The following is a 66,787-nucleotide window of genomic DNA, read 5'->3' on the forward strand; positions in this document are numbered from 1 at the left end:
CGTGCCAATGTTTTGGTTCAGAGCTGAACACAGTGAACCATAACATTCTGGAGTAGAAGGAGATGAGACTTTATCTATACAACTGACCTTAGTGTCTCCTAACAGGCATATATGACAATATTACAACTAAAGACCCGAAATTCCCTAACGTTATGCACTAAATACAACGTACTTATGGATATTATAATTATTTTCTACAAAGTCTGCTAGGAAATAAAACCCAAAATTCTACACACTGCAGGTTTAACGAACATAGGCTACAATAAAAATGCGTGCTTGAGTATAGGCTAGGCCTATTTTTGATACTGTAATCTAAATGCTTTTGTAATTTAAATAGTACAAGCACACCTTTGAATACTAACTTTTACTTATAACAGTAGGTAAGTATAGGTTACTTTTTTCACCCCTTTACCTTTTTTCTTGCTGCAGTTGCCATGGAACGTTCAGTGGTTTATTGGTGGGCGGGGTTTGGGTAGTCCGGAAGAGTCACGAGGTTCCATCAATCAAAACACCTGCCGAGCTCTTGTGAAGAACTCCTGTGAAGAGGACTACGATAGAAACATGACGATATATCTGACAGCTGCGTTGGTTTTATTTGTGACATTATTACGTCCAGTTAATCTGTCGGTAAGTCGTTACAGTCTAATAATGTAGAGATACATTGAGTAGGCTTTACATTGAGTGACACTATTTTAAACAGTACATCTTGTGCTCACCTTTCTCACTTCCTGAAATAAGCCGAGTAGGCTAACCTACGAAATGTCAATATGTAGGTCGGGTCAGGTGTATGTAATTTAAATGTATCTGTTTATCGTTTATAAGGGCTTGAGTAGGCTATTGTTTAATATCAGAAACCTTAATATATAAATTAATTAGCCTAGAATTTCTAGTCAAAGGGCTCATTAGCTCATTAATTAATGTTGTATTGGATTGTGTCCCAGGGATTATATTCCGCAATAGTAACAAAGTGATTATAGCTGTGGAATAAATGCAGTAGAGCTAAAGGAATTTCAGATATTTTATTTGAATAAAAAGTAGCAACACCAAAATGTAAAGTTTCAAGAGCAATCATTTGGCTATGCATAAAAGATGCATGTCATATATGTCTTTTTATGAAGGATTTAAACTGCGATCATTTGTGAGAGCACCGTTTTAATGCTGTAGCTGATCGAGGTTGAACTACTTTGCTATCATGCTGAAAGTAAAATCATAGTACAATCAAATGGGCTTAAATATGAGATGCATGTAGTAAAGTTAAAAAAGTTTTTCTCTGAAACCATCCTTCTCTTTTAAATAGCTTCGACTTGCAATTATTTTTGTAAAATGTGTCTGTGTCTTTTACAATGAATAATTTAGTCAATCAAATATCAGAAAATAATTAATATAAAAAATTCCTACATCTTGTAACGATGTCTCCAATTTGCTTATTCTGTCTGAACAATGTTGCAAAGACACTCAGATATTTAATGTATAATTATATAAAAGAAAAAGGATAAACAAATCCTCCAAAGCAGTAGTTCATTTTCCTTGACAATAGCTTTACTTCCTGTACCAAACCTTTGGATAATCAAATAGTTGTTGTTGGTTGGTTGGATAATACTGCAGTTAAAGTCAGGCCATATTCTCTACTCATTACACTTTATTGGTGAAAACTATGTGCACATTTGCGTCATTAGGGGTTCGTCAGCGCTCAGCGGCAGGGTGCTTTTGAGATTGTGTGTTTCTTCTGTTGGACTTTGTACCTGAGACATGATTAATATCTTTATAGCCCCTCTTCTGGAAAGTGCCATCACAGGCATCCTGTTTTTATATGTCTGATGATAATACAGTATGGTGGGGCTGCATTTTAAAATTCTCTTGTTCCTTTTTCTCCATGTGATTAGTTTTCTGCCCTTCCTGAAGACCTAGAGGGATCAGGAGATGCGCTGGAGAATTCTGGTTCTGGTTCAGGGGATTGTTCAGAACAAGGTAATCTGTGTACAGAAAATCAACTATAAAACACTGATGACCCACTTTACATTTCAATAGTTGTTCATTTCACTCAATATATTTCATTTAATCTATTTCGACAGGTGAAATAAAAAACATGGAGGACCCAACCAACAGCAAAGATGTCCGAATATTAGGAGCAAACTCAGGAGGTGGAACCAGGAATACTTCCCATGTACGGCACATGAGTTATTTTCATAAATAGTGTCACTATTTCTTGACTTTATCATGTGGATGACGGAGCAGGAAATAAAGTAATGTAACTTCTTTTGTCTTCAGGACGCTGAGAGTTCTCTCTGGCCTACAGGAGATGGCAGATCTGAATTTGTTGTTGTCTCAACAAGCAAGAGCTTCATGGAGAACATAGACCTTTTTGCCGGTACTTTGCATTATGTTGTACTGAATCTGACAGGATGATACACTGTGAATTTGTATTTTCAACTGTGTATTTTATGATTTCAGCTGTCATTGCGGGAGGTGTAACAGGAGTGATACTCGCAGCTGCACTGGCAGCAATATTGATCTACAAATGGAAAAATAAAGATGACGGAGGATACATTCTTGGCCAGCAGAGGTCTTCAGGCAAAGAATAACACAACCCCAACAGGAAAGAATTTTTTGTTTGACTGTCCAAACATCTTTTTTTAAGGTGATGATGCCGGGCAAATTTCTGTACCAAAGGAGCTGCTGTAAATGGGATTAAGGAAAGCAGATGGGGATTCAAATGTGTCTGCTGTTGATAATTTATTTATATTTATATTAAAATAGTGTCAATATTTTACAAAGATTTGAGATCTCTATGTTACACAGGGATGTAGGCTAGTAACTAACACTTGATGTGTTTTTTTGTTTCTCTGTGTTGTCTTACTTAGTTTTTTTCTACTTTGTTTAACATTTAATTTTTGCACAAAACAGGTGAAGTCTGTCAGCCAAATGACCAGTGTTTAAATGTACTTTTATTTTGAAATTAATTTCTGTCTTCCCCATGTGAAATCCTATTCGTTCCTAACCTTATTTGTTATTGTGTGCATGTGGTTGCCAAGAGATGGTCCCAGATGAATTATTGATTTAAGAATGATCAACCGTCTACAATATACTTTGTTATGTAATCATTTTAAAGTGGCAGCTTTATTTGCACTTATGCACAAATTTTTGTAGTATATACATTTTTTTTAAATTAGATCTAGAGTGACTTTTTGCAAAAACGTGGTAGTATGCTACAGTATGCTTGACCAGCCTTTTGTGACGAGGACTGATCACCTCAATAGTTCTACAATCCTGGATATACAGCCCTGGTTGTACCAGAGATATATGAGCTACTTTACGTTTACTAAACAATGTAATATGAATCTTGTTTAAGTGTATATATGTTTAATTATTTCATATTAAATCTAGGGTGGCATTGTTTCAGTAAATAGAGTAGTTGTCCACTTGTCACAGCAGGGTTGGTGGTTCAACCCCGACTCCTGCTGAACCTCAAATTTCTCCTGATGGTTGCTTTGAGTCAGAGGCTGGCTGGAATGAAAGCACTGTAAATTAACAGTGTACTAAAAAGTGTATATATTATATGTAAATAATAAGGAAATGAAGCTGCTACAATGTAACACATTATCTTGTATAGATATCTGCTGTAAAATTATATTTGCTATTTATTCCAATTTGTTAATAAATGAGCCTGATAACAATTTTAATCCTTGTTGTCTGTATGATGTTTTATGAGCATATTGAGAGTATACCGGCAGTTTAAACATAATATCGACAACGAGAGGATATTATGTAGGCCTACACATAGATCTATAGAACAACATCCATGTTGTGGAACAGTGTGTGCTATTTTTTCAAATGCATATTAGACACAAAGATAGAACACACTCAAAACAGAAAACTATCAGATTCTGGAGGGGGGGGGGTATACAAAAACATTTAACAAAGTAGTCTAAAAAGAGAAATTATTTGTGCAGATGTGTTATTGGGTGATTGAAATGTTTTGATATAGGTGTCCCCTGTCCGCCAAAGCAAGGCCTCCGATCGATCCCCGCCTTTTCTGCCCAGTCAGAGCGTTTGTTTTCATCCGCGGTGTCACGCATGTCGTCAGGGGAAGTGGTGGGCGTTCCTCCGTGTTAGTTCACTGACTGTTGATGGTGTGAAGGTGTTTTTTTTTATTCTCCACGACCAGCTCTACTGATGTTTCTTCCTACACTTGTGGAGGACATGCATCATTTTAAGCCCAGTCGAGACAGACTGTACACTACCAGGTGCTGTGGATGTTGCCATGTCCGAACGGGGACCATCATCTTGGGGACATGGTACATGGTGCGTAAAATGGTCGATGCGGGTTAGCAAGCTAATGGCTAGCATTGCGGATCAACTGTGATAACTTTGTTTAAGTAGCAACTTATATAAAGAATGTACATGGTTTCCGAGATTCTATGTATTATGGCTGTTTTTACGTTAGCTAAGCTTTATTGTTGACTAAAGACAGCCGTTACAGCCGAGTCAACGTTATAGGGAACGCTAGCGTTAGCAGTAGCATGCTATAATTTCAGTTTTTACCAGCTCTGTATTTCAGCCGATACGAATAAAACTCGCCCAATCTTGAATACACGGCTACACAATTAACGATAAGTCAACTTTCAGTAGGCGCCTGCAAAAGTAAATAACCTGAGTTCGATTGTATGGCTTTAAACGTGTGACATTTTGACGTGACGCTGTGTAGGACGTTAGCTTGAGTTAGCCGATGTTACGGTGACATGCTAACTTAACTGCTGTCAAATCATAACAAGCTTCACTACAAATGAGTAACATCATTGGACAAAGGCGTATTCAGATTTTAAAATTGAGTGTGTTGTATAAAGTAAGTTAGATTATTTTCGAGCATCTGTATTTCATGGTCACGCTGAAATATCTAATTGTTTGCGCTGTCGTTGCCCTCTGCATATTTCCACTCTCTTCCTGCTCAAAGCTGGATTAATCCCCTCTGGTTAAAACCACAGACTGTAGGTTTCGCCACATCACGTAACAGATGTTGTAGGTTGCGTTTCCAAATCCTGCTCTGGACAATATTTGATACTCTTAAAAAGCACGTGAGGCATGTTCCTCTATTACCAGGAAAGCCCTCTTTCCACAGTGATGTGGCACACCTACTCTGGCCTTAAAAATCAGATACACCCACAGATTTCATACAGATCCTTAAAAGGTCTTGGACGTTCATCCAAAAATAAGGCTTGAATTGGTATTAAAATGTCCTTCAAAAGTCTTAAATTGGTAAGACATGGGAAGTGGAATTTTCAAAAAAAATAAAATCTGATATCGCAATTTAAAATCTGATGTCGTTTTTCTCTATAACGTTTTTGTTATTGTAAAATTGGTATTTAATTCCAATCAGTGCGGCATTAAAAAAAGGCCAAAGATCTAACCTGATTTACGCTATATGAACCTTGTCCTCTATTTCCACAAAATCCCTATTTCCACAGTGATGTGATACTCTCAACTGGCTTTAAAATCTGATACAACCAGACAAAACATTACACCTAGGGTTTTTTACTATTATGTTCTTTTCACATTAAAAAAACTTGGCTTTCCCTACTCTATCCTCCTTAAACACACAAATAGGTATACGCAAGTGGCTAATAAGACCTTCTGCAGTCTTCCGTCGACAGACCTTCTTTGAATATAAGATAATAAGGCGACATTGATGTTGGTGAAATACTTGTTTCGATGAGGACATTCTTGGTCAAGTTTGGGCTAGTTTCACTGAAAGAGCTGACCCACTGAGTATGAATTCCATACATTTTACAACATGAACAAGCATTTTGCAAGTTTTTTCTAATCTCAGTTTCAATTTAACACAACATTTGTGAATTATTTCTTTATCACAGTTTTTTTTATTATTACTTTTTTGTTTTGGAATACATTTTTATCAGACACATTGTATCTTGTGAGTGCAATGTTTTTCACTGGCCGACTATTAATGCAATGCCAGAGCGTCCTTGAGTCTAGAATTGTTCTATTATTATTCGAAAGGGGTGGGGTTACCCAGGGAGCGTTGCATTCTAGAACTTTGTAACATTTTTTAGAACTTTCTTGATGATGTCATATTACACACTGCACCTTTTAAATGGTTCTTCAATTATGACTGCATACCCACGATAAAGTAAATTTGATTTAAAAACATTAGAAAAGGGGATAATACATTGATTGTTGTAGTATCTCATCCTCTTGGCAAGTTGGTTTTCCCACTATATTGACCTTTTTTTTTACAGTCTATGATTGACCTGAACCACTGAACCAATGGCTGCCTGTAAAGGCCTTTGCACACCGGGCGCGTTTTATTCGTGCGATTAATCCGTTAATTAACGAACGTATACAGAGTCAATACAAGCTTCCACACCAGCGCCGTCATTTCGCATCACAAATTTGCGTTTTAATTTTTTCGAACTGAGTTCGATTTTTCTGGGACGTCGCTTCTAAAGTGAGACGTGACAAAATTCACATTTCAACATTCGCTTTTACGTTGCGTTTATTCACGTTGCGCCCGGTGTGCAAAGGCCTTAAGGGACAAATACATTTTAAATGCATTCCAAAAAGTATTGAGGTTTTTTTTTTCAATTTAAAATTTAACTTAAACTGAACTGCTACAGTTTTTAAAATACAAATGTCTCTTCATTTCCCCTCCTTCCTTCCTCCAGGTAGTCAACCTGTTGATGGGGATCCTGCTGACTGTAGCTGTGACCCACCCAGAGAACGTGCCCACCATTGACTTGCAATATGAGGTCATCGACCATTACTTTGCCTCTGACAGGATGTCCGGTAAGCAGAATTACTTTAAGGGCTGCGAACGCCATTATAAAAACATGTGGAATTTGTTTAGAGTTTGTTAAGCATTTACACATCAAGCACATTCTGTTACGATTAACAGTTTGATTCCACTGTGAAACTTCAATCACATTCTCTGTGCTGGATATAAAAGTGGCCTCTTTTTCTGATAACCACTGAGTTGCTGCTGTGCTCTTCTTTTCAAGAGACTATACACTGCTGCTGTGCTGAGGTTCACATGTGATTCATTTCCCACAGGGAGCACAACTCCCCACTGACTGTAAAACCAAATCACTCACAACGACAACAGAACATGTGTTTTACATGTTGTCTGAAAATGTTGTGTTATTGATGCTCCGTTGCCGGTGTTGTTCCTTTAGTATTTCCTGGTCTTGCTCATAGGTATTTGTATTTATATGTGCCAGGTCAGGGCAACCAACAGGTTGTCTTTTTTTTTGTCTAGCGGTTATTTTGTTGATTGGCTCGGTAAAGGCCTCTTCATTTCTCGCAAGCAGTGACTCAGTGGGAGGGGAGTGGAAATAGCAGCAGTGGGTTGACCTTCCCACAGCAGGCATATGCCAGCACACAGGGCAGTGGATGTTGACCACTAGGGATGTGCGGGTGTACACGTGTAATCGGTTGACCGGTTAGTAAAAAACATAAACATTTAGGAAAAATCAAGTAACGAAAACCGTTGTTTTTTGTTTTGTTTTAAATAAAGTTTAAAACAATTATTTCAATGTGTTTGGAAGACACAAATGAATGAATTTATCATCATCATAAATAACAAAATATACAGATGATAAAAATTAGTCTGCAGAATCCTTCTGCCCCACAGATAAATGTGCAGCACTGACTCAGTGCTGCACACACACACACACACACACACACACACACACACACACACACACACACACACACACACACACACACACACACACACACACACACACACACACACACACACACACACACACACAGGGCATCGGTCACGGCAGAGTGATGTAGTGAAAGATCCTCCATGCACGCTCTCATGTGAATATAGTGCAATTGCGGTCCAAATCCACATTTACACTCCTATTATCCACAGCCCGCAGAGACAACGTTGCCATAACACAGCTTTGTCAGGCTGCACTCCTTTTTATTCCCGATTCAGGCCATGTTTAAAAGTTATTTAATGACCTTCATTCAGTTAATTAACTTAGAAAGGACACTTGGGAATAGTCTCTGGCTTTTAGTTTGGGTTAATGAATATTCAATACTTTTTTTGTTGACTGATTCTGACAAAACAGAAACATTTTAAGATTTGGCTAAGGTAAACTGTGTTAGTAAAGGGCCACCCTAATGATGTTGGGACTTTTTGCAGACCAAACACAACCTACTTTACAAAATAATTGGAAGGTTAACTTACAATGGGAAAAAAAGTACAGGAAATTGTATGTATGTAAAGACTCTTTGGCACTTCTCTCACATGTGACCCTGCCTAATCTTAAACCTAAAGCTAAACAGTAAAAACAACACAAAAACACAATCACATTGCTGCACCATATTGCTGTACCAGTTGTTCAGCTTGAGCTACTGGATAACACAGAACTGTCTGTGGTCCGCATCACTGCAGTAGCTCTCTCACATGAATCATCTCTCCAGTGCAACAGGCAGGTCAATTTGAGGAAGCGAGAGAGTGAATGATGGCTAGAGAAGAGGATATGAAAGGCAGGCCTCTTTTAATTATCCAAGACTGAGTTTCACTGTTGTGTATTTACGGACACTACGCAACTGAGAGGGAGAGGCTTAACCCTCCCCAGAGCTGGCCCTTTTTTAATGCAGAGTAAGCTGGAAAGAGAGAAGCCCTGGAGACAGGTCCCTTGCACTGTATGCAAATCACTGCTGCCTCGGAGAGAACAGGCTGATGTGCTTTCATCCACACTCAGTGATGTACACATTAAAGGCGGCGTCAGCGATTCTGGCTGACGCCTTTTGTCAAAATCACTTTGTGTCGAAATCAGTGAATATCTTCTCCTCATGATCCACTGCCTTTCCGTACTGTGTGCGCGTTGAAAACAAATACACATCGTAGACTCTTTAAACTGCCATGTTGCTAGCTACTGCAGGCTCCATTCGATTGCATACCGGTTTGCAGAGCCTAGACTTTGTTTTAACACCGGATTTCTTTTCAGCCTACACAGTACGTACATGTAGCGCATCCTGAGAAGATATTCACTGATTTTGACAAGAAGCGTTCTCCAGAATCGCTGACTCCGCCTTTTTAATGAACAAGATAAGGAACTAAAAAGTGGAATAAATCGTCCCCTGCATTTGGTAAATTCATTAATTTTCCCTTTTTCTCATACAGAGAACGCTTGTGTTGGATTTGCCATCTCTCTGCTGATGCTCACTATCAGTGCCATGATGGTGTATGGAGCCATTACTGTAAGTGTGCACACTGTGGGACTTTGTGTTTTATTTAACTCTTCTTTTTCAAGCATGCACTTCATATAATGCTCTGTCATGTTGTCTTAATGCAAATATGTTATCCCAGAGTATGAATTCATATAAATTCATTGCTTTCAAGTTTTTATGTAAAGGCACCAGAGTTAAGAGGTCAGCAAGACGGAAAAGGAAATACCAGATCAGCCTGTTTTTGTTTCTATGTTTTCACCACGGTATATTTCAACTGGATGTTCCACACCACTCCCGATGCAGTGGGAGTGTAGCGCACAATGCTATGTTCTCACTGCCTGTCATCTTTACCTCACAGGGAGGCCGGATGGCATCAAGACTTGACAGGTTTGATAGTGCTTTGACGTGGCCCTGCATTTAGCTGCTAGTTGGGATGACTGCGCAGTTAAAGTATGACACACAATGAGCAGTGTGTGCAGGAGTTATGCTTTTGTTGTGCAAGTGCAGTCTCCCATGCAACAATAGTCAACACCCTTCCTCCAATACATTGTGGCAGTGCAGAGCTGCGGTTGCTGTAGTTGTGTCCCAATGAAATACCCTACATGTTGATGATCATAATGAAATCTGGTAGGTTGGAGAGTGAAGTAAAGGCCGGAGTAGACTGTGCTTTTGGTAGGAGAAAAAAAAATGCCTCTAGAGATCCTTGTGACGTGACCACATTTGCTGATTTTCAACCGTCCCTGTGGATTTGTTCTAGTGAGACATGTGATTGTACACAGTTCTAATGCCCTGGCGCGCCCTGTCTCTGTTGGGCAGGCTCTTTTTATTCACCCACCAAACCACAAATCAGTCACAGCCTGAGCTGCAGGACGAACATTTTCCATCCAGGGAAAATATAAGACATTTAAACCAAGAAAACCAAGGTTACGAGCTACTTTAAAACAATAAAAAGGGGAAAATAGTGTTTCTGTTTGCTGCTTGGGCTGTGACTGCGTCCTCATCTGTAGAGTTTTGTAGAGCGTTAACTTACCTACTGCATACAGATGTGTTAAGACAAGTGTGTGGAGGTTAGGTTGAAAAGGGAAACAAAATGCAACATGGTCTCCTTGGGAACAAAAAGGATCTGCCCAATCGATGAGTTTGTTCCTAACTTGACTTTGTTGTGGTGTCCTCAGCATCGTGACGGCTGGCTCATCCCGTTCTTCTGCTACCAGCTGTTTGACTTTGCTCTGAGCTGCCTGGTGGCCATCAGCTCCCTCACCTACCTGCCAAGGATCAAGGACTACCTGGACCAGCTGGTCAGTATTATCCTGTTGACATCATCTATCAATCACACCACCGCTCCCCTGTTTATTTTACCACAGATTTGTACCAATCGATCCAACAATTGCATTATTAAATAATGAAAAGATGGCAAAGGCTTGTGACATGTTGATGCTATGACAGCCCCAAGTCTCTATGGAGACTATATTGAAGGTCAAGTTATTTTCTATCGATCGCATTGGTTGGCAATTTGGCAACGATGTAAGTTGAATGAGGATTAAAAGAAAGGGCTCTTGTTCAGGCGGGGCCTTAAAAGATTTAAATTTTAAAGCATTGGATTTAAAATTCTCAAAATAATATCCTTAAAAGTATTGAATTTCGCTGCAAAGTATGACCTTCATTCACGAAGGGCTTCTATTTTTTTGAATGCCTTTTTAAATACTTGAAGAGGGGTCGTTATGTGACAAATAAGCACTTTTTAGATTTTGTTGTTAAGAGGATACACATTTCGCAAAGCTATTGTAACTAATCAATGAGAGTATATTAATGTGATTTTAAAATAAATGTTCTTTGTTAAAACGTTTGCCAGTATGGTCTGACGTTGGCCTTACATTTCATGTTAAGTAGCATTTAAAAAGGTATTAAAAAGCCTTCAATTTAACTTGGAGACCCCTAGGGGGACCGTTATTGATTATCTGACATTTTTCTTTTCTTCCTCAGCCGGATTTCCCATACAAGGATAACCTCCTGTCTCTGGACTCCAGCTGCCTGCTGCTCTTTGTGCTTGTCTTCTTTGCTTTCCTCGTCATCCTCAAGGTAAAATCATTTATTATTCTCAGTTAAACCTGGTTTATTCTGCATGTCCCGGCAAAATCAAACTAATATAAATAATATATGAAATCAAATGCTAAAAGGCTTCAAGAATGAAAGTGTTTGTGAAGTCATTGATTAAGCCATACAAATACAAACTTTACTATTGCCTTCCAGGCTTACTTGATCAACTGTGTGTGGAACTGCTACAAGTACATCAACAACAGGAACATGCCAGAGATTGCGGTCTACCCTGCCTTCGAGACCCCTCCCCAGGTATGCGCTATACATTTAGCATTATTTATTTCACGATCAGTACCTACTGTCACAAATACACACTGGACAGTTGTGTAATGCCTAACATGAGCCAGCAGGTGGTGTGCCGTCCACACCTTAACAGTCTGAAAAAGTCAAAAGTAGAGTGTGTGTTCATACGTGTTTACCATGACATCGAGAGAAAAAAAACACAAAATACATTTAGAAACGGGTTTAAATGTGTCTCATATCGTTCTTGTAGAAATCCCTAAACATTAATGTTTCCGGCTCCGCAAATGTATGTCTTCTGTGACAATAAACTGAATATCTTTACGTTTTGAACTGCTGGACAGACAAAATGTTTAAATTTGTGTTATGTTATGTCAGTGTAGAAGCCAAACGTTATCTACAAGTGTGGTCTGTTATGCACTGTTTGGCCATTAGGTGGCAGTCTAATCTTGCCCTACAAGGGCATGACAGGAACTGATGATTGGCAGGTGTTTGACCTGGAAGGGCAAACGGTTTTGACTGCTGTTGTTCTGCATCGCTGTGAAGCTGAACTATGAATGTAAATATTGCACGGTGGAATAAACTTATTGTAAGAAGTTTGGATGATATTATTTACAACTCAAGAAAGCAATTAGTGAAGTGAAAACAAGCGCGTTAGCCAGGTGATCCGGGTCGAACCATCTCAGTAGCTTGAAGCATCAGCTTAGCTGCTTTAATAGTCAGAATAAAGTAACAAATCCCCATAAAATGTTGTAAGAACTCAAACGATTAAACAATGAATACTTAGTTGCAGCCCTAACTTGTACCCACGCACTTCTGAACTGTGCATCTAGATTTGACTGTTTCATTCAGAGTGTTGTGACTCTTATGCTTCTTTTTTTTTCTCCCCCTTCTCCACCAGTACATCCTGCCCACCTATGAGATGGCAATGAAGATGCCAGAGAAGGAGCCCCCTCCCCCTTACATGCCAGCTTAAGCACCAGCCCTATTGCCAAAACACATGCGCACACACCACCATATGCATTCCTACCTTCCCTCACTAACCCTTTCTGAACACCATCACGCCCTTACCCCCTCGTCTGACCTACTGTGTGTGTGTAAGGCCACTGATGTGTTTTGTTCATCCCTGTCCTTTGTATTTCTATTGAGCGTCCCGGAGGTTTGAGTGGAGAAAAAGGTGGCAAGGACTGAAATCTGTGTGAAATTGAATGAATGTGATGTTTGAAAAGTGACGGAAGCTACCAGCCCCCCTCCTCCCCTCTCCTTCCGCCCTATGGCCTTTTTTAATGTCTTAGTAAAAAGGGATACATGTGAAAATTAAGTTGCTTGATATGCTATCATCAATCCAGCACCATCCTATCTATAGATTGGTATATGAAGTGTTTGAAAAAATATATAATGACAATCCACTTGTTATAACTATTATTGTTGAATTGTGTTACTTTTCCTCCTAATAATTAAGATCTAGACGTTTCCAGTTCAACCTTGAATGGAGTCTGTAGCCCCCTTTTATTTGGTCTGTTATTTTTTTAGCTTTGCTGTGGTTCATTTCACCACCACCCCTGACATTTCCATGCCTCTCTGCTGCCCTGATGTGTTAGCAAAGCGAGTGAATAGTTTCCTATCTGAGACATAGAGAGAGAGAGAGAGAGAGAGAGAGACGGCGATGGCGGATCATTTTCCCTTCTTATTTCTCACCTGACATCTGGAGCAGAAAAGCTAGTCTTGTGGACATTAGTAGTTGCATGCTTATCAACAACCCCACCCATTAATTTAATGGTAATATGATTTTATCCTAGTGAACAATAGCATTTGACTTCAATAAACGTTTCAGAACATGTACGTCATGGTGACTCCTTTGTCCGTGTCAAATGTGCTTAATGAAATTCAAAATACAAATTGGTGTGGAGAAACAAAAAAACTTGACTCAGGTTCAAACAGCCACTTCTATCTATTAAGGAGATTTCCATTATATCCCAAGGTGTTCATTAGCAGATTGAGTTTTCGACAGCTTTTATTTGAAATGCTCAAAATATATATATAATAACTCTGTCAGTTTTAAGGCATATGTTTGCTGAAAGTCAGCTCTTCTGGATTCTGAATGGATCTTGATGTGTACTCGTTTCTAATGCTATTTCTAAAGTCATGGGTACGTTTTGATGCTCCAATCTAATGTTCAATAATGAGTTAACTATAAAGCACTTACATTTGATCAAAATATGGCTGTTTTTATCATGATTGTGAATTACAGTCATACAAAATGTTTAAAGTCACTTTATTCCTTCACCGTAAATTTGGTCTGAATATAAAACATTTCAAAGAACCTAAACGTGTTGTCTTCTTTTCACCAAATCATAGACATGATGTTTTGTTGTTTACACACCTAAGTTTACAGAAATATTTAAAGAGTGACCTCCTGAACTACAACTATATCGCACATAGGCCTGGTCCTCAGTACTTTATGTATTTATAGTAAATTTGGAATTCATGCTACCTTAGGCATTTGTTTCTGAGACTGCTTGATAATTTTTATACTCACAGGTTTTAAATTTGAAGAAATTATCCTTTCTGTCTTAAGCTTTCAGTGAGGAAAGGGTTTTGAAACACCATTAGGCCTTTTCGGTCAAGTGTTCAAGTAATATTGATTGGTTAAGATGTTTAAAATCCAGTTATCGAGAATCCTTTTGTGATATTTATTTTCCCGGTCAAAATGTCTGGTTTATCTTGTTTATTTTTTGATATGTCTTACTTTAAAAACTTTATATGGATATTATTATCTAATACACTGCTTCTATGTGTTTATACAGTAGATATAATAGGCTACAATATATAATTATATTTACAGTGAGGATTTGCTTTGAATGGCCTACAGACAAACATAATAAAATGCTTCCATGATGTTAAATATAGTACTATCTTAAGGCGGTGTCACGATAACGTTAGACATTTAACAGGTCAAGCCAAGATGCAGGATTATAGGACATTTTAAGAGAGAGAGAAAAATGTAACTTCTGTTACGACATCGCCGTCCATACCATGTGTTAAGGTGGTAGGCCTACGAATGTAATGTCCCACCCGTGGATTGGCCAGGCGCTTTGACGGGGTTGGAGCATCATTAGTGGAGGCGTTTCTGAACCCCTGCTGAGTGGAGCAGGACCCTGTGAGACAGAGCAGGCACCGGGCACATCACTGCAGTGGGCTACTGAACGCACTACTCTACACTACTGAGTGTGAACGCAGACATGATGAAGTGTTTCCTGTGGAGCGTGCTGTGCTGCGTCTCGCTGCTGATGTCCGAGGTGCTGGCCACGTACCACCTCAGCGCGGTGGACCCTCAGCTGATCGCCGCGCAAAGTTACGCACAGACCAGAAACAATGGCAGACCACCAATGAGGACCCTGAACCCGTCAAGTAAGTTTGATTGCAACTTCTATTCAAAAACACATGATAGCTTTCTATAATGTATTTGAGTAAAATGTGCAATACGCAGTGGAAAACAAGTAACGACATTTACTCTAGTAGGCTACTAGGCCTAGTATAATTACCTTTGAGGTAGCCTACTTGTACATTGCTTTATAGCTTACTTTTAAGTTTTCACTACATTTCATTTAGAAATATTCTACTCCTTTCTCCACTAACTTAATTTAATAGCTATGGGTGCTTTTTCAAATGACTTACATTATAGGCTACATTAAAAAGCGAATGATTGCTTATCCAATGCATTGCTGAAAATGAAATCCTAAACTGGTATCATTTAAAAAACAATTTGATACCCAGGAGGAAAACCCTTCAATCAAATATTTTTTTAAAAATGGGAAAAATTCTGTCAATGTTGTACCATTATACAATGAATAAGATTATTGGATGTATAAACAGCGACCTTATGTATACTGTTTAATATTATAATGCACAATTCATTAACTCCTCCATTGGGTTTCTGTGTAAAATGTTATTGTGCAAAGTACCTTGTAAATATAAGTAATTTAGTGGAGTAAAAGGTTCATTATTTCCCTCTCAAATGAAGTGAAGTTAAAGTAGCATATGATTAAAGTCCTTCACTCTGTATACCCGAGTGAATTCACTTTACACTCCACAGCTGCTATTTAGGCACATTAGTCTTTTTGAATCTCTTCACATGTTAAGATTTGTTTCCTTCATTGTTGCAGTTTACATTTTAAATCAGTCGTTTTTGTCTTTTGAACAAAATATTTAAAAGCTAAACCTGGCCCAGTAAGATGATATATTTCATCTTTCAAAGGTTTAACCTAACCAGTAGCTGAACAGGATTTTACAATTTTCTCAAACACAGCATGCATGAAATCTGAAATTCCTGACTGGGTGTTTGGCAAACTCTGTGCAGGATAATCCCAGCTTGTTGCAAACGACCCAGCCGGCTGAATTCACGCTTGTGCTTCAACTAAACACTTATGTGTTCCCAAGAAAGCAAAAGTTGTTGTTGTATATTTCCCTACAACTTGCACAACTTTCCGGTACTTTCAAACTACTAATGTTCTCTCTATCACTTTTCCTTTCTGGTGGCCCTGTAGTTCACAGAAGTGACTACACGTATAGAGGAGGGTATCACTACCACTACCAGGCACCAAGGATCCCTCCACCGGTAGTGTATCGACCCCATCCTCTATCTCCTCCAGTGACTTACCACAGACCCTCAGTCCCCATGCCGCCCTATCACCACACATTCAAAGGGCCAGTGGTGCCACACATGCATCACATATACAAAGGTCTGTCTCCACCAGTAGCTCATTATCCTCATCACTATCACCATCACCATCACCAACAAAGGCTCAAAGGCCCGTTTCATTACAAATTGAAAGGTCCATGCCCAACAATGTCAGACCCAGCACCTGTGATAAGCTTCCAAACTCTACCAGAGCCAACTCTGCTGGCAGCTACAGCAGCACCGGCGACAACCACCATGCAAGTGGTGGTGACCACTGTGGCGCCAGCAGGGACCACCGCACCTGTGACGCTACCGGTCAGTACCCAAAGCGGCTTCATCACCACCATCAGTCCTGTGGAGACAGGTAGAATATTACCAGTCGGGTTTGCTTTCCAACCCAACCAATGCTCGCCAATGTTTTCCAGGTCAGAGCTGTTTGTTTAATTTTGAGAAGTAATTACAATTATTCAAATGCAATTTAAAGCAGACACTTATCTTTTTTTAAAGACGTGCATTGTCATTTTGCATTTATTTTCATTCTTGCTGAGATTGAGATAAGGAGATCGATAACACTTTTTTATCTGACTTTTAGATTTAAAGGCACAGCCTGCAGACTTTTAGCTTAGCTTAGCTTAGCATACATACTAAAAGCAGGGGGAAATAGCTAGCCTGTTTAAGCAGAGGTAACAAAATCCAACCTACCAGCACCTCTAAAACTCACTAATGAACATTTAATCTAGATTCAATCTAAATCTGGAAACTGCCTTCAAATTCAAGTTTCTTTATTTAGCATATACAAAACAAGTACAAAAATGTGTCGTTTTATACACTTGCTTTTGAGAAGATATAAAGTGTGAATAAGCAAGCTTTAGCTTCTTTCCTTTTTTTGTTTATTTGTTTTACCTTTAGACGGATTCAAGCTAGCTTTTCCCACGTTTTTAGTTTCTGTGCTAAGCGAAGCTAGCCTTGGCCTGCTGGCTGTAGCTTCGTTCATATTCATTGTAGAGAGTGGTATCAATCGTTTCATTAATCACTCAACAAGAACACATCAAATTATCTCCCAAAATTTCGAACTTTTCCTTTGAAGCTAACGCCATTTCTTTTAAAGGGAATATTATAGTAGGCTAGGTGATGTGGTGGCAGACAAAATAAGGAACATTTCAAAAGGACTGAATTGCCATTTGATTTCACATAATTCATCCTGTTTTCAATGTTGAAAAACACAGAAATGTAGTTCAGTATACATGTATGTGATTTGATGGGTAGGGCTCCTAACACTGTCTCTATCTGTGTGATGTCACTTGTTATATGTATTCATCAAGAATCCTTTTCATTCAGGGAAATGAGATGAAAGGATTGGTCCTACGAAATGTCTCTGATGAACCATTGAAACACTGAAATGATACAGCATGTATTATGGCATACTATATCATTTCAACAGAACCATAACCTTTGATTTTACCATCACAGGGATGCACAATAGTTAACTTCTCGTTAAAATGGGAACGTATATTGTGCATCTCAAAGTGTACCGGGTTCTGTTCTTGATTGTTATGTTTGAGTCGCTGTGGCCGTTAAACAAACAATATTGACTGCTTATGAAGAATTACCTGGGTTTTTTTTGGTAATAAAATGGACTTAAACCTGCCGTGGTTTGGTTGATCACCAGAGACCGAGTCTCAGTGCAGAAGCCGCCCCCTGGACCTGGTCTTCATCATCGACAGCTCTCGCAGTGTGCGTCCTGGTGAGTTTGAGAAGGTGAAGATATTCCTGGCCGACATGGTTGACACTATGGACGTTGGCTCGGAGACCACCAGAGTGGCCGTGGTCAACTACGCCAGCACCGTCAAGATCGAGTTCTTGCTCAAAGACCACATGAACAAGCCCGACATGAAGAAAGCCATCTCCCGCATCGAGCCCTTGGCGGCGGGCACCATGACAGGCCTGGCCATTAGGACCACGGTCAATGAAGCCTTCACCGAGGCATCTGGAGCCCGGCCTCCCTCCAGGAACATCGCCAAGGTGGCCATCATCGTGACGGACGGGAGACCTCAAGATCAGGTGCAGGAGGTGTCTGCCACAGCTCGGGCCTCAGGCATCGAGATCTACGCAGTGGGGGTGGACCGCGCAGACATGCGCTCCCTTCAACAGATGGCCAGCATCCCTCTAGACGACCACGTCTTCTATGTGGAGACCTACGGTGTCATCGAGAAACTCACCTCCAAGTTCAGGGAGACACTGTGCGGTAGGACAAAAACAGACATGCAAGTCTTTTTCCCACCATTAACCCAGGTCCTAGTTCCTCAGTAAGGGGCACCTTCAGTCTAGAAGGGGGTTTTGTTGCAGATTGTGGGTCATTTACTGTGTTATTTGCAAATTGTAAACTCTGAAATCATGAGGGTAAATATCAGATGCTCTCAACCCCCACATGGACTGCAGATGTCGGCCCTAGAACCTGCTTATACCCGTCCAGTAAACCAGTGTAATGTCTTAGGGCTGTGCAGCCCGAAAACTTTTAACTTATTTTCTTAAAAGCAAAACTTACAGTCATAATTAGTCCTCTGTTTTGCCTCAAGGCATGGTTATGGTGATTGCTTTGAATATTTAATTATTTAAATTTACGGTAGAACCTTACTTCTTCAAATCAATCTGGAAACAAAGGCCTCCAAGCAATAACGACTGAAGTACACACCTGCTACCCTTGACTACCAGTTTTTGTGCTAAACTAACCTGGATTAGCAACCTTTACCCATTTCTACATCTAAATTTCACACACTGTAACATGAAGCACTTTCCTCATCAGAATTTTTAGATTTTGCTGTACAAGAACTTTGGACAAATGAGATTCTACCGTAAACTTGTAAATCTTTACCATGTGACTGTCCGATGTTTGCCTTGTCCCCCATGGTGCTTATGACATCTGTTGTCCCCATCATACAGTATAACTGATGTCATTACTGTTGCACTTCAGGTTTATGTCTGTGATTTTACCTGTGTTGCCCAACGCACAGTGAAGCTGAGCAGTTCTCAAATGATCTTGGCTGAGATGTGAGGAATGAGGGTGAAGGTTTGCCACCACAAGTGAAATGTGGTCAATTACAAGCACATAAGAACAGATTGAAAATATACAGATTTTTTAATTAGTTCAAGCAAAACATTTTATTTTACTTATTGTAACTTTATCAACATACAGTATATCCTTGAGTACAACTTTTTTAGTGCACTTCTGCTATCTGCACAGCTCTACCTTACCATCACCATACTATCAAAAACTACCTACTATACTGTATGTTAGCACATGAACTGCCATCTTGACAGCGCCATCCCTTCATCCCGGCTTGTTCTAGGTCTGGAACCATGTGCCATTGGAAATGACTGCGAACACATTTGTGTAAACAGCAATGCCTCCTTTTACTGTCAGTGCCGGAATGGCTTTTACTTGAATGCGGACGAGAAAACATGTTCCCTGCAAGGTAAGAACATAACATACTGATGCTCGCGGCAAATATAAATACTGATGTTGTGATACTGATGCTTAATGTATATACTGTATATGTTAAAGCTTCAAAACCAGTTGGTGCATATTTCCAGTCTGTATAATGCACTGTTGACTGAAGGGTTTTATGGACAGTAATCGGTTATTATAGCTATAGAATGGATTCTCTATATCTGTGTTATTCATATAGCAAACTGGCAATGCAACATTTATTTTATGGAATATTTTGGAAAGTATTTATCTTTCGAATTCGTTTCCATTTGTACAAGCTTTGTTTGTTCTTGAATACGCATGCCCGGTCGGAAAAAGTCGAGGGGGAGGCATTCTGTGGGCTTTTTTCACTCTCTACATGATCTGCCTCACTGATGTGAAATGTGCTTTCTCCCGGTGAAGAGGTGAAGGCGGTGGTGGTGGAGGATCCCTGTAAATGTGAAGCCAGACTGGTTTTCCAGAAGCAGACACAGGCCGCCCTCCAGAAGCTGGCAGCCAAGCATATCCTCCCCTGTTGTTTCAGATGGAAAACCTTTTTATTATAAACATTTTCCGCAGGACATTTTGCTGACACGAATGCTCCTTATTTCTACCTGTTGGCATGTTATTTAAAAGTGTGACTTGTATGTTTGAAAAGCCCAGTTCAGACCAAAGATTCGCCTCGCAACGACTTGGGAAGAGACGGTTTTAGAGACCTCCATTCTAATTCATCACAATCAGCTACCTGTTCATACTGTGTGTGCGCTCAAAAGAAAAATCTGGTGTTACTGCACGGCTTAGCCTCTGTAAACGGGTATGTAAATAAAGAGTATGTTAACAAAGGGGAACCTTTTACTGATTTTGACACTAAAGGGTTTTTGACAACAAGCATTCTCCAGAATTGCTAAATCCACCTTTGATATCTGTGAATGAGTTTCCTTGACTGATCCCACTAGCCGACGTGTCTGGCAGAATAGAGCGCCTGGAGAACATGGTGGGCCGTTCTTAAAGCTGAACACACTGTGACGGTAGGTGTTGTCAGTTTTTTTTTCCCCCAAGGTGATTTGTAGTACAAGCCTCCAACCACACACACAGTTTGACCTCTTGTTTATTTACTTTCTACATAGACCACCAGCCAGATCGCTTCCTGACATGATGACATCCTGACATTCACCCTCCCTTAACTGCTGTATGGATTTCAACCACAGATCGACTGAACCTCTGATTCATACGCCGATGTCCCTCAAGTTACGGACTGTACGAACATTAAATGCAATTCTATTGAAACTGCTGTAAAAGCAACTTAGACTTATTTCTCTAAACAACTACATGAACATAGTGTGATGTGTAATAACAAAAACAGTATAGTTGTTATTGTTAATCCTGTACTGTTCTATATGTTTTATGTTCTGATTGTACAAAGTTGGATAATGTGTATATAGTTTTTATAAAAAGGATAAAGGACTATTTGGATTAAGGTAGTAACAGATTATAATTGAAAAATTACTCAAATTTAAATGTAAAATGTGTCTGGCCTTTATATATTTTTGCATGTTTTCTTTACAATAGTTTAACTATCAAAAGTGGTTTTGTTACAAGTTGTATTGTGTGTTATTGATGATGAATGTTAATCATCTGATCTTTGAATGTTATATGATGGCATAAAACAAGAAATTGGACAATAAAATAATCACCAAGGAGGTTGTTGTGCTCACTGTTGTCTTTTTGAGTGCTTGACTAAAGGTTAATACTGACAATATTATGTGTCAAATGACATTTTCTATAATACAGTGAAGCTGTTATTGGTTAAGGCTGGATTTCATGAACATTTTGCCAATGTGAAGCTATTTTAATCAGGTGTGGAAATAGCGGAGTCTACCACGGAAAGTCTAAACTACTTTATAGACGTGACAGGATGTGAATATCATGGAGGGCAATAATTGCTTAGGGAAAGTGCTGTTAAAAAAAGTCAAGACATTTGATTTATTTACTTAAAAGTCTAAAGGAGTGTGACTTGTTTGATCGTATAAATACATGAACTATATAATAAGGATTGTAAACATGCATTTACAATGACCGTGGCTCAGGTGGTAGAGCGGGACGGCCAATGATCCAAGGGTTGTTGATCCCCGCTCTGCCACCTGTGTCATGGTTGTTGTGTCCTTGGGCAAGACACTTCACCCACCTTGCCTCGTGTGAATGTGTATGACTGCTGTATGTTTGAGGTGGTGGTCGGAGGGCCGTAGGCGCTGAATGGCAGCCACGCTTCCGTCAGTCTGCCCCAGGGCAGCTGTGGCTACTATGGTAGTTTACCACCACCAGTATGACTGTGTGTGAATGAATGGAACCTGGAACCCTATAAAGCGTCTTTGAGTGCCTTGAAAAGCGCTATATAAATCCAATCCATTATTATTATTATTTATTTTCTTGTGAGTAAGAGAACATTATTTATTCATTTTGATCTTTATTAATTTGATCATTCAAGTAAAATTCACTTAAAATATTCATTTATTATCCAATATTGTATTTGAAACATTGGGACACAAATAGCATAAGTGTTTCCAGAGGAGAAAAAAAAAAGTTTCAGATTTGTTGGGAAAATCAACATATGGTTATGAAATATGTTTCTGTAGATACAAAAGAGGCTTTATATCAGTCTCTAATGTATGACTGTTAGTTTCAATGCCATATGTGTATTTCTGTGTCAATATCGAAAGGTACACATGATGAACCAGCTCTGACATTTCTATTAACAATGTGTTATAGTTAACTCTGGATTCACAAAAACTGTCTAACTGCTCGAATATCTGGGGTCAGTGGGGGATCACTTCCTGACGCTTTTCACTCAGAAACACATGTCCATTCACAAAATCAATATAAATATGGATTAAGCAGCATAATGTGCCCATGACACTACACCACCATCTGTTTTCTTTGGTACCCTGCTATCACCAATATGTCTTTTTTACACCTTCACCATTTCCATAAAAATAACAGAGAGGGGTCATCACGTAACCTTGGGAATGAGTTGGCCTATTTGCCTCAAACAGAACGGACAACAGAGCACCTCTTGTCTGCTCTGTCAGTGTGAGGTAGAGAGTCAACATGCCAACGTTTACCTCCAGTCTGGTTCGGATCCTCTCCCTGCTTCCTTTAAGCAGACAGCTGTTTTATTATTTGTTTGCTATTTCAGTGGCTTTCATGGTTACCACACACACGGGCGGTCACAGAGGTGAGCCCACCAGTGTTTTGGTGGAGCAAGATGAATGGGACTCACACACTTCCGAGAAGTGAAAAAGACACATAAAGTCTGGCGCAAAGCTGCCCTGTCCAGAATGATCTAGTGAAACAAGAACGTGATAAAAGTCAAACATGTCTCAAAACAGGTTAACAGGGATCAATTTCATTGATAATTGTGTTTTTATAAAGTTCACAAAGAGCAATATCAAACTTTTTTTTTCCTGTAACTTAATAATGAACAGCCAAAGGAATGACTGGAAATAAATGTTTAAAGTTAACACATGTGGTTGTAAAAGAGCTGTGAAATGTGTAGGTTTATATTGAAGGAACAGTTGGGATTTTTTCTAAATACAAGAATTTCCCTTTCTTACTATTGTCAGTGCTCACAGAACTGCATTAACATGAACCTGTGCAGTCTGGCTGAAGTAAACTGGAATAGATTTTATTTGAACTAAAAAATGACTTGAAGTGAAGTGAAGGGTGCTGGTGCTGTGGGTGTGTCCGTGAAGAGGACCACCTGGAGGAAGGTGAGTGATGGATGTTTGCCCTGGTTCCAGACCAAAGTGGACTTTGACACTTTGTGTTAAGTCTCTCAGCAAACAGCAACTTTTAGGGAGCAAGAAGAAGCTTCACCTCCTGATGCTACTGAACATAACATTCTCAGAATGTACAGGTTGCGCTTGCCAAAATAAACTTTTCGGGGCTTTCTCTGGCTTCATTTAGGTTTATCTTCAAACCTGATCTCTAATCATTAAAACTGTTTCGTGACATTTGAACCCAAGAAAAAATACTTGGGTATTTTTATTTACTGAAATCAAGGATTGCACTTGCCCTTCTTTTATATCAGAATAAAAAAAACTGTATTAATCCCTGCAGGATATTTTATATATGCTCCCATTTTAGAATTAAACTCTGAATAAGTATATGCAAAAAAATAAAGAATATGTGACCTAAATACGGTATAAATATATAGCTTCACACAATGAAAAAATAATAATAGCTCTACAGGATGAATAATAATCTGCACAGCATGTGACAACATTTATGCAAAATAAACATAACATAGGCCTACAGAACGTGTAGAATGTCAAACTATTGCATCAATGACAACAATATCAATAAGACAGAAAACAGCAATGTAATACTTAAATGATAATTAAGCTACTTATAGAACTGTTCAATTATTAAACTGAGTATTGAATAGTAAAGTATTGTATTTGGTGACCTCCTGGATGTTTTGGGTTGCAGAAAGTCCTTCATTCATGTGATGTAACGGTCTACAGCTTTTCACAGCTTGTCTGTTATTGCCATTTTCTCAGCAGTGTCAGCCGTGAGTGGCTTGCATCCTCCTCCTCGGTCTCCATATGACCTGTTTCAACTCGACCACACAGGCTGGAGATAAATGGGCCGCAAAAGGAAAAGTGCGCCTCAACTTCCTTTAACGTGTCATTCTTCACCAGGAGAGTTGACTTCTTCATCCGGGAGACGGATGGAGAATGTCTCACCAGTTTGCTTACGGGTCACCTTGCATGTCCTGAGACTGGTGTGACAGATGTTTGGGTCTTTGAAGGTCACATCCATTTTCTAAAAAACAAAATACAAAAAAAAAATATCCCCATTGCTGCATTATTAGGATAATATTATTCCACGATATAAAACATTAACTTTGTTTTAATTGCACTTTCAGTACTTGCATTGAGGGTCAGCCCTGCCTTATGAGATCTTAATCAAGTCTGCCACCTGCTTACAAAACTTCAGAACAGAGTGATATACTATGGTCTGGATTTCATTCATTCACCCACGTTACTTTGGGTTATCTAATATTATGGGACATTAGGACAATATCGTATATATTATTTATATAATTACTTGCAGGATAGGTAAAGTTTTTCATCTGATATCAACACTCACTATCTTAAGTTATAATTAAAACCACATCAACATAAGAGAATAAAATAAATATTTATTTTGTTTGACTGTGCTGAAGATGCTCACCATACATATTGAAATAATGAAGACATAAAATATTATATGCATACATAAACAGTCAAATAAAATATTGTAAAACACATTTAAAAAGAGAAGAAAAAAATACACTTAGAATTAGCCTATTTATGAAAGCACGGAGTTCTTATTATTGATTTTTTTTTATTTAAAAAAATAAAAAATAATTTGTTGACATAGTGGCATTTGTAATATTAAATTACAAATGCAAAAGGTTGGTATAAATAATATGAACGTATTGTAGTGACTGGATTCAATAATGGTTTAATGGTAACACATAAGCCAATTCAAAATGTATGAGAAAATCATGAATATAAATAAACAGTATTTTTGTTTTGTTTTATATTTGTTGTTATAAATTACATTTTAGTCCGGTGCTGCTAAGCCACTCCCACTTGAGACGCACTCAAATGTGATTGGACGTCCTCTTACATGACGTGACATCCGCTGTTGATGTAAACAGAACCGTCTCACACTTAAACCCATGGAGGACGATAACTCTGTAATACTTGAACATGCTCACTCTGAGTTTAAAAAGCAGAATTTCAAACAGGCAGAAGAACTGTACACGAAGTTTATCTCTTCCTGCCTACAGTCCAGGTAGTATTTGTCCTTTTTTAAGAAGGAAAAACGAGCTGAAAGCTACTAGTAGTCAAAATAGTGTTACACAATATTCTGTTACCTGTCAAATTCTGGGTCCCGGTTTTCTCTTACCATTTGCTAACCTGTTTTTCTCTCTTCACTATCTCTAAATTGTTCTGGAAGTAAGCATTAACTGTGTCATACTTCCACAGGGGATGTGCGGCTAGTAGTTTAGCCGCTGCTTACAACAACCGCGGACAAATAAAGTACTTCCGGGTGGATTTTCATGAAGCAGTGGACGACTACACCTCTGCCATAGAGATTGGCAGCCGGTTTGAAACACCTTTCTACAACAGGGGGCTCATCCATTATAGATTAGGTGAGGATACTTAGGGATCAGTTTCTGTATAAAGTTACATTATTATAGTGTCTATAATAGACAACTGATCTTCTTCAAGACTGACAGGATAATAAGTGACCTCTCAGGATCCACAATGATGTCAACTGTTTTGTAGGCAATTCGATATTAATTAATTACAGGGTTTCCATTTCCTTAAAATGTATTAATTAAATTAAATTAATCTAAAAATAAGACCTTAGTTTCTATTTGTTTGTCTTGGATCAATATTTCAAAAGTATAAAAAGGGAAATATGGGAAGTCAAATGATATCAACAGTTTTTTCTTCTCTGAGGTTGCAATTTATAAACTCGAAACAATTTTGTAATAGAAATTTCTCTATTAAATTCCTATTTTTCCTTGTTTTTTTCCCATGCCATTTTTCTCTTCAGTTTGAATTATTGCGAAATTGTTCTTTAATTTCATTCCGAGTCTTAAATCTAACTTGCTTAAGGGAACAGGAACCCTGAAATAAAGTCCAAAGTGGAGTTAAAATGTATTCAATGAGGAATTAGTTCTAGGTAAAAAATTAAAAGAATGAATCTCAATAGATAAGTCTAAATAAAACACTATGAAGTCTCTTCCATACAGCTACGAAATTATTTCACCTGTTATGCTACCTTCTCGGTCACCAGATCTCAACCCAGTTGAACACCTAAGGGTGACAAAAGTGTTATACAGTGCTGTCAAAAACTATCATCAGGGTGCGCTCATGGTGTAGTGGTTAGAAGTAAAAAATGACTGTATAAATGTAAAAACACTCAAATATATGATAGCAAACAGATGTTCCACAACCGTGTCTATTGTAATAGATTTGCAGTGGAAGTAAACAAAACAAACTACACCGGAGAAAATCCTATAATAATCTCTGTGACACATTGGGATTAGTAAAGCAATCTGTGAGAAATAAGTGTTTGTTATATAAAATAAAAGCATTCAAGTGTTATCAGCATTAAACAAATAATTAAAGCTTCCTTGAAGCTATAGGCCTTCTCTATACACTTCCTGTTGAAGCTGCAGGTCTTCTTATAAATATCTGAGAAAGGATTCAGTAACCATATTCTTCACCCAGGGGTTGAGCATGAATTTAGCTGGGAGATGTGTGTGTGCGTGTGCGTGTGCGTGTGTGCGTGTGTGCGTGTGTGTGTGTGTGTGTGAGTGAGTCAGTCAGTGGAGTCAGTTTGGTGGTCTTTAGACACTAGATGGAGCTGTGTATTAGCTCTGTGCTCGTGCTGCACAGAAAGCAGAACTGATGACTCTTAACAAGACAATTTGGCATGGCATTACAGAACATAAAATTCTTAAATTATACATTTACATTTTTTTTTTTTGATCCTATAGGTTTTTACGACGATGCCAAGAGTGACTTCCAGCAGGCGTTAAAGCTCAATCCAGATTTTGAAGATGCCAAAGTTAGCCTGCAACAGACACTTCTGGACCAGCAGCACAAGATAGACCGGGGATACTGACAACCTCATAAGCTATAGAGTACATATATATATATATATATATATATATATATATATATATATATATATATATATATATATATATATATATATATATATATATATATATATATATATAAACAAAACAAACTACACCGGAGAAAATCCTATAATAATCTCTGTGACACATTGGGATTAGTAAAGAAATCTGTGAGAAATAAGTGTTTGTTATATAAAATAAAAGCATTCAAGTGTTATCAGCATTAAACAAATAATTAAAGCTTCCTTGAAGCTATAGGCCTTCTTCACGCTGATATAAAGATATCAGCGTGAAGATGCAACTACAAGTGAAGCAAGGACAATATAAACAGTCTACACAAGCAAAGTTATAGATCAGTAAGATGATTGTATGATCTCATGAAGGGCACTAGACATCCCACTGCATGAGACGGGACATTGGGCCGGTTTCACAGACAAGGCTTAAGCCTAGTCCGAGGCTAAAATGCCTGTTTGAGCTGGATTAATTCAAAGCCACTTGCACAGACTCAGTTTAAAATAGTCCTAGATTAAAGCTATTCTGGATTAAACAAAGCCAATTGCAAGACTGTCGACTAGAGCTACTCTAGGTCTAAATTTGAGTTTAAACTAATCCTCCAAGGAGGCAGGTTTAACTTCAGTTTAGTGGTGTTTGTGAGAGATCATGGACTATTTGGAATATCTAAATGAAGACCAACTCCCACTGCAGAGGCCAGCCAGAAGAGTACTTGTGGATAGGTCTTATCCAAAACATTTATTTGATGAATTTACATTTCGAGACCGCTTTCAATATGGAAAATGCACTGAAAATAACAACGTTGCTTGAGCTTATTAGATGGATGCATTTAAATTGAAGATGTCTTCAGCATAATAAAATTAGTGTCTAAAACAATTCTGTTTTCAAATGTGGTTGTTGTGATTTAAAATACTGACACACATGAATAACAAAATGACAAAACACAACATGAACACCTTTTATTTTCTACTTATATATCTTCACTGTGATTAGTAATCACAATTGTCTCAGTAGTACTGTATCTTGTTTGAATCATAGCTCTCTCTTCCAACTTCATGTCATACAGTTTACGCTCTCTGGACTTTCTTTCCACCTCTGTCCCCAGTATCCGTACTGAGTTTGGGAAGAGGGCTTTCATGTACTCTGCTCCCACCGCCTGGAACACTATTCAAAAAACACTCAAATTGCAGGAACTCATCACTAAGAATGATTTTTAAAACTTTTCTCATTGCCTCACAATTGTTCTTCTTCTTCGCCTTCTGGAATGTATTTGTCTCTGTTTTCTCATGTCTGTGCTTTCTTCTTATGTTTGTCTTATATTTCATTCATTCTAACTGCTGCCATTTTCTGCCAGGCCTTGCTCGGAAAAGAGGTAATTTGTCCTCAAGCAATTTTGCCTGTTAAAATAAAGGTTAAATAATGTCCAATTCCACCTGTAGAATTTTATTTTCATTTTCATGTCATACTTCCTTCAGATATTGCATTTTCTGTTCATGGAATTCTCGGGCTAACTTTCATGCAATGTCATCTTTTTTGTCCTTTGTTGAAAGGTTGTGGCAAGCTCTTCTTTAAGGCGAGATTCGGGTTTTTCCACAGACAAACTAAGCCAAACTTAAGCCATATCCATGACAGTGACTTAAACGTCCCAGTTTAACTAGTCCACATTAAGGCCTACTCCTGGCTTAATCTAGGCCCTGTCTGTGAAACCGGCCCATTATGTATTGTTGTTAAGAAGAGCCTTGATATTCCCTCCATTGCACTGACTCAAAACTTTCCAGTTAAAAAAAATTGTAATGGCCTCATGAATTAAAGTACATCATTGTATAAGTCAGCGATTGGAAAGCGCAGGCAAAAACGATGAGCTTGGGTTTTACTCTCACTAATAAAGACAGAAGGGGGAGTTTTTTGACCATAAACAAAACCTTAATAAAGTGTTGGCATAGAGTATTGGAAAAATGTGTCTTAGCTGCAGCACAGAAACAATTTTTTTTTATATTACTTGATTAAGTCTATATAAAGTGATGCATGGCTAATGAAAGGTAGCCGTCCAACTTTCTTCCTGTATTCTTTTGACCATATTGATATCTTGAATAATGAAGACAATTACATATATCACACACCAATCACAAATGTAAATATGTTTGTAATCAGATGAATAAAAAAAATGTTTATCACACTGCTGATAAACGTGTATTTATTTTCCACATATACAGAATAATTTAAATGTTTTCGATAAGTAATCAAGAGCACCCATTGCATCAGAGGTGGGTAAGGAATCACTAATGGGCCTCACCTGTGCATCATTAGCAATCGGTATATATTGACTGCTGGTGGTGACACAGTAAAGCAGTCAGCTTAGTCGCTTCAGAGTTTGTGGACCTTGTTGGGGGTACAGTGCCACATTCTGATAGTGATTGGATTCCTGTAGTTTTTTTCCCTCTTGGATTTGCTGCTTTTCTCGTGAAGCATGTGGACCCCTGTGGACATGTAAGCTTATTTTCTCTTGATTTAATCACTGCTAGCTGCCTATTTTGACATTTCTAAATGATGTGCTTTTTGTGTTCAAGTTTCTTATGGAACGTGATGGCTTCAGTAATCGCCTTGGGTCAAGCAAGGCCAAATATGAAACAGAATGTGCAGTCAAGTAAGCCTTCATTCGCATTTACTTCATCACATTTTTAAGTTATTTTTTTTGACATTCCTCCTCACAAGCTTTTTCTTTAAACAGGCACTGGCCTAAAGGCAGACTGTGCAGGTAATCTCATGAGGCTGTCTTTGGACGAAGCTCTGGCAGTGGGTAACCAGCTCGAGGTGGATGCCCTCGGTGAGTATAAAATCTACCGATGGGCACATTTTGGTTAATTACTGGGAGACTCTATCCATGTTAAGCTAACCCTTCCTTTCCCCACAGATGGCACCCAGCAGATTGTGTTGACACCCAGCCTGGCTGCTCAGTGTGGCTACAGCATGGAGTCCGACCCATGGGGTAACACCAGAATCTACACGTCGCTCATGGCTTGTTACGTGGCCAACAAGGTATGTTCAGCTTAAGTTAATTGACATTTTCTGGAATTTTATTGTGTTTTTCCAGAGACAAAAGCTCTTGCCATGGTCCATATATCCACCGTCCACTGGTTTTAAATGGAAAATGATTGCATGATTATGCTGATAGCGGTTAATGTTGTGCTTCCCTGAACCACAAACAATTGTATATATGTATCTCACAGGATACAACCTTAATTTCCCCCCCCCTAGACCATTATAAAATGTTCCTGGCTGCAAGTGACTATAATCATATCCTTAACTTTTTTTTTTTATTCATTTGGTCCTGAAAATGTCAAATACTGAGATGTCCAGTTAGAACATGTAAAAAAGCTACGTATATTACTTGCAAGAATTTAGACCAATGTTTCAGCTACAGATGTCAACATTTTCACTCTGGAAAAATTTCCCCTTGCACTTTTGTAGCGAGATGCAACATTTGATATCGGCTTGAGACTCCGAATGTACAGCACTCAATCAGAGATGGTTAGTCGTGACGTGGCGCAGACCTGCAGCTACACTCGGTGGGCCTCTAGAGAGATTCTCTGCGACAGGAACTACATGGAGGTAGGTCACTTTTTACATTGCTGGCCTTTTTAAAAGTGTATTTTAAAATCACAAAATGACACCATTGTTCCCTGTTAGGTGTCACACCGCATGCCCACACCTGATGCACAAGCTGAAGTCAAAGGGCAGGCTCCAGAAGACCAATCCAAACTCGATGCCATTCCTGAGGTGAGGTTTTTACTGTTGCTTCATTTCCCCCTGCAGAATTTGCCATCCCCCTTAACAGAAAAAGATTAGGCACAATATTTTTTTCCATTCCTTCCTTATAGTCCTCTGAGGACACGCATGGTATCTGGAAAGTGACATTTTACACCCCTGAGCCAGTGTCAATGTTGCTGAGGGAGGCTGAACAATCTGGCTATGGTGCCATGACAACCTCAAGCCGTCTTGTTATGAGAAGCCCGTACAATACAGCAGAGACGTATTCGGAGGATGTAAGCAAAACTCTCCGTCCAGTTAATTTTTCCTCCTCTTCCCCATAAGTTACATTACATTTTTTATTATTTTTTTTTAAGGTGGCTGGAATCCCCATGGAATCTTTCAGGGTGAGCGCCTACTACAAGGCACCACATGGTCTGAGTGTGTTTAACTTGGCAGCTTCTTGTCCCACTGGTGAGTCTCAAGCCATCATGTGGATATCAAAGTTGACGCAAGTATTAAGGTGTTCCAGCTGAGTCAACATTTTCTTTGTTAACAGGTGGCGTCCTGTTCACTGAGGAAGTCATCTCTTGGCACGTGCCTCGCCGTGTGACACCCCTGGTTGATGGCCCCTTTACATTCCTAGAGCAGCACATGGGCATCAACGGAAAGAGGCTGGATATATCTCAGATGGCCGCACGGGGCTACACACTATCCAACACAGACTTCCACGTCCTCATCGAGATCCCAGTGGGCTCGCCCGATGGTTACTACAAGGTATGGGGCAGACTCCTAGATCAGGAATGCAAGACTCTCGGGTCCATTTGCATGTTTTACTAAAACGCCATGAATAATTGCAGAGCCATGCCCCAGATTACCAGTACCACATCACATACTCTGTGGAGCCAATGCTTGAGATGCTTTGGAGGGCAGATGGCAACCAAGATGATACCAGATACAAGGTGTTGTTCCCCATTACCACCCCTCTGATGCGTCGCCTGCCCCACGTTCAAGACCGTAAGTCCAAATTCTCCTGGAGATAACCGGAGTTCAAACTTAATGCAAAAAAGGTAAACCTTCCCCCTGTCTATTTAGATACTGTTCCAGAGAACCGGGTATTCACAGTTCACTTGGGGACATTTCTTCATGATGTGGAGCTGAGGAACATCACCATCTCCACCAGAGTTTTCACCATTGAGGAATTCAATGCCAACGGTTTGACTGTCCAGGAGCATATTTTACCCAATGGAACCAAGAGCTTCTCTGTACAAGTGCCCTTTGATGTGGAATTTGTCCTGAAAAGTGTATGTATACTATGCAAAATGTCTATTCTGTTTGCTCTGCCTTTTTTTTTTTTTTTAGTGTTCAGTAACATGAGTTTTTGTTCTACAGAATCCTCAACCCTTGGTTACGACTTACGTCCTCCCTCTGACCTTTGGGTTCATCATTCTGCCTGAAGAGACTCCATTTGCTCACCTAGTGGAGTTGCAGGCATCTGTGCAGGATGTTGGTGAGAATTCTGCTTTTGAATATGTTGACCTAAACTAACTATTTCAGAATATAAAGGAAACGCATTGCAGAAAGATGTTAATATAATCTCCACTTTTAGTTCTACCCACCATCACTGGCACCTGTGACCACGATCAGTTTTACATCAGTGTGAAATACGGCAATCAAGGCAGCAATTTTCAGACCATGGTTGGACCTCAAGAGATGACACCTGCGATAGCCGAGGGCTTCAAAATCCAAGAGAACGCCACACATTTCAGCCTCATTGTACCATACAACACCAAGGAAACAGCATTTGAGGTATGTCGAGAAGCAAGCAAGGACACGCTCCACATAATCTGTACTGGATAACTGTACTTTCTGTCTCGCAGTTTATTACTTCAGATTCAGTCAGAGCCAGAGTCGACCTGCTTCTCTTCTGTCCAATCAACAACTGGGTGCTGGCTGATCTCTACCTGGCCTGCAACTTCCCCCTGAAGATGATGAGTAAGATTTAAAAAAAAAAAAAAATTGGCATTTCTGCTGCATGGATGTAAGAGATTTATCTTAAAAACATTGTCTCTTCCTTCAGATTGCTACCCCAATGGAACAATGACTGCTTGGGCTGTGAAGGTGGAATCGGTGCCCAATCTTATCCCAAGTGCACTGACTCTAAAGGACCAGTCCTGCAAACCGAACTTTAGCAATGACCGCTTTGCACAATTCACTTTTAGTGTTGATTCCTGTGGTACCACTAGAAGAGTAGGTTCAATGTCTCCCCAATTCCTGAAAATTAAGTGACATTTTTTTTGTAATGTTTTAATACGACTTGTGTTTTATTTTTTTTTAAGTTCTTTGACAACTACATGCTGTATGAAAATGAGATTGGCCTGCATTACAGTAGTAGCAACAACAAAGGATCAGGCTACACATCACCGGTTGATCCTGACTACAAGTACGGGAGCAGTCAAGGTTTTTATGCTAATGCACAATCTGGTCAGTGAGAACCACATGTACAATTAACGCTGTCTCCTTTCAGGCAAATTATTTCCTGCTACTATGTGGTCAATGACACACAGTCGGTCGCATTCAGCTACAAACCAAGACTCGATGAGCCCACAGCAGTGATTGGCTCGGGACGACTGATGGTACAAATGAGGCTATCCCAAGGTAGAGTTACATTTTACTAAATGGCCCTCGTTTGTCTTGTTTGCACATTCAAAACACCCTAATAACTTTTTTTTTCCTTCCAGACTCATCATACGAGCTTTTCTACCAAGCGGAAGATTATCCAGTAGTGAAATATCTGAGGCAGTCTCTGTATTTTGAGGTGGAGCTGATGCAGTCCACTGACCCACAGTTGGAGCTCATCTTGAAAAACTGTTGGGCCACCCTTCATGAAGACAGGACATCGCTGCCCAGCTGGGACATCATTGTGGATAGGTAATGTAGCACCCAATCAAGCACAAACCAACTTTTCAACATTGAAGGTGATCTCTAACTTCAGGTTTGTTTTCACTTGTTTAAATTGTCTGTTTTTCACCCCATTTGTTTGATGTGACGTGTTGCTCAAAGTGCGTCATTCAGTATTGCTTTATCTGTGCAAATGACTTTGCCGTTGCGCACAAATGTCCTGGTTTTGTAAACGGTGGCAACTTATTCATTCTTTCCTTCACTAGTTGTGAGAACCAAGATGATCGCTATGTGACCATCTTCCATCCTGTTGAGAGCGATGCCAGGGTTGCAGTCCCATCCCACAACAAACGCTTTTCTATAAAGATGTTCACATTCACTAAAGATGAGGAAGTTCTGAAAGATGAGGTAAAGGCCTTGTACATCTAATATGATGCACTTGTTGGCCACAGCACATGAGATGGCTGCGTGTAACCCTCCTGTCTGTCCACAGATCTATGTCCACTGTGACGCAGTGATTTGTGACACAAACAGTCAAGCAGACGGTGCCTGCAGAGGCCAGTGTGCGCAGCCCACAGGAACAAGTAACTCAAGACGTCAAGGAAGAAAAAGGGGTAAGTAACTTATCTAAGATTCAAGTCTATACTTGGTCAAACTCTGTGCAGTTAATCATCTACATTCTTGTTTCAGGGCAGAGAAGTACAGACCTCGCCAACCAAAGGCAAATTTCATCTTGTGCGATTCTTCTGTCAAACGTGCAAACCTCCTAAATAAACACGTTTCTTAAAACTTTTTGTCCTTGGTGTTTGTGCATAAAAGACCATCTTGTGTTTAAAAGTTTCAAATGTGTCCTCTGCAAGCCATACTGTAGTCACTACATTGACAGTAGTTGGGAATCTATGGTAGTCCTGTTTCAGATTAACCAGATATTTCTGCACACAGACGGGTGTACTTATAGCTGTAAGATACACTGTTAAATGTTTTATGGGATAGCCATGATTCTTTAGAGTATTGGCCAATGGGCATTTCTGGGTCATTCAACCTAGAACCGTAAGATGATGGTAGTAATGTTCTCTTATCCCAGTGGTATCCAACTGGCTATCAAGTTTTTCATCTGCCTATAACAATTTGGATTGCTGGAATTGCATTAGTGATGCTCGGAACTACATTTGGAGAAACGGGCTTTTATGGATAAACCAGACCTCAACAGTTTATACTCAATGGTTGATGCAAATTGACTGTATGGAATGTTCATATTAAAGACAAAGACGGGTTTCTACATTTTGACTAATACATTGCTATAGAGATTCATTAAGAACTTGGACTATAGTTTCCAAATCTCTCAAACACTGTGCACTCTGTAAAATTATTTTCACATTGCAAGAAATATATTACTATTGGACTGTCCAATAACAGGTTTTTCTAAAACTTCTGCAACTTATTACAGCTGTTATTATAGCTGTCATTACATAAATGTAGATGTTTTGGTCAAATCAGATTAATTCTGTGTCCAGATATTCCACCAGCAACTTGAAAAAAATAGTGCATTGGTAGCACCATATTCCAAGTAATAGTTACTGTTAAAAGTTCCAAAAGCTTTTTAATGGCTCTCAAAGCATTTGGATAGGGTTCACCAATTACATGTAAAAATAATGTAAAATACTTTTGCATATAATACAATTAGTTGCCAAGATTATTGGGTTGGTGTTTAATGCATCATTTCAGTTCAATCACGAGAGACTTAAACAAAATATATTGGACCGTCTTTGGGGACTAGACCCGATCGTGTCGTCATGTGAGGGGGAAGAGAAATTCTGGGTTGAAGCAGGATAATCCTCTGCTGGAGTTCAGACACTGGTGGTGGTAAGGAGGAGAGGTCTGTATAGATGGATACAGGATGGAAGAAGGAATGCTGATGTGAAGAATACTTGGAGGTGAATGGGGTTTGAGGAGGTTTGCACGGTAACACTTTACAATAAGGTACACAAAATTGTAGTAGCTACTACATACCTACTACATAGATATGTTACCTACTACATAGGATTTATTTTTGTGCTACCTAACACATAGGTAGCACAACAAAAAAAAAACCTATGTGTTAGGTAGCACAAAAAAACACCCTATGAGTTAGGTAGCACAAAAAAAAAACCTAACACTTGGGTTGCGTTCCGAATCGCATACTCTTTCTTTTTTCTATTCTACATACTACATCCGACGATAAAAAGAATCTAGTTAGGATGCAGTAGGCATACTATTGGGACATACTTTACTCTCTTATTTCATCATAACATTGCGCCTTGATCTTGCCTCTTGCTTTTATATCCGTCGCATCCCCGTTTGTTTTCATATGGAGGCTTCGTCGATGTTACGTCACTTCACGTGCGCACTGGATTGTGGGTCAGAATCGCCCAAATAGGATGCACTTTTCAACACTAACAATCTTGGCCGCATGAAGTAGGACATCCGGGTACTTCTAACCATCCTAAATCTGGCCATAAGAATCGGGACATCCTAAATCTTTTTTCTACATACTATATAGTAGAAAGTATGCGATTCGGAACGCAACCATAGGGTTTTTTTTTTGCGTTACCTACTACATAGGGTTTTTTTTATAGAATAATTATGCACAGGCCTCACCTGTGCATCATTAGCAATCAGTATATATTGACAGCTGGTGGTGACACAGTAAAGCAGTCAGCTTAGTTGCTTCAGAGTTGGTGTGTGGACCTTGCTGGGGGTACACTGCCACATTCTGATAGTGATTTGATTCCTGTAGTTTTTTTCCTCTCTTGGATTTGCTGCTTTTCTCGTGCAGCATGTGGACCCCTGTGGACATGTAAGCTTATTTTCTCTTGATTTAATCACTGCTAGCTGCCTATTTTGACATTTCTAAATGATGTGCTTTTTGTGTTCAAGTTTCTTATGGAACTTGATGGCTTCAGTAATCGTCTTGGGTCAAGCAAGGCCAAATATGAAACAAAATGTGCAGTCAAGTAAGCCTTCATTCGCATTTACTTCATCACATTTTTAAGTTTTTATTTTGACATTCCTCCTCACAAGCTTTTTCTTTAAACAGGCACTGGCCTAAAGGCAGACTGTGCAGGTAATCTCATGAGGCTGTCTTTGGACGAAGCTCTGGCAGTGGGTAACCAGCTCGAGGTGGATGCCCTCGGTGAGTATAAAATCTACCGATGGGCACATTTTGGTCAATTACTGGGAGACTCTATCCATGTTAAGCTAACCCTTCCTTTCCCCACAGATGGCACCCAGCAGATTGTGTTGACACCCAGCCTGGCTGCTCAGTGTGGCTACAGCATGGAGTCCGACCCATGGGGTAACACCAGAATCTACACGTCGCTCATGGCTTGTTACGTGGCCAACAAAGTATGTCCAGCTTAAGTTAATTGACATTTTTCTGGAATTTTATTGTGTTTTTCCAGAGACAAAAGCTCTTGCCATGGTCCATATATCCACCGTCCACTGGTTTTAAATGGAAAATGATTGCATGATTATGCTGATAGCGGTTAATTTTGTGCTTCCCTGAACCACAAACAATTGTATACATGTATCTCACAGGATACAACCTTAATTTCCCCCCTAGACCATTATAAAATGTTCCTGGCTGCAATTGACTATAATCATATCCTTAACTTTTTTTTTTAATCATTTGGTCCTGAAAATGTCAAATACTGAGATGTCCAGTTATAACCTGTAAAAAAGCTACGTATATTACTTGCAAGAATTTAGACCAATGTTTCAGCTACAGGTGTCAACATTTTCACTCTGGAAAAATTTCCCCTTGCACTTTTGTAGCAAGATACAACATTTGATATCGGCTTGAGACTCCGAATGTACAGCACTCAATCAGAGATGGTTAGTCGTGACGTGGCGCAGACCTGCAGCTACACTCGGTGGGCCTCTAGAGAGATTCTCTGTGACAGGAACTACATGGAGGTAGGTCACTTTTACATTGCTGGCCTTTTTAAAAGTGTATTTTAAAATGACACGATTGTTCCCTGTTAGGTGTCACACCGCATGCCCACACCTGATGCACAAGCTGAAGTCAAAGGGCAGGCTCCAGAAGACCAATCCAAACTCGATGCCATTCCTGAGGTGAGGTTCTTACTGTTGCTTCATTTCCCCCTGCAGAATTTGCCATCCCCCTTAACAGAAAAAGATTAGGCACAATATTTTTTTCCATTCCTTCCTTATAGGCCTCTGAGGACACGCATGGTATCTGGAAAGTGACATTTTACACCCCTGAGCCAGTGTCAATGTTGCTGAGGGAGGCTGAACAATCTGGCTATGGTGCCATGACGACCTCAAGCCGTCTGGTTATGCGAACCCCGTACAATACAGCAGAGACATATTCGGAGGATGTAAGCAAAACGCTCCGTCCAGTTAATTTTTCATCCTCTTCCCCATATATTACATTTTCTTTTTTTTTTTTTTTAAGGTGGCTGGAATCCCCATGGATTCTTTCAGGGTGAGCGCCTACTACAAGGCACCACATGGTCTGAGTGTGTTTAACTTGGCAGCTTCTTGTCCCACTGGTGAGTCTCAAGCCATCATGTGGATATCAAAGTTGACGCAAGTATTAAGGTGTTCCAGCTGAGTCAACATTTTCTTTGTTAACAGGTGGCGTCCTGTTCACTGAGGAAGTCATCTCTTGGCACGTGCCTCGCCGTGTGACACCCCTGGTTGATGGCCCCTTTACATTCCTAGAGCAGCACATGGGCATCAACGGAAAGAGGCTGGATGTATCTCAGATGGCCGCACGGGGCTACACACTATCCAACACAGACTTCCACGTCCTCATCGAGATCCCAGTGGGCTCGCCCGACGGTTACTACAAGGTATGGGGCAGACTCCTAGATCAGGAATGCAAGACTCTGGTCACGAGTCCATTTGCATGTTTTATTAAAATGCCATGAATAATTGCAGAGCCATGCCCCAGATTACCAGTACCACATCACATACTCTGTGGAGCCCATGCTTGAGATGCTTTGGAGGGCAGATGGCAACCAAGATGATACCAGATACAAGGTTTTGTTCCCCATTACCACCCCTCTGATGCGTCGCCTGCCCCACGTTCAAGACCGTAAGTCCAAATTCTCCTGGAGATAACCGGAGTTCAAACTTAATGCAAAAAAGGTAAACCTTCCCCCTGTCTTTTTAGATACTGTTCCAGAGAACCGGGTATTCACAGTTCACTTGGGGACATTTCTTCATGATGTGGAGCTGAGGAACATCACCATCTCCACCAGAGTTTTCACCATTGAGGAATTCAATGCCAACAGTTTGACTGTCCAGGAGCATATTTTACCCAATGGAACCAAGAGCTTCTCTGTACAAGTGCCCTTTGATGTGGAATTTGTCCTAAAAAGTGTATGTATACTATGCAAAATGTCTATTCTGTTTGCAATGCCTTTTTTTTTTTTTTTTTTTAGTGTTCAGTAACATGAGTTTTTGTTCTACAGAATCCTCAACCCTTGGTTACGATTTATGTCCTCCCTCTGACCTTTGGGTTCATCATTCTGCCTGAAGAGACTCCATTTGCTCACCTAGTGGAGTTGCAGGCATCTCTGCAGGATGTTGGTGAGAATTCTGCTTTTGAATATGTTGACCTAAAGTAACTATTTCAGAATATAAAGGAAACGCATTGCAGAAAGATGTTAATATAATCTCCACTTTTAGTTCTACCCACCATCACTGGCACCTGTGACCACGACCAGTTTTACATCAGTGTGAAATACGGCAATCAAGGCAGCAATTTTCAGACCATGGTTGGACCTCAAGAGATGACGCCTGCGATAGCCGAGGGCTTCAAAATCCAAGAGAACGCCACACATTTCAGCCTCATTGTACCATACAACACCAAGGAAACAGCATTTGAGGTATGTCGAGAAGCAAGCAAGGACACGCTCCACATAATCTGTACTGGATAACTGTACTTTCTGTCTCGCAGTTTATTACTTCAGATTCAGTCAGAGCCAGAGTCGACCTGCTTCTCTTCTGTCCAATCAACAACTGGGTGCTGGCTGATCTCTACCTGGCCTGTAACTTCCCCCTGAAGATGATGAGTAAGATTTAAAAAAAAAAAAATTGGCATTTCTGCTGCATGGATGTAGGAGATTTCTTAAAAACATTGTCTCTTCCTTCAGAGTGCTACCCCAATGGAACAATGACTGCTTGGGCTGTGAAGGTGGAATCGGTGCCCAATCTTATCCCAAGTTCACTGACTCTAAAGGACCAGTCCTGCAAACCGAGCTTTAGCAATGACCGCTTTGCACAATTCACTTTCAGTGTTGATTCCTGTGGTACCACTAGAAGAGTAGGTTCAATGTCTCCCCAATTCCTGAAAATTAAGTGACATTTTTTTTGTAATGTTTTAATACGACTTGTGTTTTATTTTTTTTAAGTTCTTTGACAACTACATGCTGTATGAAAATGAGATTGGCCTGCATTACAGTAGTAGCAACAACAAAGGAACAGGCAACACATCACCGGTTGATCCTGACTACAAGTACGGGAGCAGTCAAGGTTTTTATGCTAATGCACAATCTGGTCAGTGAGAACCACATGTACAATTAACGCTGTCTCCTTTCAGGCAAATTATTTCCTGCTACTATGTGGTCAATGACACACAGTCGGTCGCATTCAGCTACAAACCAAGACTCAATGAGCCCACAGCAGTGATTGGCTCGGGACGACTGATGGTACAAATGAGGCTATCCCAAGGTAGAGTTACATTTTACTAAATGGTCCTCCTTTGTCTTGTTTGCACATTCAAAACACCCTAATAACTTTTTTTCCTTCTAGACTCATCATACGAGCTTTTCTACCAAGCGGAAGATTATCCAGTAGTGAAATATCTGAGGCAGTCTCTGTATTTTGAGGTGGAGCTGATTCAGTCCACTGACCCACAGTTGGAGCTCATCTTGGAAAACTGTTGGGCCACCCTTCATGAAGACAGGACATCGCTGCCCAGCTGGGACATCATTGTGGATAGGTAATGTAGCACCCAATCAAGCACAAACCAACTTTTCAACATTGAAGGTGATCTGTAACTTCAGGTTTGTTTTCACTTGTTTAAATTGTCTGTTTTTCACCCCATTTGTTTGACGTGACATGTTGCTCAAAGTGCGTCATTCAGTATTGCTTTCTGTGCAAATGACTTTGCCGTAGCGCACAAATGTCCTGGTTTTGTAAGCGGTGGCAACTTATTCATTCTTTCCTTCACTAGTTGCGAGAACCAAGATGATCGCTATGTGACCATCTTCCATCCTGTTGAGAGCGATGCCAGGGTTGCAGTCCCATCCCACAACAAACGCTTTTCTATAAAGATGTTCACATTCACTAAAGATGAGGAAGTTCTGAAAGATGAGGTAAAGGCCTTGTACATCTAATATGATGCACATGAGATGGCTGCGTGTAACCCTCCTGTCTGTCCACAGATCTATGTCCACTGTGATGCAGTGATTTGTGACACAAACAGTCAAGCAGACGGTGCCTGCAGAGGCCAGTGTGCGCAGCCCACAGGAACAAGTAACTCAAGACGTCAAGGAAGAAAAAGGGGTAAGTAACTTATCTAAGATTCAAGTCTATACTTGGTCAAACTCTGTGCAGTTAATCATCTACATTCTTGTTTCAGGGCAGAGAAGTACATACCTCGCCAACCAAAGGCAAATTTCATCTGGTGCGATTCTTCTGTCAAACGTGCAAACCTCCTAAATAAACACGTTTCTTAAAACTTTTTGTCCTTGGTGTTTGTGCATAAAAGACCATCTTGTGTTTAAAAGTTTCAAATGTGTCCTCTGCAAGCCATACTGTAGTCACTACATTGACAGTAGTTGGGAATCTATGGTAGTCCTGTTTCAGATTAACCAGATATTTCTGCACACAGACGGGTGTACTTATAGCTGTAAGATACACTGTTAAATGTTTTATGGGATGGCCATGATTCTTTAGAGTATTGGCCAATGGGCATTTCTGGGTCATTCAACCTAGAACCGTAAGATGATGGTAGTAATGTTCTCTTATCCCAGTGGTATCCAACTGGCTATCAAGTTTTTCATCTGCCTATAACAATTTGGATTGCTGGAATTGCATTAGTGATGCTCGGAACTACATTTGGAGAAACAGGCCTTTATGGATAAACCAGACCTCAACAGTTTATCGTAATGGTTGCTGCAAATTGACTGTATGGAATGTTCATATTGAAGACAAAGACGGGTTTCTACATTTTGACTAATGCATTGCAGATATGCACACACAATGCTATAGCCTGGCTCCGCCCGCCTACCTACTTCCGCCCAAATTTCATTTTCCCTTCAGTAGTCAGTCTGGTGGTGGGGCGTATTAGTGAGATTTTTCCGAACAGATTTCTGAGCATCCAATCAGCGAACAGAGGAAGTGGCTGAGAACGATGAGGGTCGAAGTCATGCTCCAGTTTCAGTTGAATGCTGCGTTCCCTTACGCTCGGAACTCGGAAACTTCCGACTTGTTAGTTCCGACCTGTCTGTGTTCCAGTGCATCTGCTCGGGAAAGTATGGACGCCTACAACCTCTCATCCAAATAACTAAACGTTGGGCTCTAGCAAGTTACCGTTGCCAGGTACCGGTAGATCCATAGACTACAATATGTAGTGAAGTCAGAAATTTCCGAGTTCCCTGAACGCACCGTCAACAGCCGGCTCACGACCAAACGTTATGCGATTGGTTGGATAATCCAGAGTGGCACTGCGCAGATCCAATAGTTTTAAACTTCAACAGACACCCGCCTCAAAGTGAGTGAACGTTTGCCAATTACAGCACTTCCAGACCTTCTGTACAAATGAAATGAAGTACGATGGTCTGGTAGCGCCAGGCTAACAATGCTATAGCGATTCATTAAGAACTTTGACTATAGTTTCCAAATCTCTCAAACACTGTGCACTGTAAAATTATTTTCACATTGCAAGAAATATATTACTATTCGACTGTCCAATAACAGGTTTTTCTAAAACTTCTGCAACTTATTACAGCTGTTATAGCTGTCATTACATAAATGTAGATGTCTTGGTCAAATCAGATTTTTAAAATTTTTTTATTTATTTCGATCAAAACATATTCACAACATCACTTACACAAGTTAAAAAAATTAAATAATAAAAAACACAAGATAACACAAAGTTGTCATCGTAATTTATATATTAATTTCTTATAAATAGTATTGATCGAAAAGGTGTAGGCTGAAGCCTTAGCTTATTGCGCCTACCCTTTTTTACATTATGTTTATTTATTCATTTTTCGTTGGTCCCTCAGGATCTTATTTAATTATTATATATATATATATATATATATATATATAGTTGTTTTTAATAATTTGTTTGATAGTTATTGTAAATATTATTGCTATAATTAATTCCTGTATATGTTAAACATATTACATGTATAGTTATGACACAAGACAAAATACATCCACAATACATATTCACAGTGCCATTCATGCCTCACTTTTATATTTGTTAAGCATCTTCTTTTTCAATATTTTTTTAAATCTTTGTACCGTGTCACTCGTTTTAATTTCTTCATCCAAGACATTCCACATGTTTACTCCTTGTACCGATATACATCTTTGTTTTACATTTGTTCTTATATTTATCTTGGTAAACATGCACATTCCCCTTAGTTCATACTTGCTCTGTCTAATCTGAAACAACTTCTGGATACAGTCTGGAACTATCCTGTTTTTGACTTTGTACATTATTTGCATTGTTTTGAACTCCACTAAGTCTCTAAATTTTAGTGCGTTTGAGTTTATAAATAATATATTGGTTGGTTCAAGATATTCTGCTCTATTAATGATTCTGATTGCCCTCTTTTGTAAAATAAAAATAGGGTTGGTAACAGTTTTGTACGTGTTTCCCCATATTTCCACACAGTATGTAATGTATGGTAATATTAAGGAACAGTATAACATGTGTAATGATTTTGAATTGAGTACATCTTTTGTTTTATATAGTATTGCGGTGGACATGGATACTTTTCTTTTTACTTGTTTTATATGTGGTTTCCAGCATAATTTGTGGTCTATGATCACTCCTAAGAATTTGTTTTCATAGACTCTTTCTATTTCAACATGGTCTATCATGATTTTTATTTCATGTTTGATTTTTTTGTATCCAAATATAATGATCTTAGTTTTCTTTAAGTTTAGAGACAACTTATTAATATCAAACCATCGTTTTAGGATTTTCAGTTCTTTCTCCACTGTATCCAAAAGCTGTCTCAGATCCCCTCCAGAACAAAATAAATTTGTATCATCAGCAAACAACACATATTTCAACAATTTAGACACATTACAGATTTCATTAATGTACAGTAAAAATAGTTTGGGTCCGAGTACTGAACCCTGTGGAACCCCACATGTTACTTTCATTAAATCTGATTTGTCATTCTGTATGTGTACATACTGCTCTCTATTGTAGAGATAATTACCAAGCCATGTGTGTGCTATTCCTCTAATGCCATATCTTTCAAGTTTTCTCATTAGTATTGTATGATCTATTGTGTCAAATGCCTTTTTAAGGTCTATGAATACTCCTACTGTGAATTTCTTATTTTCGATTGCTGTTGATATTTCCTCTACTAATTCCATGACTGCCATTGAGGTGGATCGGTTTGATCTGAAGCCATATTGGTGGTCACTCAGTAAGTTGTGCTTTTCTATGAAGTGGTCAAGTCTTAGAGCAAAAAGTTTTTCTAATATTTTTGAAAACTGAGGAAGTAGAGAGATTGGTCTGTAGTTAGAAAAGGAGTGCATGTCTCCATTTTTATAGATAGGTATGATCTTTGCTATTTTCATTTTGTTTGGAAATATTCCTGTTTGGAATGATTGGTTACATATATATGTTAACGGTTTAGCTATAGTTTCTATAATAGTTTTTACTAGTGTCATATCCATATCATTACAATCAGAAGATTTTTTATTTTTAAAGTTATTAACTACCTCAATCAACTCCTTTTCCTCAATTCTCTTCAGAAAGATGGTTTTGGCATGAATGTTGATGATGTCATCACCTACATCCTCATTTTCTTTTGGTTCCACAATATCCTTTGCTAAGTTATAGCCGACATTCACAAAATAATCATTGAATTCATTGACAATCACTTTAGGGTTGGTTATGGTTTTTTCATTATGTGTTTTGAAGTGGTTTGGGTATTCTGATTTAGCGGCACCCTCTTTAATGATGCTGTTAAGTATTTTCCATGTACCTTGTATATTGCTTTTTTGCTGATTTAATAATGTATTATAATATTCTTTCTTGTTGCATCTCATTATAGTTGTTAACTTATTTCTATATTTTTTATATTTATTTTCAGCTTCCTTTGTTCTATGTTTTATGTAATTTTTATATAATATATTTTTCTTCTTACAGGCGTTTTCTAGTCCTCTGGTGATCCATGACTTTTCTTTATATTTATGCTTCCTTTGAGTTTGAATCGGGCAGTGATAATCATACAGGGTAATGAGAGTGTACAGGAATTCATCATAAGCTTTATTTGGATCATTATTTGAATATACGTTATACCAGCTTTGTACGTTTAGCGCCTCTGTGAGAGCATTAATAGCCTTCGGTGTTCTCAAGCGGGTCACTTTGTGGGTATCAATGTTTTTATGGGACTTGTTCTTGAAAAAAGATTAATTCTGTGTCCAGATATTCCACCAGCAACTGCAAAAAATAATGCATTAAAGTTGTGCATCGGTAGCACCATATTCCAAGTAATAGTTACTGTTAAAAGTTCCAAAAGCTTTTTAATGGCTCTCAAGGCATTTGGATAGGGTTCACCAATTACATGTAAAAATAATGTAATACTTTTGCATATAATACAATTAGTTGCCAAGATTATTAAGTTAGTGTTTAATGCATCATTTCAGTTCAATCACGAGAGACTTAAACAAAATATATTGGACCGTCTTTGGGGACTAGACCCGATCGTGTCGTCATGTGAGGGGGTAGAGAAATTCTGGGTTGAAGCAGGATAATCCTCTGCTGGAGTTCAGACACTGGTGGTGGTAAGGAGGAGAGGTCTGTATAGATGGACACAGGATGGAAGAAGGAATGCTGATGTGAAGAATACTTGGAGGTGAATGGGGTTTGAGGAGGTTTGCACGGTAACACTTTACAATAAGGTACACAAAATTGTAGTAGCTACTACATACCTACTACATAGGGTTTTTTTGTGCTACCTAACACATAGGTAGCACAAAAAAAACCTATGTGTTAGGTAGTGTTAGAAATAAAAATAAACGTGTTCTTAGCCTTATTTATGAAGGTGTAAAATAACCATGGAGAAAGGTGTAAAATTCGGGATCTCGTCCTCAGTATTTATTTAAGTAAATTGACAAGGCAGTTTGACAGGACAAAAAGCAAGAAGAAGTACAGAAAATGAAGTAGTAGTAGTAGTGTGAAGTCCAGATCCTCTCAACATCAGGATCTTATATATAAAATGTATCTTGGCTTATGATTGGCTAAATGTTGTCATGTGTTTCCTCTTCTGGCTGACGTCATCTTCTTCATTTCTGGGAAAAAAGTATGACTGTCTAGACTATGTCCTCGAATGTATCAAAATTACAAAAGGCTGGTGTTTAAAACGATATTCATGTCTGGTTCTTATCGCTATCTTTATGGGAAATGTATGACTGGGCTTTTTTTTGCAAAATCATCTCTACCTCCCCGACTTTCTCACGAGTCTGGAGTGAGAGAAACATAAGAGAGTTTAAATCAAGTTCAGACTATATTGATTTTTCTATTGATTATCTATGAGAAATGCAAATTAATTATAACATCATTTAATTAGATATAGGGGGGGCATAATATCATTAATTTAGAAATATAAAATCCTTACAGTAGCACAAAAAAAAACCCTATGTGTTAGGTAGCACAAAAAAAACCTAACAGGGTTTTTTTTGTGTGTTACCTACTACATAGGGTTTTTTGTATAGAGAAATTATGCACAGGCCTCACCTGTGCATCATTAGCAATCGGTATATATTGACAGCTGGTGGTGAAACAGTAAAGCAGTCAGCTTAGTCGCTTCAGAGTTGGTGTGTGGACCTTGCTGGGGGTACACTGCCACTTTCTGATAGTGATTGGATTCCTGTAGTTTTTTTCCCCTCTTGGATTTGCTGCTTTTCTCGTGAAGCATGTGGACCCCTGTGGACATGTAAGCTTATTTTCTCTTGATTTAATCACTGCTAGCTGCCTATTTTGTCATTTCTAAATGATGTGCTTTTTGTGTTCAAGTTTCTTATGGACCTTGATGGCTTCAGTAATCGCCTTGGGTCAAGCAAGGCCAAATATGAAACAAAATGTGCAGTCAAGTAAGCCTTCATTCGCATTTACTTCATCACATTTTTAAGTTTTTATTTTGACATTCCTCCTCACAAGCTTTTTCTTTAAACAGGCACTGGCCTAAAGGCAGACTGTGCAGGTAATCTCATGAGGCTGTCTTTGGACGAAGCTCTGGCAGTGGGTAACCAGCTCGAGGTGGATGCCCTCGGTGAGTATAAAATCTACCGATGGGCACATTTTGGTCAATTACTGGGAGACTCTATCCATGTTAAGCTAACCCTTCCTTTCCCCACAGATGGCACCCAGCAGATTGTGTTGACACCCAGCCTGGCTGCTCAGTGTGGCTACAGCATGGAGTCCGACCCATGGGGTAACACCAGAATCTACACGTCGCTCATGGCTTGTTACGTGGCCAACAAAGTATGTCCAGCTTAAGTTAATTGACATTTTTCTGGAATTTTATTGTGTTTTACCAGAGACAAAAGCTCTTGCCATGGTCCATATATCCACCATCCACTGGTTTTAAATGGAAAATGATTGCATGATTATGCTGATAGCGGTTAAGTTTGTGCTTCCCTGAACCACAAACAATTGTATACATGTATCTCACAGGATACAACCTTAATTTCCCCCCTAGACCATTATAAAATGTTCCTGGCTGCAAGTGACTATAATCATATACTGAGATGTCCAGTTAAAAAGCTATGTATATTACTTGCAAGAATTCAGACCAATGTTTCAGCTACAGGTGTCAACATTTTCACTCTGGAAAAATTTCCCCTTGCACTTTTGTAGCGAGATGCAACATTTGATATCGGCTTGAGACTCCGAATGTACAGCACTCAATCAGAGCTGGTTAGTCGTGACGTGGCGCAGACCTGCAGCTACACTCGGTGGGCCTCTAGAGAGATTCTCTGTGACAGGAACTACATGGAGGTAGGTCACTTTTTACATTGCTGGCCTTTTTAAAAGTATTTTAAAATCACAAAATGACACCATTGTTCCCTGTTAGGTGTCACACCGCATGCCCACACCTGATGCACAAGCTGAAGTCAAAGGGCAGGCTCCAGAAGACCAATCCAAACTCGACGCCATTCCTGAGGTGAGGTTTTTACTGTTGCTTCATTTCCCCCTGCAGAATTTGCCATCCCCCTTAACAGAAAAAGATCAGGCAATATTTTTTTCCATTCCTTCCTTACAGGCCTCTGAGGACACGCATGGTATCTGGAAAGTGACATTTTACACCCCTGAGCCAGTGTCAATGTTGCTGAGGGAGGCTGAACAATCTGGCTATGGTGCCATGACAACCTCAAGCCGTCTGGTTATGAGAAGCCCGTACAATACAGCAGAGACATATTCGGAGGATGTAAGCAAAACGCTCTGTCCAGTTAATTTTTCATGCTCTTCCCCATAAATTACATTACATTTTTTATAATTTTTTTTTAAGGTGGCTGGAATCCCCATGGATTCTTTCAGGGTGAGCGCCTACTACAAGGCACCACATGGTCTGAGTGTGTTTAGCTTGGCAGCTTCTTGTCCCACTGGTGAGTCTCAAGCCATCATGTGGATATCAAAGTTGGCGCAAGTATTAAGGTGTTCCAGCTGAGTCAACATTTACTTTGTTAAAAGGTGGCGTCCTGTTCACTGAGGAAGTCATCTCTTGGCACGTGCCTCGCCGTGTGACACCCCTGGTTGATGGCCCCTTTACATTCCTAGAGCAGCACATGGGCATCAACGGAAAGAGGCTGGATGTATCTCAGATGGCCGCACGGGGCTACACACTATCCAACACAGACTTCCACGTCCTCATCGAGATCCCAGTGGGCTCGCCCGATGGTTACTACAAGGTATGGGGCAGACTCCTAGATCAGGAATGCAAGACTCTGGTCACGGGTCCATTTGCACGTTTTATTAAAATGCCATGAATAATTGCAGAGCCATGCCCCAGATTACCAGTACCACATCACATACTCTGTGGAGCCCATGCTTGAGATGCTTTGGAGGGCAGATGGCAACCAAGATGATACCAGATACAAGGTTTTGTTCCCCATTACCACCCCTCTGATGCGTCGCCTGCCCCACGTTCAAGACCGTAAGTCCAAATTCTCCTGGAGATAACCGGAGTTCAAACTTAATGCAAAAAAGGTAAACCTTCCCCCTGTCTTTTTAGATACTGTTCCAGAGAACCGGGTATTCACAGTTCACTTGGGGACATTTCTTCATGATGTGGAGCTGAGGAACATCACCATCTCCACCAGAGTTTTCACCATTGAGGAATTCAATGCCAACAGTTTGACTGTCCAGGAGCATATTTTACCCAATGGAACCAAGAGCTTCTCTTTACAAGTGCCCTTTGATGTGGAATTTGTCCTAAAAAGTGTATGTATACTATGCAAAATGTCTATTCTGTTTGCAATGCCTTTTTTTTTTTTTTTTTTTAAGTGTTCAGTAACATGAGTTTGTTCTACAGAATCCTCAACCCTTGGTTACGATTTACGTCCTCCCTCTGACCTTTGGGTTCATCATTCTGCCTGAAGAGACTCTATTTGCTCACCTAGTGGAGTTGCAGGCATCTCTGCAGGATGTTGGTGAGAATTCTGCTTTTGAATATGTTGACCTAAAGTAACTATTTCAGAATATAAAGGAAACACATTGCAGAAAGATGTTAATATAATCTCCACTTTTAGTTCTACCCACCATCACTGGCACCTGTGACCACAACCAGTTTTACATCAGTGTGAAATACGGCAATCAAGGCAGCAATTTTCAGACCATGGTTGGACCTCAAGAGATGACACCTGCGATAGCCGAGGGCTTCAAAATCCAAGAGAACGCCACACATTTCAGCCTCATTGTACCATACAACACCAAGGAAACAGCATTTGAGGTATGTCGAGAAGCAAGCAAGGACATGCTCCACATAATCTGTACTGGATAACTGTACTTTCTGTCTCGCAGTTTATTACTTCAGATTCAGTCAGAGCCAGAGTCGACCTGCTTCTCTTCTGTCCAATCAACAACTGGGTGCTGGCTGATCTCTACCTGGCCTGCAACTTCCCCCTGAAGATGATGAGTAAGATTAAAAAAAAAATGGCACTTCTGCTGCATGGATGTAGGAGATTTATCTTAAAAACATTGTCTCTTCCTTCAGAGTGCTACCCCAATGGAACAATGACTGCTTGGGCTGTGAAGGTGGAATCGGTGCCCAATCTTATCCCAAGTTCACTGACTCTAAAAGACCAGTCCTGCAAACCGAGCTTTAGCAATGACCGCTTTGCACAATTCACTTTCAGTGTTGATTCCTGTGGTACCACTAGAAGAGTAGGTTCAATGTCTCCCCAATTCCTGAAAATTAAGTGACATTTTTTTTTGTAATGTTTTAATACGACTTGTGTTTTATTTTTTTTAAGTTCTTTGACAACTACATGCTGTATGAAAATGAGATTGGCCTGCATTACAGTAGTAGCAACAACAAAGGATCAGGCTACACATCACCGGTTGATCCTGACTACAAGTACGGGAGCAGTCAAGGTTTTTATGCTAATGCACAATCTGGTCAGTGAGAACCACATGTACAATTAACGCTGTCTCCTTTCAGGCAAATTATTTCCTGCTACTATGTGGTCAATGACACACAGTCGGTTGCATTCAGCTACAAACCAAGACTCGATGAGCCCACAGCAGTGATTGGCTCGGGACGACTGATGGTACAAATGAGGCTATCCCAAGGTAGAGTTACATTTTACTAAATGGCCCTCGTTTGTCTTGTTTGCACATTCAAAACACCCTAATAACTTTTTTTTTTCCTTCCAGACTCATCATACGAGCTTTTCTACCAAGCGGAAGATTATCCAGTAGTGAAATATCTGAGGCAGTCTCTGTATTTTGAGGTGGAGCTGATGCAGTCCACTGACCCACAGTTGGAGCTCATCTTGAAAAACTGTTGGGCCACCCTTCATGAAGACAGGACATCGCTGCCCAGCTGGGACATCATTGTGGATAGGTAATGTAGCACCCAATCAAGCACAAACCAACTTTTCAACATTGAAGGTGATCTCTAACTTCAGGTTTGTTTTCACTTGTTTAAATTGTCTGTTTTTCACCCCATTTGTTTGACGTGACGTGTTGCTCAAAGTGCGTCATTCAGTATTGCTTTATCTGTGCAAATGACTTTGCCGTTGCGCACAAATGTCCTGGTTTTGTAAACGGTGGCAACTTATTCATTCTTTCCTTCACTAGTTGTGAGAACCAAGATGATCGCTATGTGACCATCTTCCATCCTGTTGAGAGCGATGCCAGGGTTGCAGTCCCGTCCCACAACAAACGCTTTTCTATAAAGATGTTCACATTCACTAAAGATGAGGAAGTTCTGAAAGATGAGGTAAAGGCCTTGTACATCTAATATGATGCACTTGTTGGCCACAGCACATGAGATGGCTGTGTGTAACCCTCCTGTCTGTCCACAGATCTATGTCCACTGTGACGCAGTGATTTGTGACACAAACAGTCAAGCAGACGGTGCCTGCAGAGGCCAGTGTGCGCAGCCCACAGGAACAAGTAACTCAAGACGTCAAGGAATAAAAAGGGGTAAGTAACTTATCTAAGATTCAAGTCTATACTTGGTCAAACTCTGTGCAGTTAATCATCTACATTCTTGTTTCAGGGCAGAGAAGTACAGACCTCGCCAACCAAAGGCAAATTTCATCTGGTGCGATTCTTCTGTCAAACATGCAAACCTCCTAAATAAACACGTTTCTTAAAACTTTTTGTCCTTGGTGTTTGTGCATAAAAGACCATCTTGTGTTTAAAAGTTTCAAATGTGTCCTCTGCAAGCCATACTGTAGTCACTACATTGACAGTAGTTGGGAATCTATGGTAGTCCTGTTTCAGATTAACCAGATATTTCTGCACACAGACGGGTGTACTTATAGCTGTAAAATACACTGTTAAATGTTTTATGGGATAGCCATGATTCTTTAGAGTATTGGCCAATGGGCATTTCTGGGTCATTCAACCTAGAACCGTAAGATGATGGTAGTAATGTTCTCTTATCCCAGTGGTATCCAACTGGCTATCAAGTTTTTCATCTGCCTATAACAATTTGGATTGCTGGAATTGCATTAGTGATGCTCGGAACTACATTTGGAGAAACGGGCCTTTATGGATAAACCAGACCTCAACAGTTTATACTCAATGGTTGCTGCAAATTGACTGTATGGAATGTTCATATTAAAGACAAAGATGGGTTTCTACATTTTGACTAATGCATTGCAGATATGCACATTGCTATAGAGATTCATTAAGAACTTGGACTATAGTTTCCAAATCTCTCAAACACTGTGCACTCTGTAAAATTATTTTCACATTGCAAGAAATATATTACTATTGGACTGTCCAATAACAGGTTTTTCTAAAACTTCTGCAACATGTTATAGCTGTCATATAGATGTTTTGGTCAAATCAGATTAATTCTGTGTCCAGATATAGCAGCCACTATCTTACCTTCCCCCAGCCCAAGGTCGTCATATACTGTATCGATGAGTTGCTCATTTCTCTCCATCGAAGTCTGGGGATCGGGCAGGAGGGCCGGTTCTTCATCGTCGGATCGCTATGGTTCCCCCTCGGATTGAAGAGGGTCGTCTCCGTCCTCCTCCTGACTTTCGTTGTTGCTGTCGTTGATGCCAACCAGGCTCACTCTGTCTCCGGCCTCTTCATGCCGGAGCCGCTTGCCATACTTTTCCATCTCCAGAGCCAGGGGTCGAGTGTCTGCATACACTCTTGCTGCTATGGTATTCGAGGATTGGAGATTAGAAAAGACTCCCAATGCGTTGGCGGTCATTTTTGTGACGGGGTCATACTTCTTTGATGTATTCATGATGGTATATATTGGCCCCCACTTCCAGGTTTTCAGGACCTCACACCACCACGTCATCCAGGCTTTGATGCCCGCTTTCTTCTTCACCTCGGTCGGGTTCCGCAGAATCATGATGGCCCGACCGGAGTCTTGGGTGTCGGTGTAGTAATAGCCTTCATTCTGCATCATTTCCTCGACCTCAGCTTTCACGATTTCCATCCGCCGGTGGCTGGAGTGGTCCTCCAGGAACTGCAAGGCCCCCGGACTCCAGGCATCCAATCCATCTCCATACAGGATAAGCAGGTGGGGAGCCTGATGGGCGATTGTCGGTAGCAGGGGGCTCACGCCTGAAGCTCTGATCCGACCGTCCTCAGCTGCCGCCGCCGCTTCCGCTGCTTCAGCCATCTCGTCTCGATTCGTCGTCTCTTGTAGTCTCTTGTAGTCTCTATCTGCACTTACAGCCTCCCTTAGCGCTTCGGGACCGGGGTGTAGTATCAGATGTGTTGGGCTATCCAGCACCGCTCCCTGGCACAGCTTGTCTGTCCAACGGTGGTTGCTCCTCTCTCCTGCTCGTCGCTTTGAGTCCGCAGGTTGGTGACTCCGCTCTCTGGCTCGTCACCCTGCAGTGTTGCTCCCTCGTCGGGCTCACTGCTTCTCTGGCACACAGGCAGTTATCCTTAACTGCCCTACTCCTCTGCTCACGGTTCCTTTGTCGAGACTTCACACTGGAAGTCCCTGTTCGGGCGCCAAGTGTTTAGATCCCGGAGTTTTAGATTGTATTTACCCCTGTACAGGAGGTTCCGGTGCCAGCTCTCCGTTTAAATGGTCCGATTCCTATCAACCTGAGGGTATTACCCGTTCAAGAGGCGCAGCCTAGCTTAGCCTATCCTAGCTTAGCCTAGCTTTCCCATTGTACAACTTCCCCCGGGTAGAAATAGACTCATACACTGCAAAATGAAGCGTGGGGGTTTGTATTGAGCAGCGGACCTTATGTCCAGCTAGATTATACGCCGTTCCTTTTATTTGGTGATTTTTACGGGACATCAGGCCGCCGTGGTTAATCTTAAACACACGTCCTTCAACTGCTAACATGGTCGCATGTTTAGAACGTAGGCTATGGAACGTCAAACGCCCCCCTGTTCCGCAACAACAAGCTGGCCGCATTTAAACAGAGAGGCGGAACTGATTGTGTCGGGAATCTTACTACCCCCCGAGGTAGTAAAATTCCCGCAACAATCTCTCGCACCTTTCTTCCCTCGTTCCGCAACGGTCGCATTTATACAGCAGGGCGGAGGGCCGAAATGCCGGCATATTCCCGGCTTTCACTGGCTGTGTAAAAGGGGCTATAGCCAGACCGGTTTTGACAGCGACAACCTGATTGGTTCATGGAGATCAGAGCGATATGATAGGTTAGGATAAATGATTGAACCGCCCACAATCAGCTGATGGAGTATAGCACTGGAGACTAGGGTGATTGATAAAGTGAGCAGAGAGAGATAAGAGTAGAGTGACTCTCCCTGGTTGAGCTTCAGCTAAAGGTTTCATTTGTTATAAATAAATATCACTAACACAAAGTTTCTTAAAGTGGGTCCTTGGAATTTTCAGATTGTGTTTATTCTAGCGGCCCCTTTGGACAAACAACGCCAGCTGTTTAAAGGTATTTTCCTGGTTGAGTGTATCCGGACAAAGGCATTAAGAAAATAAATTGTTTTCATGGCACTGATGGTCTCGTTAGACAGTTTCAGAAATATTCTGAAGTTCCTTGTGCGACTTTAATGTACATGTGTTTGTGAACAATGAAAAAAACTCATTTTAAATGAAACCATGTACATTTTCTACAGAAAGTCATACATATTTTGCACACTACTGTATATTTTCATCTAGTTTAACAATTTGTGCCTAAACAGCCAGTCTTATACAGTCTGTCACAAGTATAAACCTATTATTCGGCCACCCCTAAACAATGATCACAAGCTGAAACAGTTGCAGTGGGCGCAGGAATACATGAAGACTCATCTTCAAACAGTCTTGTTTACTGATGAGTGCCGTGCAACCCTGGATGGTCAGATGGATGGAGTAGTGGATGGTTGGTGAATGGCCACAATGTCCCAACAAGGCTGCGACGGCAGACTGGAGGTGGCGGAGTCAGGGCCGTCGTATACGGGGTAAAGGTTATGACGATTATAAGGGCCCACAGCCAGCTAGGGCCCACACACAGCCCCCATAGAATCTATGACAAAATGATTATGCATACAGTGAACTAATATATAATCATACGAAGGAGTCCGAATTAAAACAAAGCCACAAGTCATACAATATTCTAATTTTAATCATTTGAATAACCCCCTTGGCCCCTTCTTAAAAAATGGTTTGTTCCACCCTGCTGTTCGTTCTTCCTCATTGGAATTAAGTTCCAATGAGGAAGAACGAACGAATTAAGAGCGAACTCCAGCAGGCGAGGATGCCCCCAAAAAAGCTCGCACCAGAAAAGATTTGAGAAGGAGGCCTGGAGTATGAGCAGCAGAGCAGGGGCCCAGGACATCAAAGACTTTTTTTCTAAGAATGGTGAGAGTAAAACTACAGAGGGAGGCTAAAACAATTAGCCTACTAGGCCTACTTGTTCATTCATAACATTACCTTTGACGGGGCGCAGGCTGAATCCTACGTTAGCTGTCATCTGGCCGCGCTACACTGATCAAGTCGCCAGTTAATAAAAATAAAAAAAACAAACAAAAAAAAAGTCGCCAGTTAATTGTAGAGCAACGGTTCCTACAGTAACTATAACTGAACGTTACTACTACAGTTACTATGTGTTTTACCAGTGGCGTCGCTAGGCTGTTTTATTCAGGGCTAAAGCCCCGGATCTAATTTGATTAGCCCCGAATCAAATTAAAAAAAAAAAAAAAATCGAATTTCCGATGGTCCTTGAACGCCCCTCATTTACCGCACCAGAACAGACTAGAGCAACAAGTGCGTAAGTACACTTCAGCAGCCAGCCAGTCTCTCAGTGTTTACAACAGGTGAGTAGTGAGCACAAGCCCTAGATTTCACAATGTCTTTATTATATGTCAGTAATTCAAATGTCTGTAAACGTTTTGAAAACCTTACTTATGGTAAATCTACTTGTACTTTGTCTGCGGCTAGAATGCTCTAGCTAGCTAACGTTAGTGACTGTATTAGTGTGATGGTACCAGAGGCATTAAGCCTGCTACTATATCTATTTTTTTCGTCTGTACATGAAAGTTTATGACAATAATATGAAGATATGATATGAAATTAAAAGAATAACAGTTAATATTTATGTTAATACATGATTCTCATGTCAACAGGGAATGAGACCGACTGCAGAAGTGTACTGACTCATTTATGTTTGATAACAGAGAATTATAACGTTATCTGCTGTAGAGTCCCAACCCCCTGGGACCTGCAACAATTGTTTATTTGGGTTAAAAAAGCATAAAAAAAACTGCAGCGCGTGCTTCAACGTGACCGTCCTGGGCTAAGCCCCGGATCTTTCAAAAACCTAGAAACGCCCCTGTGTTTTACACATATTACTGTCTGACAGTGCTCCAGTAGCCTATGCGCCCATTCAGAGGCTGCATTGAATTGTATTATGACGCATTCAACTTCTACTCGGTAAATATGAGCATCTGACGATGGTCAGTTACGTCCAGGGCCATCGGACTGCGGATAGGCTTGGGGGGCCCAAGGCCGAGGGGGACTGCACCCAAAAAAAATAAAAACTTTATTTATTTTTATTTTTTTTTACTGGCTCAAAATAGGCCCCTGATCTTTGAAAGCCCCGAAAAATGTTATTTAAAAAAAAACCGGATATCAGGGGCCTTTCATTTGTCAGCACATTTTTGTTATTTTTTAAATAACATTGTTCGGGGCTACGAAGATCAGGGGCCTATATTGGGCCATTAAAGAATACAAACGAAGGGAAAAAATTCCCGAAGCTGACTGGATTTTTTAAACATGTACATTTCTTCTTTCTGCTTTTTGGTCATTCTGTGTCTATAAATTATTCCAGAAAATAGTACTTAATAGCTTACATAGGAAACAGTTGATTTAGCCTTAGTTTTCTTCTCAAAGTGCACCAGATTGATGAATTTTACTTTTACATTTTTTAAAAAATCTTCCGGGGGAGCATTCCCCCGGACTCCCCAAGAAGGTCCAGGGTCCACGACACAGTCTCCCAAATTCCTGTGAGAAACACTGTGCGTGTCCATGGTTATTAAGAGTCATTAGACCAGGGGTTGTGTTCAAGTACGCGTAATGATTTGGTCATTCATCAATAGAAACATTGTGTTGTTATCTGGCTCAGAGAGGGACCAGTCACTCATACGTTTTAGACTATAGACAAACATAGCTTTTACATGTTTGTATTGTAAGACCGCCTCTCAGAGGGCCCATCAGGACTTCCTGTATAGGGGCCCAGAATTAGGTGCAACGCCCCTGGGCGGAGTCATGTTTTGGGCCAGAATCATGGGGAGAGAGCTGGTTGGCACCTTCAGGGTCCCTGATGGTGTGAAAATGACCTCGGCAAAGTATGTAGAGTTTCTGACTCACCACTTTCTTCCGTGGTACAAAAAGAAGGACAGTGCCTTCCGTAGTAAAATCATCTTCATGCATGACAATGCACCATCTCATGCTGCAAAGAATACCTCTGTGTCACTGGCTGCTTTGGGCATAAAAGGAGAGAAACTCATGAGTGGCCCTCCATCTTCCCCTGACCTTAACCCTATTGAGAACCTTTGGAGCATCCTCAGGCAAAACATTTATGAGGTTGGGAGGTAGTTCACATCAAAACAGCAGCTATGGGAGGCTGGTCTGGCATCCTGCAAATACAGGTCCTTCTCAAAAAATTTGCATATTGTGATAAAGTTGATTATTTTCCATAATGTAATGATAATAATTGAACTTTCATATATTTTAGATTCATTGCACACCAACTGAAATATTTCAGGTCTTTTGTTGTTTTAATACTGATGATTTTGGCATACAGCTCATGAAAACCCCAAATTCCTATCTCAAAAAATTAGCATATCATGAAAAGGTACTCTGAACGAGCTCTTAACCTAATCATCTGAATCAACTAATTAACTCTAAACACCTGCAAAAGATTCCTGAGGCTTTTAAAAACTCCCAGCCTGGTTCATTACTCAAAATCGCAATCATGGGTAAGACTGCCGACCTGACTGCTGTCCAGAAGGCCATCATTGACACCCTCAAGCAAGAGGGTAAAGCCTGTTACATACTCCGCGAGAAAAAAGAACAAAGTTCTTGGTGACAGAGCTGCGAGAAGAAAATGACGTCATTTTCTTCTCTCAGCTCTTGTTTAGCTGTTCTTGCAGCTTGTTCTCGACACATCACCCGGGCCGAACTTTCTTCTCGCAGCTTGTCCGAGAACTATTGTGTGATTGGTCAGTCTGAAGTCAATGAGGAAAGTGAAGTGCCCGTTAAGTAAAATCAGCTGGCACTACTGAGTCAATTACCATGGTAACAATGCGCCGCGGTGAGGAGTTAGGCAGTTGAGTTCTCGTGAAGTATGTAATGTCAGACCAGAAAGAACTTCTCGCAGCTCTATCACCGATAACTTTGTTCTTTCTTCTCGCGGAGTATGTAACAGGCTTTTGACACAGAAAGAAATTTCTGAGCGAATAGGCTGTTCCCAGAGTGCTGTATCAAGGCACCTCAGTGGGAAGTCTGTGGGAAGGAAAAAGTGTGGCAGAAAACGCTGCACAACCAGAAGAGGTGACCGGACCCTGAGGAGGCTTGTGTAGAAGGGCCGATTCCAGACCTTGGGGGACCTGCGGAAGCAGTGGACTGAGTCTGGAGTAGAAACATCCAGAGCCACCGTGCACAGGCGTGTGCAGGAAATGGGCTACAGGTGCCGCATTCCCCAGGTCAAGCCACTTTTGAACCAGAAACAGCGGCAGAAGCGCCTGACCTGGGCTACAGAGAAGCAGCACTGGACAGTTGCTCAGTGGTCCAACGTACTTTTTTCGGATGAAAGCAAATTTTGCATGTCATTCGGAAATCAAGGTGCCAGAGTCTGGAGGAAGACTGGGGAGAAGGAAATGCCAAAATGCCTGAAGTCCAGTGTCAAGTACCCACCGTCAGTGATGGTCTGGGGTGCCCTGTCAGCTGCTGGTGTTGGTCCACTGTGTTTTATCAAAGGCAGGGTCAATGCAGCTAGCTATCAGGAGATTTTGGAGCACTTCATGCTTCCATCTGCTGAAAAGCTTTATGGAGATGAAGATTTCATTTTTCAACAAGACCTGGCACCTGCTCACAGTGCCAAAACCACTGGTAAATGGTTTACTGACCATGGTATTACTGTGCTCAATTGGCCTGCCAACTCTCCTGACCTGAACCCCATAGAGAATCTGTGGGATATTGTGAAGAGGAAGTTGAGAGACACCAGACCCAACACTGTGGATGAGCTTAAGGCCGCTATCGAAGCATCCTGGGCCTCCATAACACCTCAGCAGTGCCACAGGCTGATTGCTTCCATGCCACACCGCATTGAAGCAGTCATTTCTGCGAAAGGATTCCCGACCAAGTATTGAGTGCATAACTGAACATAATTATTTGAAGGTTGACTTTTTTGTATTAAAAACACTTTTCTTTTATTGGTCGGATGAAATATGCTAATTTTTTGAGGGATTTTTGGTTATTCTTTACTTTTTTGCCAAAATCATCAATATTAAAACAATAAAAGGCTTGAACTACTTCAGTTGTGTGTAATGAATCTAAAATATATGAAAGTCTAATGTTTATCAGTACATTACAGAAAATATTGAACTTTATCACAATATGCTAATTTTTTGAGAAGGACCTGTATATTCAAGCAGAATATCTCCAAGAACTCACAAGTTCAATGGATGCAAGAATTGTGAAGGTGATATCATAGAAGGGGTCCCATGTTAACATGTAACTTGGCCTGTTAAGATGTTTGATTGAAATAGCTTTTGATTTCACTAAGTATACCTCCTAATGCTGCAAATTCAACAAATGACCATTTTTAGTTGTTTACAACCTATAAAAGGTTTTGAAACTCTGTCATGGTGATGCTACGGCTGAATTATTCCTGGGTGAAACAGTTAAAGGGGCACCAATCAAACTTATAACTGGGAGTGTCACTTATAGCTGTAAAATATACACATTACAATGTCCTTTTTCAGCTCAACTTCTGAAATTCCTGGTATGTTTACAATGGAGTCAAATTGAAGGCTCAAGCTAAATATGCAAATGTTTGCTCCCAAAGTTCCTTTTAAATAGCACACATTAAGTAAAGGAGACTAAAAGAAAAAAACTTTTATAGCCATAAGATTTTACCCCGTCTGCTGCCCTGTGCACATCTTCATTCAGTTGAGTTCAGAGTACTATAGGTCTAAACCCAGTTTGTTGCAAAACAAATGTTTTGGGGGAGAGAAGCACATTTTCATTGAAGTTACTGAAACAGTTCAAGAGGTTATATTTGCTATTGTATCAAGTTTGCACAGATGAAAAGAGTGTTCAACAAACACTTTGGCAATACAGCAAGTTTTAAATATCAGTCAACTGAATTTCAGTAAGGGGAACACATCATCTTTGAGAGAGTCAACAATGTCTACAAATAAAATATTTCCAAAAACACAATACAAGGATGATCGTTTAAAACGTTTTTATTTAGAGCATGAATATTGTTCCAGATGAAACTGGTTTGAAACTGTAGATGTCTGAAACGGCACGTTTTTGACCTGTGGAAGGAAAAGAAATCTTAGCTATACGTTTCCCTATAGTCAGAAAACATATTCAATACTTGGACCAATCTCGCTAGAGTGCGTTAATGCACGAGATACCCTTTATGCCGTTTTCCTGGTTTGAACACTGGCCAAGACAGGCGCCACCGATTGGATTTCTGGCGTCGCAGATCACCACGTCACAGTGGACAGAGAGCTGCAGGATATGAACAGGGATGTATTATATTGATATGTACAGCTTCATAGAAGAAACACATTTAAGATCATATATAATCTTGCAGATTAAATGTACCTGGCGACTCAGGTTATCTTGGTCTTCGGCAAAAGCAAACATCTTGATCTCAAAGCGCTTCAAGTGGGAAGGATTCTGAACTCTGGCATCAGCCCAGACAGGATGGAGGAACAACTGGTAAGGGTCAGCTGGGTTCTCACAACTGAGGGGGAAGAAGATCCATTTCTTCAATCAAAACAACATCTCCACTCTACGATAAAAGACCAATTCCTTTCCCCCCCCAGTGCAAATTGGACCATTAAGTCTTAGAGATGAAGTTACCCATTAATGATGAGGTTCCAGCGTGGGCGGGACGTTCTGTCTTCGTCCAGTGTTGCCCAGCAGTTCTCCAGCTCCAGGGACACTTGGGGGTTTGTAGAGCTCATCAGCTCCACCTCAAAATACAGCGGCTGTTGTAGGTACTTTGCTACGGGGTAATCCTCAGCTCGGTGAAACACACTGTACGAGTCGTCTGAAGTAAAGAGAGACAGTGCATGTTGACTTGTTTTAGCGATGATTCAGACGGAGGAGCACGAATGGTCTGTGTCTAGACAATATAAATAAGTGCTAGAATGTCATCTGAAAGTACATTGCCCTCGTCACCCCACTTGCCAACTTGGTCATTAAGATGATTGCGTTTAAAGACTCATCGATAAACGTAACGTCACAATTCCAATTACTTGACCAACACCATTAGTTTTAGATCAATTTATGAGATTGCCTCCTGGCAGCGTATTCATTTCAGACCATTGATGCTTTTTGAAGCTCATGCAAATCGCCAAGACAAGGAAGCCTCCATTATGCACACAGCTTTCCATGTTTCCCAGAGAAGCAATCCCATTTTTGGAAGACTATTGTGTACTTTATGGCTTCAATAAGCCATACGTTTACAGAGACAGAAATAAAAAATCCCATCTTGAGAAACATCTGCACCACTATGACGCATGTAGAACCTCCCCTTACCCACAGCAAGTCTCATTTCAACTTGCATCTCGCCTCTTGCATTTTCAGCATATGGTTCACTCCTGCGAGATCTGGCGTGGAAGGCAACAGTGTGGGTTCTGTTGATGTCATAGTAACAAAAAACCTTCAACCTGGAGAAAAGGGGATAAGGACTTAAATTAGTGTGGGCATAAAACACATAAACGTAAAATAAGCCTTTTGAAAGTCACCACTTACATGTTACTGTCCCGTTTTTTTAACACTTTAGTGCAATTAGCTTGAAATTGTGTGGTGGACTTGCTTTGAGTGCATCAAGTAATTATCTTGACTAAATACCTTTGGTTTAAAATGTCAAATGGTGTAAAGTCAAATTCCAAATGTGACATTACATGTTTTTAGCCGGCCAAAAAGTTTCCCTTTCAAATAAATTTTGCAAACAGCCACATGTTTGGGATGAGGAACTGGGCAATTTTGCTTGAAAAGATGATTAAGAGATCAAATGGTTACGGATTAATTTTCTGACGATTGTCTAATCGCCTCTGCTCTGTGCGTTTGAGACTCACTCATACTCCGGCTCGTCATTCTTCGATTCCCTTTTCATTTCAAGGTCATCTGGCAGAGAGATTTCATTCTCGTACATCATCATATTGTGAAGAAACTGGAGAACAAAAAAATAAATAAAAATACAATTATTGCCAGGTTAAGCTCAGTGTTGACACTTGGCAACAGGAAAGTATTCAGACCTTTCTGGTTGTCCCACAGGTGTTCCCAGTGAATACAAAGTAGGCAAAGCGGTCATCGCTGTGGTAGGGACCACATTTGGGGTCTCTGAGGGCCAGATGACCAGGGTTCAGACTGGGAACAGACTCCAGTTTCACAGCCAGAGCAGTCATGGTTCCATTAGGAAAACATTCTGAAAGAAGAGGGGCAGAAAGGGTTGGCGGGTTGGCGTTTTGTCCAACCAAAAAATTAAAAATACTATTACTTTTCAACAAACCGATTAGTGTAGAGCGGAAATCGCAGGCCAGTGAGAGGTCTTTGATTCTTCTATGAGTTTGCAGATTTATAAGAACCACGTCGAGTCTGCTCCTGATGGTTGACGCCTGAACAGCCTGAGAAGCAGAAGAACTACAAAGTTAAGACGCATGGAATCCTAGCACATTTCCCGCTATGTTTAAAAGAATAAGACCGATGTACCTCAAACGCAACATCAGTGGCTGAAAACGGCACCACAATACTGAAATGGGTTCCGTTCTCTACAAGGCCGTATTGCTGAGCCAGCGCATGGGTCAATATCCTTTTCCCCACTATGGTTTGAAAGTGTAAGCCTTCGGTCCCGTATTTCACGAGGACAAGGAAGTTTTTATGATCACAGCCACCAGAGATGGAGGGAGGAACTGCAACGGTGAGGGACACATGTTGAGAAATTGTACAGAGATGTAGCTTAGCATCTTCACAGTCAATGTGATGATTAAAGCCACTTCAATTGTGGCCATTTGGGCGCCGATTACATTGGAAGCCCGAGTTGGATAGTTCTGCTTGTGCCCATTTTGTTACGAATCAATCCATCGTATTGCTGAGTACATACCTATGTGTTTAGAAACCTGGGGATACGCAGGTTGAGGAACTGGAGCATACTCTGCTTGATCCTCAGACAGTGTTGTCTCTGGAAGTGTGTATGTGGGGCAAAATAAAGAGAAATGAAAGCAGCTGGAAATGCATATATATATATATTTTTTTTTTAACAGAACCATGATAAAGACTCACTGTGCGGCGGTTGAGCGATTGGTGGTGTCGTGATTGAAAAGAGAACTTTGTATCGTGTGTCCTTGTGACCGTCTTCAGTCCAGAGCAACTCGAGCATCAGCTCAATAGTATAAGAAGTCAGGTAATGACCGTCCTGAACATGGCTCTGTAAAGTCATGTGTTCCATGTTAAGTCTTGAAGGACATTAGCTGCTCAACTTTTGATCAGGGGCCAAAGAGGAGAAGTGGCACAGAACTTATTCCTCTTGATGTGAAATTTAGATAAAAAAACCTGTGCAATTAGGGCAATTTAGAGTAAAAGTGTATCTTTTGTACATACAACTTACTGTCCAGTCAATAGCTCAACAAAACTGTCTGGTCCATTTTTGGATACCTAATGCACAACAAGCTCAAGGAGGCTGGGAATTGTCGTTTTATGCATGACAATTAAAACCCAAGCCAATCAGAATTAATAAATTGTATAAATATAAATGTATAAATAAACTGACCTCATAGTAGCCACCATCAGCCCCAATAGGAATTTCAATGACAATGTGCACGTCATTGACAGACAGGGAGTAACGTCTGGCAGCCATCTCAGCAGTGCTGACCTTCTGGCCATCGACACCCATGTGAACCTCCAGCAGTTGATACTGACTGGAGTCAATCAGAGGGTCAATGTGCTTCGGCAGGAACCAGGTGATGGTGTTTGGAGAGAAGGAGAGGGTACCTGTACAAAAATGGCAAACAGACACAGTACTTAGAAAGGGAGGGAGTAAGCAAAGATTTATGATGTGCTGAACTCATGAGTCGACCAATGGAAATGCAAAGACTTTTGAAACTGAAAGTTTAACTAAAGTGGTTTTACAAGCTATACCAGCCCTTTTCCACTAGAGGCTAAGCTGCTGCTAGCTACAGACATAAGTGGTATTCTCCCAGTCTAAAGGCTGTAACATACTCCGCGAGAAGAAAGAACAAAGTTCTCGGTGACAGAGCTGCGAGAAGAAAATGATGTCATTTTCTTCTCTCAACTCTTGTTTAGCTGTTCTCGCAGCTTGTTCTCGACACATCACCCGGGCCGAACTTTCTTCTCGCAGCTTGTCCGAGAACTACTGTGTGATAGGTCAGTTTGAAGTCAATGAGGAAAGCGAAGTGAAATCAGCTGGCGCTACTGAGTCAAATTTCCATGGTAACAATGCGCCGCGGTGAGGAGTTCGGCAGTTGAGTTCTCGTGAAGTATGTAATGTCAGACCAGAAAGAACTTCTCGCAGCTCTGTCACCGAGAACTTTCTTCTCGCGGAGTATGTAACAGCCTTTAATCAGCAAGAAATCAACTATTTACAGAACGTCTGACTATCTTTTAATTGTTATAAAAATGGTTAAATCTAACATAACAGATGTAGTAAGTTTTAAAAAGGGCAAGATACAAGAAATCGGCCTCCAAGAATGTAAACTAATATGATAGCACCCAGGAGAGAGTTTATAAACCTAAGTTAAAAGGGTCCCCAAATTCCCAGAGACTATCCACTCAAGACTTTCTCATTGACCACTACAGCCCTGCCTAATGTTCTCAAAACATGCTCATTACCCTCCGGGCAAGCAGCTGTTGCATCGATTTGAGTCGCCTGCCGGTTATTTTCCAATATTAGCGAGGTTCTGAGCACCCTCATCGGCACAACCGGATCCTGCGCTACCTGTGGGATGAGATTACAAAACATTATGCAGACATGTTTGTTTAATCAGAATATCACTCAATACTGTTGGTACAGAAGATCCATTTCCAGGGATGTGGTTAATGCAACATAAAGGGGACGTGAATAACAAAAGATGCCTACCTATGCATTTAACTGCTGAAAGAATGATCAATTTTACAAAAAGGCTGTCCGATTGCATCATTTGACCTGAATCCAATAGTTTACTGGCTGCAAGTGTACGCACGTAGTGAATTAAAGAATGGGCTGCAAGTAATTATTCAACTGGAGCCTGCCTCAGGGTAAAGATAAAAAATGTCAGTCTTTTAAGAAATGTTTATTGAAAAGCAGTCCACTTACATTCTGGATGTAAGTTTCATGTGACCGTCTTGGACTTCTGAGTAGCAACCTTGTAGGGCTGTTTGCTATCCCATACCCACTTCCACTGGCCTCAGCCACCGTCATGCTCCTCTTCTCGGAAGGAGTGTAGAACATGACGTTCGTGATACTGGATCCTGCATCAACTTCAGCTTGCCTTCTCACAGAAACCTAGAAATGAAGCCAACCCACATAAGTGCCAATCAATCTCTCACTCTGCAGTGACATCAAATGGAGCAGCCTTGACGCTCACAAGCCACTTATCATATAGACTGCCACATGACCCCTGCAGCATTTACTTGCCTCCATGTAGTTGAAGGCACAGACAATGTCTCGGGAGGCCCAGGCAGCGTACTGGCAGGTTTCAGACACCTGGTACAGCTCTCCTTCATCAATGTGGCTCCCATGCAGACGAATATTCAATGTGGTAGTGAATGTCTGATCGTTCTACAAACAGAGATAAGACTGATAAAACAAAAAACATTTGATGCCCCTCTAATATAAAACATATATATATATATATATATATATATATGGACTTTACCACATTATTAGCAAAACAGTTTTGAATGGAGACATAGATCTTGACATTCCCCTCTTCTATCGTCACACTGAAGCCACACTGAGAAGCTAAAGCCGGTGTAAGAACCGTGGCAGAGTTATCTGGGGAGGACAAGAGGGTGGTTAGAAGAAGACATTATGCAGTATAAGAGAGAGAAGACAAAATGTCAGCTTACCTTTGACACCAGCAACTTCA

At 40.4% G+C, this 66,787-nt stretch overlaps 6 protein-coding genes across 6 annotated transcripts; all 6 read left to right on the forward strand.

Annotated features, from left to right (window-relative positions):
* The first annotated feature begins 531 nt into the window (after positions 1-531).
* On the forward strand, positions 532-3,499 carry LOC307265969 (uncharacterized protein). The gene is made up of 5 exons (XM_080047830.1): positions 532-627; positions 1,884-1,968; positions 2,073-2,164; positions 2,269-2,368; positions 2,452-3,499. The coding sequence occupies exons 1-5, from the start codon at positions 562-564 to the stop codon at positions 2,580-2,582; spliced, it is 474 nt and encodes a 157-aa protein (XP_079903956.1). The 5' UTR covers positions 532-561; the 3' UTR covers positions 2,583-3,499.
* Positions 3,500-4,097: 598 nt separating this feature from the next.
* laptm4a (lysosomal protein transmembrane 4 alpha) lies at positions 4,098-13,383 on the forward strand. Its single transcript, XM_080048297.1, has 7 exons — positions 4,098-4,302; positions 6,678-6,798; positions 9,158-9,234; positions 10,380-10,502; positions 11,188-11,283; positions 11,455-11,553; positions 12,443-13,383. Exons 1-7 carry the CDS (start codon positions 4,174-4,176, stop codon positions 12,515-12,517), a joined length of 720 nt encoding a protein of 239 aa, XP_079904423.1. The 5' UTR covers positions 4,098-4,173; the 3' UTR covers positions 12,518-13,383.
* A 1,400-nt stretch (positions 13,384-14,783) lies between these two features.
* LOC307266264 (uncharacterized protein) lies at positions 14,784-20,697 on the forward strand (the record flags this gene model as incomplete). Its single annotated transcript, XM_080048240.1, has 6 exons — positions 14,784-14,952; positions 16,089-16,586; positions 17,892-18,467; positions 19,570-19,695; positions 20,112-20,225; positions 20,645-20,697. The coding sequence occupies 6 exons, from the start codon at positions 14,784-14,786 to the stop codon at positions 20,695-20,697; spliced, it is 1,536 nt and encodes a 511-aa protein (XP_079904366.1).
* Positions 20,698-25,392: 4,695 nt separating this feature from the next.
* On the forward strand, positions 25,393-27,392 carry ttc32 (tetratricopeptide repeat domain 32). The gene is made up of 3 exons (XM_080048124.1): positions 25,393-25,532; positions 25,727-25,893; positions 27,253-27,392. The coding sequence occupies exons 1-3, from the start codon at positions 25,417-25,419 to the stop codon at positions 27,378-27,380; spliced, it is 411 nt and encodes a 136-aa protein (XP_079904250.1). The 5' UTR covers positions 25,393-25,416; the 3' UTR covers positions 27,381-27,392.
* Positions 27,393-30,174: 2,782 nt separating this feature from the next.
* LOC307266265 (uncharacterized protein) lies at positions 30,175-41,611 on the forward strand (the record flags this gene model as incomplete). Its single annotated transcript, XM_080048241.1, has 35 exons — positions 30,175-30,235; positions 30,323-30,447; positions 30,880-31,020; positions 31,099-31,188; positions 31,536-31,632; positions 31,718-31,935; positions 32,019-32,175; positions 32,254-32,462; positions 32,551-32,668; positions 32,768-32,967; positions 33,039-33,153; positions 33,239-33,408; positions 33,498-33,601; positions 33,686-33,816; positions 33,900-34,089; positions 34,326-34,467; positions 34,553-34,643; positions 37,136-37,231; positions 37,319-37,443; positions 37,873-38,013; positions 38,083-38,172; positions 38,274-38,438; positions 38,516-38,612; positions 38,698-38,915; positions 39,004-39,160; positions 39,239-39,447; positions 39,540-39,657; positions 39,757-39,956; positions 40,028-40,142; positions 40,224-40,393; positions 40,482-40,585; positions 40,670-40,800; positions 40,882-41,071; positions 41,306-41,447; positions 41,558-41,611. The coding sequence occupies 35 exons, from the start codon at positions 30,175-30,177 to the stop codon at positions 41,609-41,611; spliced, it is 4,881 nt and encodes a 1,626-aa protein (XP_079904367.1).
* Positions 41,612-47,545: 5,934 nt separating this feature from the next.
* Positions 47,546-51,959, forward strand: LOC307266266 (uncharacterized protein; the record flags this gene model as incomplete). Its single annotated transcript, XM_080048242.1, has 18 exons — positions 47,546-47,606; positions 47,694-47,818; positions 48,194-48,334; positions 48,411-48,500; positions 48,600-48,764; positions 48,846-48,942; positions 49,028-49,245; positions 49,334-49,490; positions 49,569-49,777; positions 49,869-49,986; positions 50,086-50,285; positions 50,357-50,471; positions 50,550-50,719; positions 50,809-50,912; positions 50,997-51,127; positions 51,212-51,401; positions 51,638-51,779; positions 51,906-51,959. 18 exons carry the CDS (start codon positions 47,546-47,548, stop codon positions 51,957-51,959), a joined length of 2,487 nt encoding a protein of 828 aa, XP_079904368.1.
* Positions 51,960-66,787: the final 14,828 nt, after the last annotated feature.

Source organism: Ammodytes marinus (assembly GCF_949987685.1).
Source record: "Ammodytes marinus genome assembly, chromosome: 19".
NCBI lineage: Eukaryota > Metazoa > Chordata > Actinopteri > Uranoscopiformes > Ammodytidae > Ammodytes > Ammodytes marinus.

Bases quoted from the DNA above. Each gene is read 5' to 3' on its own strand.
- LOC307265969 (XM_080047830.1), top strand. From the start codon at position 562: ATGACGATATATCTGACAGCTGCGTTGGTTTTATTTGTGACATTATTA. The intron at 1,969-2,072 runs GTAATCTGTGTA...CTATTTCGACAG, and splicing joins AGGGGATTGTTCAGAACAAG to GTGAAATAAAAAACATGGAG. The intron at 2,165-2,268 runs GTACGGCACATG...TTTTGTCTTCAG, and splicing joins GAACCAGGAATACTTCCCAT to GACGCTGAGAGTTCTCTCTG.
- laptm4a (XM_080048297.1), top strand. From the start codon at position 4,174: ATGTTTCTTCCTACACTTGTGGAGGACATGCATCATTTTAAGCCCAGT. The intron at 4,303-6,677 runs GTGCGTAAAATG...TCCTTCCTCCAG, and splicing joins TCTTGGGGACATGGTACATG to GTAGTCAACCTGTTGATGGG. The intron at 10,503-11,187 runs GTCAGTATTATC...TTTCTTCCTCAG, and splicing joins AGGACTACCTGGACCAGCTG to CCGGATTTCCCATACAAGGA.
- ttc32 (XM_080048124.1), top strand. From the start codon at position 25,417: ATGGAGGACGATAACTCTGTAATACTTGAACATGCTCACTCTGAGTTT. The intron at 25,533-25,726 runs GTAGTATTTGTC...ATACTTCCACAG, and splicing joins TCTTCCTGCCTACAGTCCAG to GGGATGTGCGGCTAGTAGTT. The intron at 25,894-27,252 runs GTGAGGATACTT...TTGATCCTATAG, and splicing joins GCTCATCCATTATAGATTAG to GTTTTTACGACGATGCCAAG.